We start from the raw sequence: 71686 nt of genomic DNA, 5'->3' as shown, positions 1-71686 counted from the left end.
AAGTGTAAAATACACACCAGATTTCCAAGATAAAAGTCGAAACAAAAACCAATAAATAATTTTTATCTTGATCATGTGTCGAAGTGATTCTTTTGGTTAAGTACAATACATGACTAAAGTAATTTCACCTGTTTTTGCTTTTTTTTTAAAAGCGGCCGTTGAAAGTTTTAAATGTCATGTGTGGCTGGCATTATGTTTTATTGGACCATGCTGCTCTCGCCCATTTCCTTCTGGGCTAAATAGTCTCCCTGCCTTCAACCATTCACACATGACGTCATTTCTAATCCCTTCCCGGAGGTGCCGCTGGAAGCGAACTTCAGGGCTTTTAGAAGCAAACAATGTCCGGCTGACTGTTCTTCTATTTGCTTGTTCACATCCTTTGGCCAGTTTGAGTTTGAGTGGTTTTATCCTTTTGTTCCATTGAGGGACCTCTTTGTAACTAGAGGTCATTTGTTGCAACTGACCTACTTGTTGCAGAGTTGCAAATATTTTTTCCTGGTCATTATCCGTCTTTCAACTTTTTCTATGGTATCCTTGACTATACAGATTCTGTTTTTCTGTAGCCAATCTGCAAATCTCCTTCAGGGGTTTCTGGGTTTTGTGTCACATGAAGGAGGAGCTCACCCACTGCCAAGTGTCTGAAAAAGTATTATCTTGCATTTTCTTCCACTACATTAATTTTTTTTTTTTTTGGCCACAGCATGGCATGTGGGATCCAGGGACCGAACCTGCATTCCCTACATCAGAAGCATGGGATCCCAACCATGGGACCACTAAAGAAGTCCCTATATTCACTTTTTAATCCTTTTTTCTTTCATCTAACTGGAATCTACTTCCATAAGTAGATATGATTTAATTTTCCCCTGAATGTGTAGCCAACTGTCCCATTTAGTGAATAATTCATTCTTTCCCCACTACTTTGAAATACCATTAAAAACAATCATCTTTAGACTCTGTTTTCCCTCTGTTGACTGGCAAGTCAGCCACCAGCATGTACAAATTTATATCTTACCAGCTCCAGAAGCTCAGTACACAGAGGTCTCCCCTCTTCCAGCTGTCCTGGCGAACCCCCAAGGCGGACTCTCAGTGGACTGCTTGAACCAGCATGGTGGCAGGGAGTATGCTAACTGGCCAAGGCTGACCCACCTGGCTCCTTCTGGAGCAGAAGGGTGTGGTCACTTGAGAAAGTGGGGAGAGTGGTTCCTCAAAGGGAAATTGGAATGCTGGTCAAAGAAATCGATGTCTCCCATAGTGTGTACCCTCCAAGCCTGTCCCTGGGTCCCCCAAAGCCACAGTCCCTTCAAAAGGCCAGCTAGGTTTATGTCCACCCCAGGAATTCAGATCTGCCCTTGCATGGGGATTCCCGCTGGCCTGGAAAATCAGCCCAGGGAGGTTGGTGAGGACGGTCCTGCCTTCCGCTGCCCCAGGACGCTGGGCCAGATTTCGTCCCCTGCCAAAGGAGGCAGAGCTTTGGGGCTAGAAGGGAGAGGAGGAAGGAAGGATGGCCGCAGGGCGTAGCTGCTGTTTACAAACAGAAACCGCTCCTTCCTGCCCGCCCTTGAGAGTGGGGCTGTCTGGGCTGGCTGGAGCAATAGAGCTTTTACAGGGAGGTCCCCCAGAATGGCTCTTCTGGCCTCCCTCCAAAGGCCATCAGGAGACAGCCTGGGAATCCAGAGATTAGGCTCTTCTGTGAAGAGGTTTTGCAACACAAGCCAGCATGTTGACCTCGGGGAGCTGACGCCCGTATTTCTGCATAAGATGCCCCAGCCCTCGCACCTCACGCCACAAGGCAGCACTACAAGCCCCTCCCTCTCACTCTAAGCCTGCGGGGGAGGGGGCGTGACTTGGGGTGGAGTCAACAAGTGAAGCAATGCAGGAGACCCCGGTTCCACTCCTGGGTCCGGAAGATCCGCTAGAGAAGGGACAGGCTACCCACTCCAGTATTCCCTGGTGGCTCAGCAGGTAAAGAATCCACCCGCAGTGCGGGAGACCTGGGTTCGATCCCTGAGTTGGGAAGATCCCCTGGAGAAGGGAAAGGCTACCCACTCCAGTATTCTGGCCTGGGGAATTCCCTGGACAGTATAGTCCATGGGGTTGCAAAGAGTCATGAGGCTGGAACCCCAGTTCCCTTTTGGTGGCTCCCCATCTCAATCAGCTCTTCTAGAGCCCCCAACACACACTGCCCCCATAATAATAATACACTAAAATAAGAGTAAATGCAAATACTAAAGCAAATAAGCACAAACGTCTCTTTAAAAAACTTGGCTCCATTGTTTGACACGGAATAGAACAACTAAAGGAAAGCAGGCTGCTTGCCACACAAAACAAGGAATGGCTGGGTTCAAAGCTCAGTTCTGCCACTCGCTGTGATCTGGGGAACCATACACATTTTGTGCCTTTGTCAACACCTCTGTAAAATGTGGCTGAGGACGGTCCCCACCACACCCCATAAAACTGTTATGAGGATTCAAGAGACAACGTCAATAAATGCCCAATAACGGTAGCAACCAGGTGATGGTAGCAAGTGGCTCTGGGAAATGAGTGGCAGCCACGTTGCAAGTGAGGGGAGGGAGAAATTGGGAAAACTCTCTGAAGTAGCATAGTGCTATTTGAAAGAAGACTTAGGTTAGTTGTCATGGATACTGAAAAACCTCGAGGGCGACCACTAAAAAATTTTTTAGTATATTTGATAGGCTAAGAGGAGAAAAAAATGAAATCATAAAATATTTTAAAACAGATGGCAGAAAAATAGGGGAAGAGTAAAAAAAGAATTAATTGCACTGAATACATTTACAAACATGGTAGATATCAATCCAATTCTGTCATTATATTAAATGTGAATGGTGTAAATATACCAATTAAAAAACAGAGACTGTCAGAATGGCTGTTAGAAAGACAAGACTCAACCACATGTATACAAGAAACTGACTTTAAATCTGAACAAATGGGAGTTCTAGCAGAAGGTAAAGGGCTGTGGAGTCGAACTGCCCAGGTTTGATTGATAACTGTTTCTTTAACCTCGCTGAGACTCAGTTTTCTCTTCTGTAAAATGGGATCATAATAGTTTTGATTGTGTAGAGGTATTTTGAGCATTCGATGAGCTAATTCATATAAAGCATTTAGAGCAGTGACTGATGGGGCTTCCCTGGAAGTCCAGTAGTTGAAACTCTGTGCTTCTACTTGGGGAGCATGGGTTTGATCCCTGGTCAGGGAACTAGAATCTCACACGTCACTTGGTGTGGTCAAATGTTAAAAAAAAAAAAAAAAAGGATAGTGACTGGCACACAGTACTGTTTAGAGCATGGTGGTTTTGCTGCTGCTGTTATTATTATTATCAAGTGTATCTTCAGGACAAGTTCCAGCCAGCTTTTTGCTTCCAAGCTTCCCCTAAATAGAAACTCTACAACCATCATTTTTTCCTTGAGTTTTAGGTCAAGATCACCTGCATAATTTCCAGGGTCTAGTGCAAAATGAAAGTGCAGGACCCCCTACTCAAAATATTTAAGATTCCCACATTGGTCCTGGCAGGGGATTAAATCGAGTGCAGGGTCCTTTTGTGTGATGGCCCAGGTCTCATGCCTATGAAGCTGGCTCTGCTGAAGATCCACAGACCGAGAGGGCAAGGTCAGAATCCAGGAGGCCAGCCATGCCTCCCCTCCCCCTCCCGGCCCCAACCTACTCCACCTGACAGGTCAGAAACTCAGGGACCTCCTGCCTGTGGGCACACCTCACTCCTCCAACCCGACCCGTGGAACCTTGGCCCAGATGTGTGCCTTGCCAAACAAATGCCTTGCTGCCTGCTTCCTTTTGAAATCCTGAACCCAGGATTCCAAGGGGGCCTCCTTTCTGTGAACCCACTGGAGCAGAACCGGGGGCCACATTTGGGAAGGAGAATATACTGGGGGTAGCTAACACTGATTCAGCTTTGCTCAGGGGTGGGCTGAGCATTCCTGGTTTCAGGGGGATGCCTGCTCCTAGGAGCCCTGGGCAGGAACAAGTCCCAGCCTGTCCACGTGCTCCCCACCTTCCAGTCACCCAGTTGGCCATGTACATGCACCCGCCCCCCAGGGGAGGAGGGAGGCTGGCAGAGACTTCAGGGCTTTTTGCCTCTCAGGGGCTCTGTTTACCTAGCCTGGCAAAGTCCAGGGGCTCCAGCTCTCTCTGGACCCTCTGTCCCCTGTCCTAAAGGTCACCACTCACAAGCCCTTGACCTCTGGGGCCCTTGGAGCTGCTCCCAGGGAGGCAGGGTGCAGGCAGGGCAGGGGAGCAGGGGGCCCAGCCGGCTGGCACAGGCAGTGACGTAAGTGACAGCTCCAGGGTGCCCAGCCGCCCGGGCGATTCCCGGCGAGCGTGGGCAGCCTGCGAACAAGCCTTCAGTGTCCGTGCAGCCCACCCAGCTCCGAAACACGTCCTTTCTGTTTTCTGGGGGGTGGGGCCTGATCGTAACCCCTGAGGGCCCAGTGACTGCAGGATACCCGTCATCTCCCACCCCTATTTTATATCCCCATCCATCCTCTCCTTCATCAAGAGGGAGGGACTCCCCGCAGACCTGGGTGCAAGCCAGCTGGTTGTTTTGTTTTTTTTTTTTAATCTCAAAGATCTTGTCCATCCCAGCCTGGGCAGGGCCCAGGAAAAGCCTCTGGCTCCATCCGTCCTCTCTTTCCATTCCCTACCCCCTCAGAAATGAACGTCGCAGGCGTTCTGCCAAGCTCAAAATCCTGAAATGCAAGCCACCGCCTCGTGGGTGCCCAAGAAGAGTCGGGGTGGGGCTGGCTCCCTTGGTGGCACCAAACCCCTCCTCCCCTTACACTTTCCACTCTGGCATCAGACATAGAGCCCCTCCCCCGAGACCCACACCCCAACTCTAGGGCATGCATGAGTGCTAGGTCACTTCAGTCGTGTCTGACTCTTTGCTACCCCATGGACTGTAGCCCACGAGGCTCCTCTGTCCATGAGATTTTTTAGGCAAGAGTACTGGAATGGGTTGCCATGCCTTCCTCCAAGGGCAGGGGCGGGAGGTCCTTCCTGATTCAGGGATCAAACCCATGTCTCCTGTGTCTCCTGCCTTGGCACGCAGGTTCTTTACCATTAGCGCCATCTGGAAAGCCCACTCTAGGGCAGTGGGGAAGTTTTCAGGACCCCAGATCCAGAGAGTGGTATGAGAGGCAGGTGTGCTCGCATGTAGAGATGGGGTGGGGTGGGGGGACAGATTGTTTGAAATCCAGGACCCCCAGGTGGAGTGGAGGTATGGAGGATGGATCTCTTTCAATTCAGACCTTAACACTTGGTGGGAGTTGAAGGGGAGGAAAGGGAGAGCAAGTGGGTGCAGGGCAGGAAATCAAGGTGCTATCTCTGCCCAAACAGCTACCAGATTGCATGAGCTAACTTGTGGAATCTCTGAACAGGGGTGCCAAAACTGCGTATCTTAATTGTGTTTATTATTATTGCTGCTGTTCCTGTTGTTACCCTGTCTTCTTTCTGGGGCCTCAGTTCCCCACAGGGGTGCACGGTGTCTCTGTCTCCACCTGGGAGACAGAGGGGAGGGGAAGTTGCCTTCCCAGATATAAGAGTGGGTTTAGCTGCCCCAGGACCATCCCCGGGACACTTCTGTCCTCTGCTCAGAGCTCACAGGCCAGGCAGGGTTGGGTTTGTCCCCAGCTTGGGTTTGTTCATATCCTGTTCACTCTCTCAGCTCAGGGACACATCAGTCCATCTTGGGATTCTCCTAGTGTTCTGCTCTTGTGTAGGAAGGGTAATAAATACACTTGGAATTGAATTAAAGTTAGTCACTGGAACTAATTCTATTCATTCTATCGTCATCCATGCATATTTCTTGAGGCCTGTCATGTGCCAGATGCTGTGCTGGAGGTAAGGGTGCAAAAATAAAGAGGATGGTGCCCACCTCTGGGGACTCAGAACTGAGTGGGAGTAGGCATACACCTATCAGCCCCCCACCTACAGTAATGGAAAGGATCCCCCAAAGGGCTCATTAAACAGTGCCCAGAACCCCTTGCTGGGCTTTCTGACTCTAAGGCTGAGAAGGGCCCAGGAATCTGAATTTTACAAAAGGACTTCTCTGGTGATCCAGTGGCTAAGACTTCACATTCCCAACGCAGGGGCCCAGGTTCAATCCCTGGTCAGGGAACTAGATCCTGCATGCCACAACTAAGAGTTCACATGCCACAACTAAGACCTGTGTAGCCAAATAAATAAATAAGAACTTCACAAGGGAGTTTGGAAAGGCTGGCCTAAGGAATAGGATGTATATCCAGAGCTGAGAAGGAAAGGAAGCTGCAAGGACCCATCAGGGAGAGCAAGCTAGCCCTTCCTGGGGGACTGACTGGGAGCTAAAGCACAAGGCCATTCACTGGGTGGAGAAGGGGCTCATGTTCCTGGAGCCAGAACAGCATGTGCAAAGGTCCTGTGGTGGGAAAGTGAAAGACCAGGGTGGATGGAGCACAGGAGGAAGGGGACCTGGAGAGGTGGATCAGCACTAAAGTTGGGGTGGGGGATACCCTAGGAGTCTGGGGAGCCCTGGAAAGGTTTTGTGCAAGAGGGGCTGACATGACTGATGCTTTGAAAATTTTTTTCATTTTTCAGATGAACTTATGGTTGCCAGAGGAAGGGATAGTTTGGGATGGACAGGTACACACTACTACTTTTAAAATGGATCACCATCAAGGACCTACATGTACCACAGGGAACTCTGCTCAATGTTCTGGGCCAGCCTGGATGGGAGGGGAGTCTGGGGGAGAATGGATACATGTATATGTATGGCTGAGCCCCTTCTCTGTCCACCTGAAACTATCACAACATTGTTAACCAGCTATACCCCTATACCCCAATACAAGGGCTTCCCAGGTGGCACTAATGGTAAAGAACCCGCCTGCCAATGCAGGAGACATAGAGACATGGGTTCGATCCCCTGGGTTGGGAAGATCCCTTGGAGGAAGGCATGGGAACCCACACCAGTATTCTTGGCTGGAAAATTCCATGGACAGAGAAGCCTGGAGGGTTACAGTCCAGAGGGTCACAAAGAGTCCGACACGACTGAAGGGACTTCGCACGCACCCCAATACAAAATAAAAAGTTCAAAAAAACCCCAAGCATTTTTATTCCCCAGTTGCACACACGGAGCCTTGCAGGTCCATCCAGCTACTGGCAGGATCAGGCTTCTCTCCCAGCTGCCACCTCCGTGGGGCCCTACAGAGGGAGGAGCATGGAGCACACGTAGTCTGGAGTCCCACCTCGCCAGATGGGAGGCTCCGGACTCGGTGTCGGCTCTCATGGGCTGTGCCCACCTCTGTGTCCCCCGGGGGTGGCCCAGCAGCTCCAGAGGGAGAGGGAAGCTATTTTCCAGTCCCGCTGCCAAGATCCACCTCTGGTTCCCCTGCCCCGCCCTCAGACGGCAGTGCCAGGACCTATTCTCCCCTCGCCGCCATTCCACCCACCTCCTCTGCCTCTGGAGTCACCTGCCAAGGTGCTAACAGAAGGGGGGACAACCAGTGCTGCAGAGCAGACGTCCATGCCCTCAGGAGACTCTCCTCCGAACCCCCAGACCTGAGCGAGCCCCTTCTCCCACCACCCACATGCCCTGAAGTCTGGCTGGCCGAGAGGAAAGGGGGCGTCCTCAGCCCCTCCTCAGACCCTCAGCGTTTGCTGGGTAGGATGTTGGAGGGGAGGTGGGCAGTGCCCACAGTGGTTGGGCGGCCAAGCACGATTGGCACAGAGTTGGCGGAATGCCCGGACATCCACTCAGGGGCGTGGGGGTCAGGGCACGGCTCAGGGGGCGGGGCCACACACCGGGCCTCATTTGCATACAACCCTGAGGGGCGGGGCCAGGCCGCTGGCGTAATTCTTGACGCCATCTCCCCCACCTCCGCTGCGCCCAGGCCCACTGCCCCCGTTACCCCCCGGGGGACGCTCTTACGCACCCACCCAGTGTCTTAATCTCCTCTTTTGCGTAGATTTAAAGCTCCTGGACCAGTTCCTGGAATCCAGGGAGGGTGGATGGGAGGGGAGAAAAGACATCCATTCTCCGAACTGATGAAAAAGGCTCCTGAGAAGATTTCTGGGAAAAGTTGAAGCCACTGGCGTTTATGAGGAACCAAGATGGGGAGGGGGGTTCCCAAGTGGCGCTAATGATAAAGAACTCTCCTGCCAATGCAGGAGACGTAAGAGAGGCGAGTTCCATCCCTGAGTTGGGAAGATCCCCTAGAGAAGGGAATGGCAACCCATTCCAGTATTCTTGTCTGGAGAATCCCATGGACAGAGGAGCCTGGCAGGCTATGGTCCATAGGATCGAAGAGTCAGATTCGACTGAAGCAACTGAGCATGCACTCCGGATTGGGGAGGTGTAGTGGGACTATACAGGCTTTTTCTGCACCGTTCCTTTCCACGGGTGATCCATGCCTCCTGGGGCCTCAAAAGTTCTCCTTTTGTTCTGGGTCAGCTTCAGGACCCCAGTCACCAAGCTCACAGCATGATTTGCTAAGTCAGTGTGTGGATCACTGAGTCCTGGGCTGGCCAGGCCTCTGAAGAATCCCTCCTGGCCTGAAATTCTCTGACTGGTGGGGGTCCTTAACAGATACTGAGAAAGCAGGAGTCCCCCTAACTAACCCAACCAGCAAGGCGCCCCTGCTATGCGCCAGTCTCTGTGGCCTGCATTTCATAGACATTACTCCAGACAACTGGCTAAGCCCCCACGAATAGAAACTATTATTGTTATTCCCATTTTACAGATGAGGAAACTGAGGCTTGGGGCAGTTACATGAGTTGTCCATAATCACCCAGAGAATGAACTGCAGTGCCTGAATATATTTAAAGCTCCTGGAGCAGTTCTTGGTCTGCTGTGGTTCCCTATCAGGATGGTCCTGCTTTGGAACAGGAGGCTGCACACCCATTGGAAAGGTCAGTTCTCTGACTCACATCCTCCCCTGATGGGTCTCACTCATCTGAGACTACCAACAGCTGGGGTTGAGCTGTGGGCACTGCAGAGACGCCCTCCAACACACACACACACACACACACACACACACACACACTCTCACACTCTGCCAGGCTCAAACCCACTGGGCTTGTGGCAGAGGAGGGGCTGCTCCAGGAGCCCCTTGGCCACCCTCACCAGGCTGTCCTGGGCTCTGCCCCCCGTGGGTGCCCACACCCTGGCCTGCCTGCGGAGGAGCGCCAGGAATCCCAAGCAGCATAGTTGGGTGGGGAGGAGGGAAGGACCAGCCATCCCTGGGACACAGAAAACTCCTCCCGGGAGCCCATTTGTAGTTACAAGGGACCCGAGAAGGTGTAGCCAGAGGCTCAAAGCCCAACCCAATATAGAGACCAAGAATTTTCTGTGTGTTTTCAAGGGAGGAATTGAAGGACTCCACATAGTTCCTTAGGAATTTTAATCATGTGCCTTGAACCTGCTTCCTTTCCTGCCCCACCCCCCCTCAGCCTATGTGAGGGGACACTTGTCAAGGGTGCCCCAGGAACCACAGAAGCAAACAGCTGGGACTGTGTGTGTTGGTGACGTACTGATATTTCTGGTCAAGGCAAAAAATGCAGCTGCCTCCCTCCCAGAGCCTAACAGCCTGACGCTGGCTGGGGAAGGGTGAAGGGAGGGGAGCCCCCTGGGGCCAGTGCCAGTTCATCCTAACTGTACTGCTATGGGCACCCCGTAACGTGTGGTGGGAAGCCTGGACTCAGCCTGATTGCCTGGGTGTGGATCCTGGCTCCACCATCTCTGTAAATTTGGATGACTTCCTAAACTGCCCTGTGCCTCAGTTTTGTTATCTGTAAAATGGGGACAGGCACAGCAGTGACTTAAAAGGATGAATGTGGGATTACCTAAGATAAGAGGGTAGCACTGGGCATCTCACAAGCGTTCAAGATGTTATCTTCAATTATTATTATTATTATTGCTATTTGTTAGCAGAGAACAGATAAATGCTGTCCCACCATGTCAGCTGCTTGGTGAGTAGGGCTCTGGGGTCCTCTGTCCATTAGACTACCCTGAAGTGATTGCCAGTGGCCTTGCCAGACCCCTCTTGGACTCCAGGTCCACTTTAAGTAGTAACTTTTCTTTTATTTGGGAGGCTGGGGTCAGCAGTTCAGACCCTAAAGTCACATACCTAGACTCATGTCCTGTCTCAGCCATTTATTCACTGTGTGAGATTCTTAACCTCTCTGGGCCTTGATTTCCACTTCCATAAAATGACAAGGTAAATAGAACCCATGTTCCAGGGCTTAGTTCCCTGACCAGGAACTGAACCCACACCCCCTACAATGGACGTGCAGAGTCTTAACCACTGGATCATCAGGGAAGTCCCTGTAGCTCACTTTTAAAAACCTCATATGACTCTTCAATGAAACAGAAGTGTTTTCCCCTGGGTTGTTTGACTGAAGACTGTGGCTTGAAGTTCTGCGAAGGCAGGTGGAGTCCCTGCTAGAGCCGCAATGCCCAGCACAGGTGTTGACACATGCCAGGTGTTCTGTGAATATGTCAAATGAAGACGTGAATGAATGAATGAAAGCTTACATGGAGTAACCCAGTGTTCAAGGGTAGCCCTTCTATGTGTCTTACTAATCCACAGTCACCTTCAGTCCCAGACCAGATGGCACAACTCTCAGCCCTTCAGTCATCGAGCAAAGACAGGCTCGGTGTACCCTCTTAGCTCTCCCTAACCTGAGGGGAAAAGTGGGTTCTGCAACAGGCCTGGGAGTTCTGAAGAGGACAGAGCACCGGCTCCAGCTCTAACTGGCTGTGTGACTATGAGCAAATCACTGTGCCTCTCTGGGCTTTCTCTTCTGAAAAATAAGGGCTTGAAAGTATCACCTCCTGAGGCCCTCGTGAGCCCTATCTATTCCTTTATCCATTCACTCAAGAAACATCTGGTGATTCTAAAGGTTAAAACCAAAACAGAGGGTCACCTCTGAATCATTCTTGTTAACCACAAAATGAAAAAACCCCAGGACCTTTGCATTCCTAGAGCATTGCTTTTGAGGTTTTACTGTACTTTTCCTGGCTTCGGTTTTGCTGAATTTGTGAAATGAAATTGGGAAAGAGAATACAACAGCATTCAAATTAGTGAGTATCCTGGCCCCCAACAGCTCCAGCCTTGATATCTCAGACCCTATGTCCCTTCTTTTATTTTTTTGTAATTTAAATTTTCTTTTTTTGTTTTTTACCCCTTCTTTTGAAGCACCCCTATTGGGAAGTAGATAGATAGCAAGGTCAGAGAGTGACTTTTGGTGTCAAACATGATAATAAATTCTGAAAAATTCACCCAGGAAGAAACCTGGGGGCATAGGAAATCAACCAGACAGAAGACAAGCAACCTGGTCCCCCCTGCATATCTGCCTTGTCTGTATCATGCGACCCCACTTGAAGTGTGACCCCCTTCTCCTCTCCAGCCCCTGGGCCTCAATTTTCTGGATCAGAGGATCTTTCAGGAGCCTCAGCAAAGCAAAACACCAAAATCAGCTGCCTAAAGGGTCAGCGAGCGAGCTCTGTGAGTGAAGCAGGACTGGTGTGCGACAAGAGGGAATGGTGGGGACTGTGGTAGAATGAAGGCTGCAAGCTCAGTATATCAGCTTCAGGGAGAGTGTGCAGACAGGGTAGCCAGATAATCCCCTGTTTAATACAAGCCAAATGTGTGTGTGCACATGTGTGTGTGTGTGTAGAATGCATTATTTAGTCATTGGCAATTAATTCAATACATTTTTGAAAGCTTCCTGATCATTGAGACTCGGGTCCATGCCCATCAGCCTTCCATCTTCAACCCTGTCTCTCTTCTGTGGCTTCTCACTTTGTCCCTGAAGCTTGCTGGATCTCTGCACCACAGGTCTGGTCTCAGAAATGCTAAAATGCTGGGTAAGGCCATGGAGACACGAAAGACTACAAGTGTGAGCCCATACACACGCACACACACACACACTGCTTAGGGAGTGGTCTGTTCCTTGGAACCAGCTGGACAGCATCCTCCTGAACCCACTGGAAAGCAAGTGAACTGAGAGATCCTCCAGCTTCTCCCAGTTTGCTCCCAGGCCTGGCAGGGAGCCAGCTCTTGGTCGTGTCTCTGGGATTTCCTGCCTGGGCTGCAGCAGGGAAGACACCCAGGGAGGCTGTGGTCACTGTGCCAGCCTCTGAGAGCCACAGTGGGAAACACCTCACGGATCCCTAAGCTGTAAAAGCAGATAGGAGACTTACCTTCCCACAGCAAAATGCAACTACATCCTTTTTCTTCTAAAATTCAGAAGTCATCCCTTCTGTCCAAAATGAATCTACATGCATTTTTATGTACTTGTTTGGTTATTTACAATTCACCCAATCAAGTACTGCACGTGCATGCATGCTCAGTTGTGGCCGACTCTGTGCGACCTAGGGAACTCTTGTGTCTCCTGCATTGGTAGGCAGATTCTTCACCACTGTGTAAAAGAATCCGCCTGCCCAGGTGGCGCAGTGGTAAAGAATCTGCCTGCCAATGCAGGAGATGCTGGGTTGGGAAGATCCCCTGGAATAGGAAATGGCTATCCACTCCAGTATTCTTGCCTGTGAAATTCCATGAACAGGGGAGCCTGGTGGGCTGCAGTCCATGTGGTCGCAGAGAGTCAGACATGACTGAGTGACTGAGCATGCAAATACAATAAACTATTCATGGAACACCCACTTTTACAGCAACTGGGGTGCCCAGCTGACTAAAAGCTCAGGGTGTCCCCAGTTCTCTCCACTTTGCTTTCTGACCCCGTTGCTCTGCCAAAACACCTTTTCTCACAGTTCATCCAAAGACCCCTGGGCACTAAACCCAATAATCTTTTTATTTTCTTATTAAAAAAAAATTCCTAATGATGAGCACATCCAGTATCATTAGGGAAATGCAAATCAAACAAATCTCACAGATACCATCTCACACCCACTAGGATGGCTAGTATCAAAAAAAAAAAAAAAAACAACCCAGAAAATAAGTTTTGACAAGGATAGTCCCACCAGCCCTTGTTAGTGGGACTAGTATGGTGGCTCTTCAAAAAATTAAAAATAGAATTGTGTTATCTAACAATTCCTATTCTGAGTATATACTCAAAATAATTGAAAGTAGGGTCTCAAAGAGATATTTGTATATCTGTGTTCATTGAAGCATTATTCATAATAGCTAAAACATGGAAGCAAACCAAGGGTCCATTGATAGGTGAATGGATAAGCAAAATTCAGTACAAGGGAATATTGTTTAGATTTAAAAATAGAAGAAGTTTTGCAATATACTACAGCCTGGGTGAACCTTGAGGATATTATGCTAAGTGAAATAAGCCAGTCACAAAAAGACAAATACTGTGTAGTTCCACTTATATATAAGAGGTACTTAGAGTAGTCAAAATCATAGAGACAGAAGTAGAATGGGTTGGCAAGGGGGAATAGGGGAAGTTACTGTTTAATGGATACAGACTTAGTTTTATAAGATGAAAAGAATTATGGAGATGGATGGTGGTGATAGCTCAGTTCAGTTCAGTTCAGTCGCTCAGTTGTGTCCGACTCTTTGCGACCCCATGGACTCTGCAGCACACCAGGCCTCCTTGTCCATCACCAACTCCCAGACTTTACTCAAACTCAAGTCCATTGAGTCAGTGATGCCATCCAGCCATCTCATCCTCTGTCATCCCCTTCTCCTCCCACCTTCAGTCTTTCCCAGTATCAGGGTCTTTCCCAGTGAGTCAGTTCTTCGCATGAGGTAGCCAAAGTATTGGAGTTTCAGCTTCAGCATCAGTCCTTCCAATGAGTATTCAGGACTGGTTTCCTTTAGAATGGCCTGGCTGGATCTCCTTGCAGTCCAAGGGACTCTCAAAGAGTCTTCTCCAACACCACAGTTCAAAAGCATCAATTCTTTGGTGCTCAGCTTTCTTTATAGTCCAACTCTCACATCCATACATGACTACTGGAAAAACCATAGCCTTGACTAGATGGACCTTTGTTGGCAAAGTAATGTCTCTGCTTTTTAATATGCTGCCTAGGTTGGTCATAACTTTTCTTCCAAGGAGCAAGAGTCTTTTAATTTCATGACTGCAGTCACCATCTGCAGTGATTTTGGAGCCCCAAAACATAAAATCTACCACTGTTTCCATTGTTTCCCCATCTATTTACCATGAAGTGATGGAACCAGATGTCATGATCTTAGTTTTCTGAATGTTGAGTTTTAAGCCAACTTTTTCATTCTTCTCTTTCATCAAGAGGCTCTTTAGTTCTTCTTCACTTTCTGCCATAAGGGTGGTGTCATCTGCATATCTGAGGTTACTGATATTTCTCCTAGCAATCTTGATTCCAGCTTTTGCTTCCTCCAGCCCAGCGTTTCTCATGATGTACTCTGCATATAAGTTAAATAAGCAGGGTGACAATATACAGCCTTGATGTACTCCTTTTCCTATTTGGAACCAGTCTGTAGTTCTATATCCAGTTCTAACTGTTGCTTCTTGACCTACATACAGATTTCTCAGGAGGCAGGTCAGGTGGTCTGGTATTCCCATCTCTTTAAGAATTTTCCACACAGTATTATGAATGTTATTTGTTACCAATGAATTGTACACCTATTTTTAGGTTATTTTTAGTTTAAGATAAATTTTACATCATGTGGATTTTATCATAAGAAAAATTGAAAAAAATCCTAATAGCGCACCGAGCACCCAGACTTTGGGTTTCTAAATACCATTCTCCAGTAAAAGGAAACAGGGTTCCTTGGAGAAATGGCTGATTCTGGGACTGGAGCAGAAAAATTCAAAATGAGCCTGGAGCATCTTATAGGGCCAGAAAGTAAGGAAGTGTTCAAAAAACAAAAGGACGGGGGCTGTCAAAGGGACATAGGAACCACAGGACAGTTCTTAGGATCCAACCCAAAGAACTCCCAGTGCCCAAAGCTGGAAGAATTTGAGCAACACAATAAATAATGTAGTATTGGATTATAGCCCAGAGTGTAAAATATATATCCATGAGTAATATTGACATAAATAAATGATAGACTAAATAATGGTGAAGATACTTTTCTTAGAGAAGAATTACAAATAATACATGTACATACATATACCTTCTCCCAGAGATGGAGCTTAATCCCACCCCACCTTGGGTGTAAGCTGGACTTAATGACACACTTTTAAAGAGTGGAGTATGGAAAGGATGAGCAGTAACGGGCATAGAGGAGAAGTTTGGCAGATGCCCCCTTAACTGCATGACCAGTTTAACCTCTACAGGGATGTCACGCAGACGTCATGAATGCCTTCACAGGAAGGAATGAGAAAGACACTGCATCCCTGGTCTTCCCTGCCACATCTGTAACCCCAGACTAATCACGAGAAAAGCATCAGACAAACCCACGTTCAGGGACATTTAACAAATACCTTCAAATACCAACAAATAGAAGGACTCTTCAAAACTGTCAAGATCATGAAAAACAAGGAAAGATGGAGAAATGGCCATCAACAGAAGAGAGCTGATAATGAAGTACAGTGTAATATACCCTGGATTGCATCTTAGAATAGATAAAGGTAAACAGGAAAAACAAATTCTGGAGTTTAGTTAATAGTAATGCACTAATGTTACTTCTCCTGTACATTGTACAGGAGACAGGGATCAAGACCATTCCCATAGAAAAGAAATGCAGGAAAGCAAAATGGCTGTCTGGAGAGGCCTTACAAATAGCTGTGAAAAGAAGAGAAGCGAAAAGCAAAGGAGAAAAGGAAAGATATAAACATCTGAATGCAGAGTTCCAAAGAATAGCAAGAAGAGATAAGAAAGCCTTCTTCAGCAATCAATGCAAACAAACAGAGGAAAACAATAGAATGGGAAAGACTAGGGATCTCTTCAAGAAAATCAGAGATACCAAAGGAATATTTCATGCAAAGATGGGCTCGATAAAGGACAGAAATGGTATGGACCTAACAGAAGCAGAAGATATTAAGAAGAGGTGGCAAGAATACACAGAAGAACTGTACAAAAAAGATCTTCACGACCCAGATAATTACAATGGTGTGATCACTCACCTAGAGCCAGACATCCTGGAATGTGAAGTCAAGTGGGCCTTAGAAAGCATCACTATGAATAAAGCTAGTGGAGGTGATGGAATTCCAGTTGAGCTATTCCAAATCCTGAAAGATGATGCTGTGAAAGTGCTGCACTCAATATGCCAGCACATTTGGAAAACTCAGCAGTGGCCACAAGACTGGAAAAGGTCAGTTTTCATTCCAATCCCAAAGAAAGGCAATGCCAAAGAATGCTCAAACTACTGCGCAATTGCACTCATCTCACATGCTAGTAAAGTAATGCTCAAAATTCTCCAAGCCAGGCTTCAGCAATACGTGAACCGTGAACTTCCTGATGTTCAAGCTGGTTTTATAAAAGGCAGAGGAACCAGAGATCAAATTGCCAACATCCGCTGGATCATTGAAAAAGCAAGAGAGTTCCAGAAAAACATCTATTTTCTGCTTTATTGACTATGCCAAAGCCTTTGACTACGTGGATCACAATAAACTGTGGAAAATTCTGAAGGAGATGGGAATACCAGACCACCTGATCTGCCTCTTGAGAAATTTGTATGCAGGTCAGGAAGCATCAGTTAGAACTGGACATGGAACAACAGACTGGTTCCAAATAAGAAAAGGAGTTCGTCAAGGCTGTATAGTCACCTTGTTTATTTAACTTATATGGAGAGTACATCATGAGAAATGCTGGACTGGAAGAAACACGAGCTGGAATCAAGATTTCCGGGAGAAATATCAATAACCTCAGATATGCAGATGACACCACCCTTATGGCAGAAAGTGAAGAGGAACTAAAAAGCCTCTTGATGAAAGTGAAAGTGGAGAGTGAAAAAGTTGGCTTAAAGCTCAACATTCAGAAAACGAAGATCATGGCATCCGGTCCCATCACTTCATGGGAAATAGATGGGGAAACAGTGGAAACAGTATCAGACTTTATTTTCTGGGCTCCAAAATCACTACAGATGGTGACTGCAGCCATGAAATTAAAAGACGCTTACTCCTTGGAAGGAAGGTTATGACCAACCTAGATAGCATATTCAAAAGCAGAGACATTACTTTGCCAACAAAGGTCCATCTAGTCAAGGCTATGGTTTTTCCAGTAGTCATGTATGGATGTGAGAGTTGGACTGTGAAGAAGGCTGAGCACCGAAGAATTGATGCTTTTGAACTGTGGTGTTGGAGAAGACTCTTGAGAGTCCCTTGGACTGCAAGGAGATCCAACCTGTCCATTCTGAAGGAGATCAGCCCTGGGATTTCTTTGGAGGGAATGATGCTAAAGCTGAAACTCCAGTACTTTGGCCACCTCATGCGAAGAGTTGACTCATTGGAAAAGACTCTGATGCTGGGAGGGATTGGGGGCAGGAGGAGAAGGGGATGACAGAGGATGAGATGGCTGGATGGCATCACTGACTCAATGGACGTGAGTCTGGGTGAACTCCGGGAGATCGTGATGTACAGGGAGGCCTGGCGTGCTGCGATTCATGGGGTCACAAAGAGTCGGACACAACTGAGTGACTGATCTGATCTGATCTGAATGTTACTTCTTAGTTTTAACAAATGAACCATAACAAACAGTTCCAACAGTTATTAGGGGGTGAAGGGTGAAGGGTACATGGAAATTCTCCACCTTGTCTTTGAGACTTTTCTAAGAACCTAAACATATTGCACAATTTAAAAGTCTATTTTAAAAAGCATTTCTTCCTGATTGAAGAGGAACACATGTTCACTGTAGATGATTAAAATATAAACAAATAAGAAACCAGCAGTTACTTACTGCTGATTTTGTTAACATTCAAGTGTATTTCAATGCCATCTTATTCTGCAATTTTTTTTTTTACTTGAACTATAGTTAGTTGGCTCAGTGGTAAAGAATCTGCCTGCCAAGCAGGAGACCCAGGTTTGATCCCCGGAGAAGGAAATGACAACCCATTCCAGTAATCTTGCCTGGGAAGTCCCATGGACAGGGGAGCCTGGTGGGCTACAGTCCACGGGGTCTCAAAGAGTCAGACACAACTTAGTAACTTTGTGACTCCATGGACTGTAGCCCATCTTCCTCTGTCCAGGGAATTCTCCAGGCAAGAATACTGGAGTGGGTTGCCATTCCCTTCTCCAGGGGATCTTCCTGACCCAGGGCTTGAACCCAGGTCTCCTGCACTGCACGCAGATTCTTTACCATCTGAGCCACCAGGGGAGCCCCAAACAACAACAATACTCTATTACAATAATGTAATGGATTATAGATAATTATACGGTGAAAGTGAAAGTGAAGTCACTCAATCGTGTCTGACTCTTTGCGACCCCATGGACTGTAGCCTACCAGGCTCCTCCCTCCATGGGATTTTCCAGGCAAGAGTACTGGAGTGGGCTGCCATTTCCTTCTCCAGGAGATCTTCCCAACCCAGGGATTGAACCCAGGTTTCCTGCATTGTAGGCAGATGCTTTACCATCTGAGCCACCAGGGAAGTCAATTATACGGTAACAATACTCTATTACAAAATAAAAGTAAATAAATAAGTAAACTTATCTATTAAGGGCAGGATTCAAACCCAGGACTTCTGGCTCCAGTTCCTAATTTTTTTTGCACGGCCCCACATGGCTGACAGTCACCTCCACCTTGGACCAACCTTGTTTTATAGAAACAAGCTCAGTCTGGGAACTTGTACAAGGCCCCTTGGCTCCTAAGTCACAGCTGGCCTCGGGACTCCTAGCTCTGATGTCCAGTCTTTGGACACCATGGTCTATGCTATGCTCCTTAACAGACAAACAGGTTTTTAAAAACGCAGCCTCTTCCGTTCCTGGGGAGGCTGACAACCTCACAACATTCGGTCCCCGAGGGGTCACAGCACGTCTCCACCCTGGGATCCATCAAGAGGCCGGTTCCGCAGCAAGGAATAAGCTCCCAGGTCTCTGGTTTGGGCACATTTATTTTGGCTCTTTACATATATATATACATATTATTTTTTTTTCATGATAGGAGGAAAGGGAGAAAAATGACACTTTCTTTTATTTTTGTTTTTCTGCCTTTGCAAATTGTGTTATGTAAGGAGCGTGCGTGGAGCGGGGTGGGGTGGGGGTGGGGGGAAGGGGACAGGCTCAAGGGCAGATGCCCATGCACGGGGTGCTGGGGAAGGTCTTCCTCATCGCCATGCACTTCTCCTTGTCGATGCACAGGGTGTTGGCCTTGATGGCCAGTTCGTGCTCCAGCCGGCACTTGGTCATGACCAACAGCTGCAGCGTGTCCCGGGTCTCCCGCAGCCTCAGCTTGAGGGTCTGCAGGGTGTCGTCGATGGTGAACACCTCGTTCACCAGCCTGGGGAGAGAGCAGAGGGGAAGGTGGGTTCAGCCAGCCGGAGGCCATAGGTGCCTCTCCCATGTGCCAGTCGCTGGGGGACTCAGAGAGCCAGGTGGGTGGGACTCAGCCAGCAGGAAAGACAGAGGCGCGCAGGCAGGCGGGTCAACACCCTGTAGAATTGCTGAGGACGGTGAGCACAAAGCGAGACACAGATGGGGTGTTCAGGAAAACAAGCCGGTGGTTCCTCACTTAAGCACAGACTTAAGACAGGACCTACAAGAACCAAAAGTGAAGTGAAGTACAAGCCGCTCAGTCATGTCTGACTCTTGGCAACCCCATGGACTATACAGTTCATGGAGTTCTCCAGGCCAGAATACTAGAGTGGGTAGCCTTTCCCTTCTCCAGGGGATCTTCCAACCCAGGTCTCCCACATTGCAGGCGGATTCTTTACCAGCTGAGCCACCAGGGAAACCCAAGAATACAGAAGTGGGTAGCCTATCCCTTCTCCAGGGGATCTCCCTGACCCAAGAATTGAACCAGGGTCTCCTGAATGGCAGGCTGATTCTTTACCAGCTAAGCTACCAGAGAAGTATAAACAGACACTCAAATCTTTGCACAAATACTCGTGTGGCACTAATGAAAAGTCAGTGAAAGTGTTAGCTCCTCAGTTGTGTCTGACTCTTGCAACTGCATGGACTATAGCCGGCCAGGCTCCTCTGTCCATGGAATTCTCCAGGCAAGAATACTGGTGTAGGTAGCTATTCCCTTCTTTAGAGTATCTTCCCTACCCAGGGATTGAATCCAGGTCTCCTGCATTGCAGGCAAATCCTTTACCGTCTGAGCCATCAGGGAAGCCCGCAGCACAAATAACAAGAGTCAAAATGTCAAAACAACCCAAATGTCCATCGAAAGATGAATGGATGCACAAAATAAGCTCTGTCCCCACATGAGGATATTATTCAGATGTAATGAAAAGGAATGCGAAGAACGGACTTTTTGGAAAAGACTCTGATGCTGGGAAGATTGAAGGCAGGAGAAGAAGGGGACAACAGAGGACAAGATGGTTGGAGGGCATCACTGACTTGATGGACATGAGTTTGAGCAAGCTCCAGGAGCTGGTGATGGACAGAGAAGCCTGGCGTGGTGCAGTTCATGGGGTCCCAAAGAGCTGGGCATGACTGAGTGACTGAACCGAACTGAACTGAACTGAATGAAAAGGAATGAAGTGCTGATATGTACTACAACATGGATGGACCTTGAAGACATGATGCTGAGTGAAAGATACCAGACACCATGTCTGGACCCCAGTACCTGTGAATGTGATGCTTTTTGGAAGAAGGATTTTTGTGGATGGAATTGAGTTAAGGATCTTGAGATGAAATTATCCTCCATTAAGTGTGCTGTGCTCAGTCAGTCCTGTCTGACTCTGTGTGACCCCATGGACTGTAGCCTGCCAGGCTCCTCTGTCCATGGGATTCTCCCAGAATACTGGAATGTGTTGCCCTGCCCTCCTCCAGGGGATCTTCCCGACCCAGGGATCAAACCCGGATCTCCCGCATTACAGGCAGATTATTTACTGTCTGAGCCACCAGGGATGGACCCTAAATCCAATGACTGATCTCCTTATAAGAGAAAGGAGGGGGAAATTTGAAACACAGACACACACAGGGAGGAAGGCCATGTGAGGATGGAGGCAGATGCAATGATGCAGCTACAAGCCAAGGGCTGCCAGCCACCACCAGGAGCCAGGAGAGGGGCCGGGTGAAGGCGCACTCTCAGAACCCCCACAGAGAATCAACCCTGTTGATACTCTGATTTCTGAGATTTGGCCTTTGCAAGTTTTAGAGGAGAAATCCTGTTGTTTTAAGCCACCCAGCTTGTGGTCATTTGTCACTGCAGCCTTGGGTCATGAACACACCTGGTGAGCTGTGATGGTAGGTTGGTTGTGGGGCTGGGACCCACCTGGAGGTGGGGAGAGAGACAGCGCTCAGAACTGGAGGACATGCTGCTGGGAGGACCCGGGTTGATATCAGGGTGAGCTTCCCCGTGACAAGCCTGAGCTAGAGAGAGGTGACAGCAGCAGCCTGGAGACCCTTCTTTCCTTAGGGCTCTCTCAGCCAGCGCTGTCCAGCAGAATTTTCAGCAGTGATGGAGATAGTCCGTTCCACGCCTCCAGCCACACACAGCTCCTGACCACTTGATATGCAGTTTGTGCAAGTAAGAACCTGAATTTTATTCCCAGGCAGTGACCAAGACTGTAGAAACCTCAGCGCACGGCACCACTCAGCATTTTCTCTCTGAATATTTTTCTTCCTCCTCTTTACTCCTCCAGCTCTGTTTGCCCCATTATCTCAGCTCAGAAGGAAGACAAGCCACTGAGGTGTGGGGGGAGCCTGTCACATGGCCACAGAGAATGAAGACAGTGTCCTGAGCTTGGAGGGAACAGAGCAGTCAAGCGAGCAACCGCAAGTCACACAGCAGGTCACAGGAAAAACACTCCCCAAGTCCAGTGGCCATTTCCTTCTTTGCCTGATCATCGTGCCATCCCAAATCCCCACCCCTAGACTCACACACCCTGGGCCTGCAGTGAGCTTTGTGCCCCTCTCCCGTCAACAGAAGCAGCTCCTCCTTAGCTAAGTGGGACGGGCAGGATTGGGCTGTTCCGAGGGCTCGCAGGTGAGAATTTCACAGAAAGGGCGCTGGAGGATGGGTGAGGTGTGGGCTGGGCGCCTCTTTCACAGGAGCCTGGAGGGGGTGGGGTGGCGGAGGTGGAGCGATCAAAGGGCAAGGACCACGCCTCCGGGCTGGGCGTCACCCTCTCATTGGCTTGGAGAGTTCCCGGAGCAGAACAGGCCTACAAAACCGTCCTCACTTAGATGAGAAGGCGGCAGCGCAGAGGGGTAACCTCCATTGGTGGGGAAACTGCGAAGGGCATCCTCAGAGCCCCAGGCCCCCAGTGCCCTGTGCAGTCGTAGACCCCAGTCTCCTGATGGGTGGAGAGTCCATTTTCCAGCTCCCGAGACCTGCCCCTCCCCTGCCGGCCCTCCACCCCCACCCCGCGACTCACTTGAACTGGGGGCTGTCCCTGCACAGCTCCACGTTGGGGCGCCGGGTCCGGCACTCCAGCCTCGTCTGCGCCACCTTCAGCGGGCACTCCTTGGCCATGATGGACCTTTCCAGCAGCATGATGGTGTTCTCCGTCTGGAAGATCTCCTGCAGCGTCTGCGGGGAACATTTGCGGTATCAGAAGGAACCTGAACTTGCACTTGTGTGCTTAGTCGCTCGGTCGTGCCTGACTCTTTGCCACCCCATAGATCGCAACCCGCCAGGCTCTTCTGTCCACGGGGATTCTCAAGGCAAGAATACTGAAGGGGGTTGCCATGCCCTCCTCCAGGGAAATCTTCCCAACCCAGGGATCGAACCCAGGTCTCTCGCATTGCAGGCAGATTCTTCACCCTCTGAGCCACCAGGGAAGAACTTGCACTTAACCAACCATAAGTACCCCCCAGAACAGAGTGTACTAAAGGTATGACACGCCACGGCGTATAAAACGTCCGTGCTCTTCCCTGTCATCTCCCGCAGCTCTAGATCTATGTATGAGCAGTTCTAGTTTTCATGGTGCCCTTCACCTGCGAGAAGGTTCTTTAGAGGTGGACTGCGCTGACACCCCTCCCAGACTTGTCAGGGCCCAATAGGGAGGTAACGGCAACCCACTCCAGTATTCTTGACCGGGAAATCCCCTGGACAGAGGAGCCTCGAGAGGAGCCTCGCAGGCTACTGTCCCTGGGGCCGCAAAGGAATTGGACACGACTCAGTGACTCAACAACAACAAATAGCGCGATGACGTGTGCTCTGTTCTGGACAAGCCTGGGATGGTACCCTGCCACAGTGTCCCTCAACATCCTTCCTTCGATTAATCTATGGGCCTGTCTGTCTCCCTCCCTAGCATGTGAGCTCCAAGAGGTCAGGTGCTTTGCTTTATCCATTGCTGCATCCCCTCCACCCATCGCCAGGCATAGAGCTTAGTGCAGAGTGAGGGCTGTCAGATAAAATACCGCACACCCAGTTACATGTGAATTTCAGATCCACAACAAAGCATTTTTAGTACAGTAAGTCCAATTTGTTCCTAAGTCCAACAAGGTTAGCCTAGATACCCAATTAACACAATTGGTGATATAGTACTGTACTATAATAGGTTTATAATACTTTTCACACAAATAATAGATTAAAAAAATAAAACATTTTTACTCTTACAGTACAGTACCTTGAAACTACAGTACTACAAGTACTACAGCTGCCATACAGGGGCTGGCATCAAGTGAACAGGCAAGAAGAATCACTGACTCGAGGAAGCAGAGGAGGTGGGAGATGGTAGAGCCGAAGGATCGTCAGTAATGGGAGACAGAGTGTGCATAGTGGCTTAGTCATGTCTGATTCTTTTCGACCCTTTGTACTGTAGCCCACCAAGCTTCTCTGTCCATGGGATTTTCCAGGCAAGAATACTGGAGTGGGCTGCCATTTCCTCCTCCAGGGGATCTTCCTGACCCAGGAGGGCAAGCTGCAATTTCACTCACTCCTGATGTTAATGCAATGCACGTTCACATCTTTGAAAGTTCACAACTTGAAAGTTCATATGTAGGGGATTTACTGATATGTCTCAACTATTGCATAACACATACTTACACTAGAAAGTTGTTTGCTGTTGATCTGAAATTCAAGTTGAACTGGACATCCTGCATTCTTATTTGTTAAATATGGCAACTCTACTCATAGTAGGAACTCAATAAACATCCATTGAATGAACGAATGAATCACGGTGGGACCTCGAAGTCTAGATTTTTAGTTAGTTCCCCAAGGGTCCTTATGCACACTGAAGTTTTGGACCAGTGTGCCCTGAAATTTATATGGTCCTGTCACAGATTTTAATATGCAGAGAACTGTTACATGTGAGTATACCAGTGCTCCCTAATGCGGTGGGGACTGTCTCACTTTTAGGGACTTTATAATTATATAGTTTTTCTCTTTGACATGAGCGCCGAACAACTGATGCTTTTAAACTGTGGTGTTGGAGAAGACTCCTGAGAGTCCTTTGGACTGCAAGGAGATTAAACCAGTCCATCCTAAAGGAAATCAGTCCTGAATACTCATTGGAAGGACTGATGCTGAAGCTGAAACTCCAATACTTTGGCCACCTGATGCAAAGAACTGACTCACTGGAAAAGACCCTGATGCTGGAAAAGATTGAAGGCAGGAGGAGAAGGGGACGACAGGATGAGATGGTTGGATGGCATCACCGACTCTTTGGACATGAATTTGAGCAAGCTCCTGGAGTTGGTGATGGACAGGGAAGCCTGGCGTGCTGCAGTCCATGGGGTCGAAAAGAGTCGTACATGACTGAGCGACTAAACTGAACTGAACTGAACTCATGAAATACTCACAAATCATAACATGACTTTTTTACCTGGGTTGGGCCCATATTTTATGGGCAACAAGAAATTGCTTAAAAGAGTTTTTTTTTCCCCAAAGAAGTAAAGTCCTGGCTTCCCTATTACCTTAACACGTTATTGACTGGAGACATATTAATATATCTTTTATCACCCAAACATTATTGACTGGAGATGTATCAATACGTTTTTAGACAGTGATACAGTTAACATCACTGCGTGAAGTTGTTAGAACTTAAAGTTGATCAAAGATTCATTATCCAACTTCTGTCATTATCATTCACATTTTGCTCCCTCAGGGGTTTTTGATCCAACCTTATTGAGAAACCTATATGCAGGTCAGGAAGCAACAGTTAGAACTGGACATGGAATAACAGACTGGTTCCAAATAGGAAAAGGAGTACGTCAAGGCTGTATATTTTCACCCTGATTATTTAACTTCTATGCAGAGTACATCATGAGAAACACTGGGCTGGAAGAAGCACAAGCTGGAATCAAGATTGCCAGGAGAAATATCAATAACCTCAGACATGCAGATGACACCACCCTTATGGCAGAAAGTGAAGAGGAACTAAAAAACTTCTTGATGAAAGTGAAAGAGGAGAGTGAAAAAGTTGGCTTAAAGCTCAACATTCAGAAAACAAAGATCATGGCATCTGGTCCCATCACTTCATGGGAAATAGATGGGGAAACAGTGGAAACAGTGTCAGACTTTATTTTGGGGGGCTCCAAAATCACTGCAGATGCTGACTGCAGCCATGAAATTAAAAGATGCTTACTCCTTGGAAGAAAAGTTATGACCAACCTAGATAGCATATTCAAAAGCAGAGACATTACTTTGCCAACAAAGGTCCATCTAGTCAAGGCTATGGTTTTTCCAGTAGTCATGTATGGATGTGAGAGTTGGACTGTGAAGAAGGCTGAGCGCCGAAGAATTGATGCTTTTGAACTGTGGTGTTGGAGAAGACTCTTGAGAGTCCCTTGGACTGCAAGGAGATCCAACCAGTCCATTCTGAAGGAGATCAGCCCTGGGATTTCTTTGGAAGGAATGATGCTAAAGCTGAAACTCCAGTACTTTGGCTACCTCATGCGAAGAGTTGACTCATTGGAAAAGACTCTGATGCTGGGAGGGATTGGGGGCAGGAGGAGAAGGGGACGACAGAGGATGAGATGGCTGGATGGCATCACTGACTCGATGGAAGTGAGTCTGAGTGAACTCCGAGAGTTGGTGATGGACAGGGAGGCCTGGCGTGCTGCGATTCATGGGGTCGCAAAGAGTCAGACATGACTGGGCGACTGAACTGAACTATGTATATTATAAATGCAAGTTTATTACCAAAAATTTTCAAAAGTGATGCATTACAAAATTTTGAGTAAAGAAGTATTTTTCATTGAATTTTATGCAGATACTTTTTCTGATTGTCTGAGCAACACATATACCAGTATCTTAGAAGATGACAGTTCTTCAGATTATAATTCTGATTCAGATGATGTGAATATTAGACCAAAAAAAAAGACAAAAAATCTTAGTGATGGATTCTGAAATGGAAAGTGAAAATGAAACTCATGGTGCTGGAGAAGACTTTACAGGTGTGGCTTCTCAGGTGGCACAGTGATAAAGAATCCACCTGCCAACGCGGGAGACACAAAAGACACAGATTCAGTCCTTGGGTCAATAAGATCCCCTGGAGGAGGTCATGGCAGCCCACTCCAGTATTCTTGCCTGGGAAATCCCATGGACTGAGGAGCCTGGTGGGCTACATTCCATAGGGTCGTAAAGAGTCGGACACGACTGAGCGACTTAGCGCGCACACACACAGGGGAAACTACTGAATATAATAACCCACAGAGTGTTAGTGAAATAACAGGAATTAATTTTGGCCAGCCAAAATAAAAATCGCTGGCCACAGGCACTACTTTCTGGAAAAACCACTCAGCATGCCCTGGTCAATAATGAATTTGCATGCGGCTTAGTCACTCAGTCGCATCCAACTCTTTGCGACCCTATGAGCAGTAGCCTGCCAGGCTCCTCTGTCCATGGATTCTCCAGGCAAGAATACTGGGATGGGTTGCCATGCCCTCCCCCTCCAGGGGATTTTCCCCACCCAGGGATCAAACCCGAGTTTCCTGTGTCTCCTGCTATGGCAGGTGGGTTCTTTACCATTGAGTCACCTGGGAAACCCTACCTTATGGGGGGAAAAAAAAAAGCCCACAAAGAGAACACATCTCTGTTTCAAGAGAACAAAAGGATGCCCTTTTCCTACTTGGGATGAGACAGAGGCAGAGTTATCTGAGGGTGGGGTAGGAGGGGTGCTACACTGCCTCTTTCAAATCCCACCAAGGAGGGAGACTGGCCCCTCACTGGTCCTCAGTGGGCCACCCAGACCAGAGCAATGCCAACCAGAGGCTGGTTAAACGCTATCCCATAAGAATGTTCCGTGCCCAGCATGGGAAGGTTCACTCCACTGAGTGGGGTGAACAGCTCCTTAGAAGCCCAGGGGATTTTTCTCAGAAACTTACCCTTTGGATATGCAGGTATGCAAAGCTCAGAGAGCACGCCCAACACACTGTAGATGAAAACAGGTCCTTCCAACCCAGGTGGCTCAGTGGTAAAGAATCCACCTGCCAAGCAGGAGGAGTTTTGGCAGGCAGGTTCTTTACTACTGAGCCACCTGGGAAGCCCCATTATGCTTCATTACAGGATACTGAACACAGTTCCCTGTGCTGTATAGGAGATCCTTGTTGTTTATTTTATATATAGAAGTGTGTGGACCCTCAACTCACACCACCAAAGTGAAAGTGTTAATAGCTCAGTGGTGTCCGTCTCTTTGCGACCCCATGGACTATAGCCCACCAGGCTCCTCTGTCCATGGAATTCTCCAGGCAAGAGTACTGGAGTGGGTAGCCATTCCCTCCCCCAGGGGATCTTCTTGACCCAGAGATCAAACCTGGTCTGCATTGCAGGCAGATTTTTTTTTACTGTCTGAGCCACCAGGGAAGCATGTATCTGCTCATCCCAAACTCCTCATTTATCCCTCCCACCCCCTTCCCCCTTTGGTAACCATAAGTTTGTTTTCCACGTTTTTGAGTCAGTTTTGTAAATATGTTGATTTGTATCATAGTTTAGATTCCATGTATAAGTGCCATTATAGGGTATTTGTCTTTCTCTTTCTCATTTACTTTATTTAGTGTGATAATCTTCTCTAGATCCACCCATGTTGCTGCAAATGGCATTATTTCATTGTTTTTTGTGGCTGAGTAGCATTCCATTCACCCCACTCCAGCACTCTTGCCTGGAAAATCCCATGGACGGAGGAGCCTGGTAGGCTGCAGTCCATGGGGTCGCTAAGAGTCGGACACGACTGAGTGGCTGACTTCCCTTTCACTTTTCACTTTCCTGCATTGGAGAAGGAAATGGCAACCCACTCCAGTGTTCTTGCCTGGAGGATCTCAGGGACGGGGGAGCCTGGTGGGCTGCCGTCTATGGGGTCGCACAGAGTCGGACATGACTGCAGCGACTTAGCAGCACCAGCATTCCATTATATACCACATGTTCTCCCTATTCATCTATCCATGGACCTTTAGGTCATTTCCATGTCTTGGCTTTTGTGAATAGTGCCACTATGAACATTGGACTGCATGTATCTTTTTGAAATAGAGTTTTCTTCAGGAATGGGATTGTTGGATCATATGGTAACTCTATTTTTAGTTTTTTGAAAAACCTCCATACTGTTTTTCCACAGTGGCTGCACGAATTTACATTCCCACCAACAGTGTAGAAGGGTTCCCTTTTATCTACACCCTCTCCAGCATTTATTTTCTGTAGATTTTCTTTGATGATGAAAAGGCCTATCTCTTGACTCTAGTGAAAGGGCGGACATTCATTCACATGCTCATTCATTTCGTCATTCACTCACTAATTTATGGATTCACTGATTCACTCTTTGACTTAACTGTGGATGAGGCACCTATTGGGTGCTAAGCACTGTTGTAGGTAGTGGACACAGCAGTGCACAAAACAGGTAGAAAACACCATCTTCAAGGAGTTACATTCTAGTACAGCGGTCCCCAGCCTTTTTGGCACCAGAGAAAAGTTTCATGGAAGACAGGCTTTCCATGGACCAATGAGGCAGAGTATGGTTTCAGGAGGATTCAAGAGCATTACATCTATTGTGCACTTTATTTCTATTATTATTACATCAGTTCCACCTCAGATCATCCAGTATTAGATCCCCCAGAGGTTGGGGACCCCTGTTCTAGTGGATTATTTGCCCACTTCTTTAGGCAAGATTTATTAAGCACCTGGGCTTCCCAGATGGTGCTAGTGGTAAGGGACCTGCCTGCCAATGCAGGAGATGTGGGTTCAATCCTTGGGTCAGGAAGATCCCCTGGAGGAGGGCATGGCAACCCACTCCAGTATTCTTGCCTGGAGAATCCCATGGACAGAGGAGTCTGGTGGGCTGCAGTGCATGGAGTTGCAAAGAGTCGGACACAACTGAAGTGACTAAGCACGCACACACATTTAGCACCCAGAAGCCCTTACTACAACTGCAACCGTCTTTGTGCTGTGCTAAGTTGATTCAGCCGTGTTTGACTCTTTGCAACCCTATGGACTGTAGCCCGCCAGGCTCCTCTGTCCATGGGATTCTCCAGGCAAGAATACTGGCGTGAGGTGTCGTGCCCTCCTCCAGGGGGTCTTCCTGATCCAAGGATTGAACCCATGTCTCTTCGTTTCCTGCAGGCAGCTGGGTTCTTTACCACTAGTAGCATCACCTGGGAAGTGAGCATCTTTACCATCACAGAAGTTCAAGTTCCTCTCTCCCTGTTAACAACACAAACTTGGATGCCTTTAGTGTGCAGGATATTGGTGGGAGATGCCATCACCAGGCGGCATCCAGTACATTTCAGCTTTCTGGGAACTCTCATGTGAGCCCAGCAGTGAGGCAGGAAGACAGCAGCTCCCAGGGAAAACTAAAGCGTACTAATTGTTTTTCAAACCTGAGGACCACTTCCAGGGGCATGAGGCCGGTCTGTCCTGGCACAGCCTCCCAACACTTGCTCATCTCCCTTGATTGGCAAAGAGCAGCTGGGGGATCCAGAGACTTCTGCAGGCAACAGGCTCCAGTTACATGTTAACAAGCCTGCTCTGCTTTCGTTATATGTATCTTTCTCAGTGTCAGAATCTTTGTGACCCTATGGGCTGTAGCCCTCTAGGCTCTGTCTATGGCATTCTCCAGGCAAGAATACTGGAGTGGGTTGCCATGCCCTCTTCCAGGGGATCTTCCCGACCCAGGGATCAAAACCCACATCTCTTATGTCTCCTGCATTGGCAGGTGGGTTCTTCACCACTTGTGCCACCTGGGAAACTGAGCTACTCTCTACTCCTGGCAAATGCTGTTGGTTTTCCATCCATAGAATAATATAATTACATTTTACGACTTGAATGAAACATGTAAAGTGAGTAACAGCCCAGGTGGTGGGGCGGGGGTAGGGGGGCAGGCAGGTAAAATCAGGAAGGGTGACGGTGAAGGAGGGTGCTGAGGGGCACTGTGAAGCCCCTTGCCCCCCGTCTCCTCCTCGGGGCTGGCTTTTGGCGGCGTGGTGGGGCAGCTGGAACCGACTCTTGCTTTTTCCCCATGCCACCACCCCTTCCCACCCCACCCCACCCCCTAGCATTTCTTGAACAGGCCTGCCTGTGGATTTTCCAGAACAGAAGGGGTTTTCGAGAATTGGCTATTCTAGAACCCACTGATGACTCACACCCAAGGCAAATCTGCCCAGGCGGGTCTAAACTCTTCCAAGAGAATGTTCCCCCAAACCTCCTGTCCAGCCTCCATCTCTCACAGCCAGGGTCCTCTTCAATGGAAGGGAGAAAAAAGATACACACACACTCCTTCTTGGGGGCAGCCCCTGATGCCTACCACAGTCCTGCCAACCTGTGCACCTCCAAAAGCCCTGGGGGCAGTGACTCAGCTTCCAGAAGTTTGAGGAATGTGACCCCCAAGGGACAGGAGGCAGAGACCACGTGGGCTGACCAGAAGCAGGGGCTGGAGACAGAACAGCCTTGGCCTTCAGGCTTAGCAGGAAGCTAAGGTGCCAAGACTGAGCTCTGGTCCCAAGACCCCAAATTCCATGATGTCCCCCAAGGAGAAGAGCTTGGAGTCCGAGAGGGTGATCCACATATCCCAGCATGTCCACTCCTGGTCTATACTATATACACTGAAGGAGCCCAAGACCATTCTGGAACATACGTGTCAAGGAGGTTCAGTGAGCTGGCAACACGCAGCTGCCTGTGACCACAGAGACGGACACGTAAAAATCGGTAAATGAGCAGGTGGAGGATTCTGGCAGCCCATAGATGGATTAACCTCACATCCATAGGAACGATGCAAAGTGAGGAAACTGGGAAACAGAATGAGCTATTTGATACAATCTCTTTTGAGAAAAGTAAAGATCCATGCACAAGCAATGGCAATCCACGTTTTTTATAAGAACACATTTAAACGGGTGGCAGAGGAGGAGTGGTTAGGTTGCATCACCGACTCAATGGACATGAATTTGAGCAAACTTGGGAGATAGTGAAGGACAGAGGAGCCTGGTGTGCTGCAGTCCATGGGGCTGCAAAGAGTCAAACACCACTGAGAGACTGAACAACATTTAAATCAATAGGTCAACATTCTTTAAAGAGGTCATATTCATTCATTCATTCAAATAGTCCCTGAGGGCAAGGTCATCTATGGGAGAATAGGAGTTACCTTGAAGTTTAGGGATAAAAGGGTATAAACAAGGAAATGAGGGGCTTTGTACAAACACATGTGCCAGGAGCCAAGACGTATGATAAACTTACCTCTCTTCCCCAGGATCAAAAGAGGAGAAAAAAATCCCCATAATCCTATCAGAGCTAAGGTTTCCTTTTAAAATAACTTTTCTAAGGGAGAAATTCTATTAAAGACAAAATGCTATCTAATTGTAATGCGTGTTAATTCTTGCATTTGTTTGCCCATTCGCATTATCTGGACAGTTTTTTAAACTGCAGTTGTCTGCCCCCCTCCACCAGAGGTTCAGATTTCATTGGCCCGGGATGCAGTGGGTGTCAAAAGGTTTTAGGAACTCCCTACAGGTGCAGCCAGAGTCGGGAAACACTGATGCAGGTGATAGAGATGTGCAAATGCTCAAGAGTCCCAAGGGGAAGGAGATGGATTGAGGACTCTGGTTAGGGACTTGGAGGTGCAACTCAAGACTGTCCATCTTGGCAGGAAAACCCCAAGTGGAGTCACGGGAGTAATTTCATTCCTTGAAGATATTTTTGGAGATGTGCATGTGGGTGACCTGGGCACCATGGGCTTGGGTTTCCAGCAAGGAGCCTGGGGGAAAAGAGGCTGCCTCATCACAGGGTTTTCAAGTTTCTGGGGGAAATTTGATGTCAGCAATTGGAAATCCTGGTGCTCAGCCCAGAGCTGTGCCCTTGTCCCGCACTGTGGTCACCTAGGCGATCCAGACCCCAGCCTAGGCAGGCAGGAAGCTCAGAGCACAGGCAGCCTTGCCGGGCAAGTCTGTACATGCTCTGCAGCTCAGAATCGCTCAGACCCAAGGCGCCTGTAATACGCATGTGGGCACACATGCGCGCGCGCGCGCACACACACACACACACACACACACACACACACGGAATGAGTGTCTCGAACACCTTCACCACCCTCTGCAGGGGGAAGAAGATAGAGGTGTTTGAGGCATTCAATTACCCACTCACCCACCACCTGCCCATGGAGCTGGTGCATGTCACAATCCACATCTAACCCAGCATGCTCCCACCACAGGGCGTTTGCATTTGCATTGTTCCCACTGCCAGGGACGCTCCTTCCCCAGATCTCCACATGGCTCATTCCCTCATGCCCTTCTGATTATGGCTAAAATGCTCAGAAGACCTCTCTCTGATCATTTCCTTTAAACTTACAACCCCCAAACCGGCCAGCACTCCCAGTTGTTCATATTCTGCTTTCTTTTCTCTATAGTCCTTATACCTTCTGACATACTGTGCTTTATTCATTAAAGAGCCTCTTGATGAGGGTAAAAGAGGAGAGTGAAAGAGCTGGCTTAAAAGTCAACATTCGAAAAACAAAGATCATGGCATCCTGTCCCATCACTTCATGGCAAATAGATGGGGAAACAATGGAAACAGTCCTTATTTTCTTGGGCTCCAAAATCACTGTGGATGGTGACTGCAGCCATGAAATTAAAAGATCCTTGCTCCTCGGAAGAAAAGCTATGACAAACCTAGACAGCATATTAAAAAGCAGAGATAACACTTTGCAGACAAAGGTCCATATAGTCAAAGCTGTGGTTTTCCCAGTAGTCATGTACATATTTAGACCACGAGTCATGTGAGAGTTGGACCATAAAGAAGGCTAAGAGCCAAAGAATTGATGCTTTTGAACTATGGTGTTGGAGAAGACTCTTGAGAATCCCTTGGACAGCAAGGAGATCAAACCAGTCAATCCTAAAGGAAATCAACCCTGAATGTTTATTGGAAGGACTGATAATGAAGCTGAAGCTCCAGTTCTTTGGCCACTTGATCCAAAGAGCCTACTCACTGGAAAAGACCCTAATGCTGGGAAAGATTGAAGGTGGGACGAAAAGGGGGCAACAGAGGATGAGATGGTTGAATGGCATCACCAATTCATGGACATGAGTCTGAGCAAACTCTGGGAGATAGTGAAGGACAGGGAAGCCTGGCATGCTTCAGTCCATGGGGTTGCAAAGAGTCGGACACAACTGAGCAACTGAACAACAACTGATTAATGTTGTCCATCATCCTCTACCAGGGAGTAAGCTCCATGTGGGGAGGGATTTTTGTTTTGCTCTCTGCTGAATCCCCACTGCCTAAACCAATCAGTGCCCGGGACATAGTAATAGTATCACCTAACACTTAAAATAGTGCTGACAGGGTGCCAGGCATTTTGCTAAAAGCTGTATATATTGCCCAATTGTTCAGTCGTTCAGTGGCATCCAACTATTTGCGACCCTGTGGACTGCAGCCCGCCAGGCTCCTCTGCCCATGGAATTTTCCAGATAAGAATACTGAAGTGGGTTGCATTTCCTATTCCAGGGGATCTCAGGGATAGAACCCGAGTATCCTGACTCAGGGATAGAACCCAAGTCTCCTGCATTGGTAGGCAGATTCTTTACCACTGTGCCACCTGGGAAGCCTACCGACTAATTAGTAGATGCTTAATGAACACTTCCTCCCTGGATGGACCAATGCACACCATGAGGTGTTTGCTTAAGTAGAAAGCAGAGACACTGGCACCAGACAACCTGAATCTCTCCAAATCCCAGCCCCAGCACATCCAAGCTGGGTGACCTTAGGCAAGTGTCCTAGGCTCTCTGAGCCTTTCTAGTAAAATGGGGATCACAGCCACTCCATAGAGTGGAGGTGAGGCCATTGTGCCAGGCCTGGGGGAAGGAGCTCTTGGCAACCTTAGCAAGTATATAAAGCCCTTCACTGCTGGCACACGAAGCTAGTGACACTCCTTTGTGGTAACTTGAAAAGCACTGGCACCAAGTCCTGCTCTTCCCAAAGCAAGCCCGTGCCTGTGTGTGCGTGTTCCTCCCACAAACACTCCCTGGAAAAAGCCATCGTGCCCCTCCTTCCATCTTTCCTTGGCTAGCTAGAGCGCTCTCGCCCTCCTTCCCTGTCTGCTTTTCTCCCCAGTCCCTGAGCTGGGGAAGCCTCCTGGGGCAGGGCGAAGGGCTGCCTGCTGTAGGATTGGCCCGGGGGCTCACCCCATGGGAGGAGTCTCTGCAGCCTTGGCCCAAAGCTGGAACTCAGTTGGGAAGGAGGGTCCCCAGGCCCTAGACTGAGAAAGGGGTAGTTCTAAGCCTCCCGTGTGCCAGGCACAGGGGGCAAGGAAGGCAGGTCCCTTCAGCTCACTGAGTCCCTCTGCAGTCACACAGCTCTAGGTTCAAATACCAGCTCCGGCTCTTCCCCACTGTGTGCCCTTCAACGGGTCGCTTACCCTATCTGTGCTGTATATATTCGTGTATTCGATATCCACTGAGCCTCTTCACTCAGTAGCCCTATCTATGGGGCCAGACATTGTACGGGGCACTTGTTCTTTTTGTTGTTGTTGTTTGGTTGCTAAGTCGTGTCTGACCCTTTGCGACCCCATGGACTATACCCACAGGGCTCCTCTGTCCATGGGATTTCCCAGGCAAGAATACTGTGAACGGGAAGCGAAAGTGAAAGTTGCTCAGTCATGTCCGACTCTTTGCGACCCCATGGACTGTATAGTCCATGGAATTCTCCAGGCCAGAAAGCTGGAGTGGGTAGTCAGTCCCCTTTTCCAGGAGATCTTCCCAACCCAGGGATTGAACCCAGGTCTCCCACATTGCAGGTGGATTCTTTACCAACTGAGCCACCAGGGAAGCCCAGAATACTGTAATAGGTTGTCATTTCCTTCTCCAGGGGATCTTCCCAACCCAGGGACAGAACCCCCATCTTCTGCTTGGCAGGCAGATTCTTTACCATGGAGTCACCTGGGAAACCCATGCTTTTATTATCATGCTATAAAGTTCGCATAATAATAATAACAAATCACCCACCAGGTTACCGTGCAGATTAAATGAGATACTGTATATAAAATGCTTAGTCCAGTGCAGGCACGTGCCATGAGGCTGTCCCTCCTGCCCACCCTACACCCAGCTCCCATCCTGCAGTGTTCAGTCCCTTAGGAGGTTTTTCCTTTGGGATGATTGTTGTTGTTTAATGTCAGACAATAGGAACCTCAGAGTTTGTCTCTGCAGGCGACTTCAGTCCCCTCAGACGTCCAGTCCAGGGCTCAACTTCCTTCAACCCACTTATTAGGGTGTAAGAGGTCAGGGCAGGGGTTGCCTGTGCAGTAGAGGAGAAGTGTCCTCTTTCTCAGCTTCTAGAATGCGGCTCAGGGAGGGTCGGCTCAAGGTAGAAGGTGGGTCAGTCCCCCAACCCCCAACCCCCCAGCCCTGCCTGAGGAACCAAAGAGCGTTTTGTTCACCACACCCCTCTACCTTCCCAACTCCCCACTCTCCTCCCCACCCCTTCCCCCCCCCCACCCCGCCCCCCGCCCCTGCTCCAGGCAGATTCCCAGCCACGGGGCCTCCTTGCAGGGTGTCTTGGAGGTAAGAGTCCTGGGCAAGAAGTCAGGAGACTGGGGTCCCATCCAAGCCCTAACACAAACCAGCTGTGGAACTCATACCTCACTCAGAGCCCTGGGCTGTGGGGGCCCCAATTTCCTTATCCAGCAAATGGGGACTCAAGACCTGTCTCCCTTACTGGTTAGGGCACTGTAAGTGCTCCTGGACCAAGTTCAAGCTCTAATCCATCACCCATCACCTCCGTGTGCCCGGAGCCACGTTCTCTGAGATCCAGTCTGAGAGCTGTTGTTATTAGCTGCAGGTGTGGCTGTGTGTGTGCACATGTGTGTATGTGCAGGTATGCGTCTGTGATTTTAAGTCTTCGAGTCAACCCCCCTCAGATGGCTGGGAGTCCCAGTACATAGCCTTCTGGAGCATCTTGAAGATGCTGTAGACAGTGGATACATTTTTCTCTAAAGCTCTGGGTGGTAGATATTTTTGGTTTTAGAAGACGTATAGTTTCTGTCACATATAGTTGCTGAGTTTCTGAGCTCAACTCAGCCAAGGCAGTGCACAATTAACCCGGACAATATGGAAATGTATGGGGGAATCTGTGTTCCAATAAAACTTTATTTACAAAAACAGTGGGGGGAGGGGCAGATTTGGCCCCAGGGCTGATAGTTTGATAGGCTTCCCAGGTGGCTCAGTGGGTAAGGAATCCACCTGCCAATACAGGAGATGCAGGATGGATCCTTGGGTCGGGAAGATCCCCTGGAGAAGGGAATGGCAACCCACTCCGGTATTCTTGCCTGGAGAATCCCATGAACAAGGAGCCTGGCGGGCTACAGACCAATGGGGGTCACAAAGAGTCAGACATGACGGAGCGTGCACGCAGGCTGTAGCTCATCACAGAGGAAGTCCTGACCCCTCTAAGCCTCCCATCACGCACAAGGCTGCTGCTTCTTCGAGGTTTCCCACGTTCAGAGAGTAATTTCTCCAACAGCTTTGCTACTCAAGGGGTGGTCTGCAGACCAGCATCGCTGAACTCTGAGTGCTTGTCATACATGCAGAGTCTCAGGCCCCACCCCAGACCTCCCAAGGTGCTGCGCATTTTAACAAAACGCTGAGGTGACCACACTCACGGTTAAAGTTTTAAAGCAAATGGACATGGTCGGGTTTGTTGTTTGAGGCAGATCTCTCCAGCTGCCATTAGGAGGGTGGGCAGAGGGCACAAAGCTGGGAAGAAGATGGCCAATGAGGAACTGAGAGGCAGGAGGGCCCACACTGAGTCCAAATGGAGAGACGCCGAGGGAACAAGGTCACAAGAGGATACAAAGGGCAAAATGTGGCGCGCCGTAATGGTTGGAGTGTGCCAAGGGAGGAAGCGCCAGCCCCTAAAATCAGAAGGCTGCTGTTCAAAGGCCAGCACCACACCACTGAGCACATGGGCTTGGCAAATGGCCAAACCTCTCTGGGCCTGTTTCCCCAGCTGTATAATGGAGATAATAACAATGTCTACCTCAGAGGGTGACTGCGAGGATTAATTTAGGTACCCCATGCTAAGCACAAAGGCTGCCACCTAACAAGCACTCTGTAGACCTCAGCACTTTATATCTATCCACCCATCCGTTCATATATCCACCTATGTACCCATCCATCCATCCATCCATCCACCCATCCATCCATATATCCAACTTTGTACCTATCCATCCATCCATCTATCCATCCATCCATATATCCACCTATGTACCCATCCATCCATCCACATATCCACCTACGTACCCATCCATCCATCCATATATCCACCTATGTACCCATCCATCCATCCACCCATCCATCCATATATCCACCTTTGTACCTATCCACCCATCAATCCACCTTTGTACCTATCCATCCATCAATCCATCCATATATCCACCTACATACCCATCCATCCATCCATATATCCACCTACATACCCATCCATCCATATAACCACCTACGTACCCATCCATCCATCCACCCATCCATCAATATATCCAGCTTTGTACCTATCCATCCATCCATATATCCACCTATGTACTCATCCACCATGACCCACCCATCTTGTATTGCCCCACGGGCATGGCTTAGTTTCATTGAGTTAGACAAGGCTGTGGTCCTAGTGTCATGGTGGAGAGATCTGACAGAATGTGGTCCACTGGAGAAGGGACTGGCAAACCACTTCAGTATTCTTGCCTTGAGAACCCCATGAACAGTATGAAAAGGCAAAATGATAAGATACTGAAAGAGGAACTCCCCAGGTCAGTAGGTACCCAATATGCTACTGGAGATCAGTGGAGAAATAACTCCAGAAAGAATGAAGGGATGGAGCCAAAGCAAAAAGAATACCCAGCTGTGGATGTGACTGGTGATAGAAGCAAGGTCCGATGCTGTAAAGAGCAATATTGCATAGGAACCTGGAATGTCAGGTCCATGAATCAAGGCAAATTGGAAGTGGTCAAACAAGAGATGGCAAGAGTGAATGTAGACATTCTAGGAATCAGCGAACTGAAATGGACTGGAATGGGTGAATTTAACTCAGATGACCATTATATCTACTACTGTGGGCAGGAATCCCTCAGAAGAAATGGAGTGGCCATCATGGTCAACAAAAGAGTCTGAAATGCAGTACTTGGATACAATCTCAAAAACGACAGAATGATCTCTGTTCATTTCCAAGGCAAACCATTCAATATCACAGTAATCCAAGTCTATGCCCCAACCAGTAATGCTGAAGAAGCTGAAGTTGAACGGTTCTATGAAGACCTACAAGACCTTTTAGAACTAACACCCAAAAAAGATGTCCTTTTCTTTATAGGGGACTGGAATGCAAGAGCAGGAAGTCAAGAAACACCTGGAGTAACAGGTAAATTTGGCCTTGGAATACAGAATGAAGCAGGGCAAAGACTAATAGAGTTTTGCCAAGAAAATGCACTGGTCATAACAAACACCCTCTTCCAACAACACAAGAGAAGACTCTACACATGGACATCACCAGATGGTCAACACCAAAATCAGATTGATTATATTCTTTGCAGCCAAAGATGGAGAAGCTCTATACAGTCAGCAAAAACAAGACCAGGAGCTGACTGTGGCTCAGATCATGAACTCCTTATTGCCAAATTCAGACTGAAATTGAAGAAAGTAGGGAAAACCACTAGACCATTCAGGTATGACCTAAATCAAATCCCTTATGATTAAACAGTGGAAGTGAGAAATAGATTTAAGGGCCTAGATCTGATAGATAGAGTGCCTGATGAACTATGGAATGAGGTTCGTGACATTGTACAGGAGACAGGGATCAAGACTATCCCCATGGAAAAGAAATGCAAAAAAGCAAAATGGCTGTCTGGGGAGGCCTTACAAATACCTGTGAAAAGAAGAGAAGTGAAAGCAAAGGAGAAAAGGAAAGATATAAGCATCTGAATGCAGAGTTCCAAAGAATAGCAAGAAGAGATAAGAAAGCCTTCTTCAGCGATCAATGCAAAGAAATAGAGGAAAACAACAGAATGGGAAAGACGAGAGATCTCTTCAAGAGAATTAGAGATACCAAGAGAACATTTCATGCAAATATGGGCTCGATAAAGGACAGAAATGGTATGGACCTAACAGAAGCAGAAGATATTAAGAAGAGATGGCAAGAATACACAGAAGAACTGTACAAAAAAGATCTTCACGACCCAGATAATCACGATGGTGTGATCACTGACCTAGAGCCAGACATCCTAGAATGTGAAGTCAAGTGGGCCTTAGAAAGCATCACTACGAACAAAGCTAGTGGAGGTGATGGAATTCCAGTGGAGCTATTTCAAATCCTGAAAGATGATGCTGTGAAAGTGCTACACTCAATATGCCAGCACATTTGGAAAACTCAGCAGTGGCCACAGGACTGGAAAAGGGCAGTTTTCATTCCAGTCCTAAAGAAAGGCAATGCTGAAGAATGCTCAAACTACCACACAATTGCACTCATCTCACATGCTAGTAAAGTAATGCTCAAAATTCTCCAAGCCAGGCTTCAGCAATACATGAATCGTGAACTTCCAGATGTTCAAGCTGGTTTTAGAAAAGGCAGAGGAACCAGACATCAAATTGCCAACATCCGCTGGATCATGTAAAAACAAGAGAGTTCCAGAAAAATGTCTATTTCTGCTTTATTGACTATGCCAAAGCCTTTGACTGTGTGGATCACAATAAACTGTGGAAAATTCTGAAAGAGATGGGAATACCAGACCACCTGATCTGCCTCTTGAGAAATCTGTATGCAGGTCATGAAGCAACAGTTAGAACGGGACAAGGAACAACAGACTCGTTCCAAATAGGAAAAGGAGTACATCAAGGCTGTATATTGTCACCCTGTTTATTTAACTTATATGCAGAGTACATTATGAGAAACGGTGGACTGGAGGAAGCACAAGCTGGAATCAAGATTGCCGGGAGAAATATCAATAACCTCAGATATGCAGATGACACCACCCTTATGGCAGAAAGTGAAGAGGAACTAAAAGCCTCTTGATGAAAGTGAAAGTGGAGAGTGAAAAAGTTGGCTTAAAGCTCAACCTTCAGAAAACGAAGATCATGGCATCCAGTCCCATCACTTCATGGGAAATAGATGGGGAAACAGTAGAAACAGTGTCAGACTTTATTTTGGGGGGCTCCAAAATCATTGCAGATGGTGACTGCAGCCATGAAATTAAAAGACGCTTACTCCTTGGAAGGAAAGTTATGACCAACCTAGATAGCATATTCAAAAGCAGAGACATTACTTTGCCAACAAAGGTTCGTCTAGTCAAGGCTATGGTTTTTCCTGTGGACATGTATGGATGTGAGAGTTGGACTGTGAAGAAGGCTGAGCGCCGAAGAATTGATGCTTTCGAACTGTGGTGCTGGAGAAGACTCTTGAGAGTCCCTTGGACTGCAAGGAGATCCAACCAGTCCATTCTGAAGGAGATCAGCCCTGGGATTTCTTTGGAAGGAATGATGCTAAAGCTAAAACTCCAGTACTTTGGCCACCTCATGCGAAGAGTTGACTCATTGGAATAGATTCTGATGCTGGGAGGGATTGGGGGCAGGAGGAGAAGGGAACGACAGAGGATGAGATGGCTGGATGGCATCACTGACTCGATGGATGTGAGTCTGGGTGAACTCCAGGAGTTGGTGATGGACAGGGAGGCCTGGCGTGCTGCGATTCATGGGGTCGCAAAGAGTCAGACACGACTGAGCCACTGAACTGATGTACCCATCCATCCACTCATATATCCACCTACGTACCCATCCATCCATCCATCCATATATACACGTACGTATCCATCCATCCATCCATCCATGTATCCATCCATGTCTACCTATCTTCTACCTTTTATCCTTTCTTTTAAAAAATATTTATTTGGCCATGCCAGGTCTTATTTGTGGCACACAGCATGTGGGATCTGGTTCCCTCACTAAGGATCAAACCAGGCCCCCTGCATTGGGAGCGCAGAGTCTTAGCCACTGACCACCAGGGAATTCCCTCCTTTCTTCTTTTTAAAAAGTCAAACCTTAATGCCAGGAGACCGAGTCTTCTCAGTCTTGGCGCTATTGATATTTGGGGCAGGGTTATTCTGTTATTCTGTGGTGCTTCCCTGTGCGCTGCAGGGTGTTTAGCTGCATCCCTGGTCTCTACCCACTGGGTGCCAATAGCAGCCCCTCCCATGTCGTAACGACCAAAAGTGTCTCCAAACATTGTCAGATGTTCCCTGGTGTAAAATTGTCCCGTTGGAGGGCACTGATCTAGACATAATTGTTGTTGTTGTTGTTAGGCTGTGTTGGTGGGAGCAGGGAAGATGCTCACACTGACTTAAAGAATACACTCTGGAGCAGAACACCTAGATTCAAATCCTGACTCTGCCATTTACTAGCTGCACTGGGTAAGGGCTTTAGGAAAATATTTGTCCTCGGTTTCCTCATCTGTAAAATGAGGCTAAAAGTAATCCCTTCTTCACAGGGTTGTTGGCAACCCATGCCAGTATTCTTGTCTGGGAAATTTCATGGACAGGAGACCCTGGTGGGCTCTAGTCCATGGGGTTGCAAAGAGCCAAACATGACTGAGCGTGCACACACACAAACACACACACCACACACACACACACACACACACACACACACACACGGGGTTGTAGGAGGGAAAATGAGTTAACATTAGAAAAGCACTTAGAACTCTAGCTGCACGGAGTGAGGTTAATATGCCTCTTGTGATGGAGAGTTTTTTCTTTCACCTTCTACTTGCAACAGGATGACAAACTAGATGGTGATCATCCACATTCAGACCTTGTGAGGGACCAGCTGACGCCAAGCCCCAGTCCCAGGCTTGGGGAAACGATTAAGTCCTGGCTGGAAATGGTTTTTGGCCCCAAATGGCAAGGTACGTCCTTGCTAGGCGTGCCTAGGAGGAAACCAACCTCAGCTCAATGGAAAAGTGCTCTGATGTTCCCGGCTGGAACAGAAATCCACCCAAGGGCTTTGAAAGGGGGGACGCTTTTGGCAGTGGTGTTGGTCATTTCAAAACATCTGCCTGCATCTTGTGACAGCAGACAAAGCCTCCAGGGCCGGGAAATTATTTTTGATGTGAAGGGAAAAAAGGGATTTAGCAGTTCCAGCCAGCTTTGGGCTTCTGCATGCTTTGTGCAACCTTGCAAATTTATTGTTTTCCAAATTGCGTGCAGCCAAGGGGTTTCCAAGGAGATGCCTGACTCAGTGCAGTTTCCCCAGCTTCGGAAGGCAGAAAGCAGCTTGAAATCCTTTTTCTGGTCAAATGGTGGAAGATTTTCAACAGCAACTGAGCCCAGGGGCAAGAGCTAGTGGAGGAGGGCTCCAGAGGGACTTGGCCAGAAATGCAAGTCATGAAAGAGCCAGAGCGGCGAGGCTCAAACTCAGCCCACTTGATGTCTGGGGCCACGGCTTCGTTGTCGGGAGGGTGGACTGCTTTGTGCATCGACATGTTTAGCAGCATCCCTGGATTCCACCCACTATTTGTGTCTGTCAGGAGCACGCTGCCCCCTTCCCCCTCCACATGGCAAGTTGTAACAACCAAAATGTCTGCAGACGTTGGCAAATGCCGCTGGGGAGTAAATTCCGCCAGGGTGAGAATTACTACTCCGAGGAGAGACGTTGAGTCAACCCTAGTCACAGTTGTTTCTGTCCAGAGGCTGCCTTCAGACAATGCCAGGCCAGTACACATCCCAGCTGCTCAGAGGTCATCTGGGTTCAGGTGTCCTGAAAGTCCTGGAGGGGCGGAGGCTCCCTGCTACAGAGGACACTTGTACGACTCTGTGAAAATTCACAGGCATCCAGTATCTCAGGCCCTCAAGCATCTTCTTAATGCTTATCACAATTTTCATTAATGAGGTTTTTACTTATTTAAAAAAGTATTTATCTATTTATTTGGCTTCACTGTGTCTTAGTTGCAGTACTCAAATTCTTAGTTTTGGCATGTGGGATCTAGTTCCCGGAGTGAACCCAGGCCCCCTGCATTGGGAACCCAGAGTCTTAGCCACTGGACCACCATGAAAGTTCCTACTTTAAAAAAAAAAAAAATGGTCTGTCCCACTGGAACATAGGGCTTCGCTGGGGGGACAGTGGTAAAGAATCCACTTGCCAATGCAGGAAATGCAGGAGACACGGGTTCAGTCCCTAGGTCTGGAAGATTTCCCTGGAGAAGGAAATGACAACTTATGCCAGTATTCTTGCCTGGGAAATTCCATGGATGGAGGAGCCCAGCGGGCTACAATTTCTGGGGTAGCAAAAGAGTCGGACACGACTTAGTGGCTAAACAACAAATTAGAACATAAGCCCATAGGCAGGGCCCCTTGGATCCCATGCTCCTAACTCAGAGTCTAGCACACCGGGTATGCTTTTAGTAAATACTGGGTAAGCCAAAGAGTTTGTCCGGGATTTTCTGCAAGATGCTAACGAACTTTTTGGCTAAACCAATACCTCTCAGGGAGAGAGGATTGGATTAGCAAACACTTATTACACATTTGCACCTGGCAGGCATACTTGGGAGCACTGGTGAAAACTTGGATGTCTGGACCCGAGTTTCTGAGTCAGGATGTCCAGGATGGGACCCAAGGATGTGCACTTCCTTCTAACAAGTTCCCAGATGATACTGATGCAGTTGGTTCAGGACCGCACCTTGAGAACCACTGGTCTGAATGCTGATCCTTTCATTCTCAACCTTGGCTGGGGAGTTTAAAAGGTTGGATGCTCAGGCTACATCCCAACCAGTCAAGTCACAATCCCTAGAGATGCGGGTGATTCCAACGTGTGAGTGTTGAAAATTGCTCAGCTGTATCTTTTCCTGGGCAAACTCGGGGAAACAGTGAGGGACAGGGAAGCCTGGTATGCTGCAGTCCATGGGGTCGCAAAGAGCTGGACACGACTTAGCAACTAAACAACAACAATCTTTTCTTTTCATTCTCGCAGGATTATTCCTCTCTCAGAGATTAGGAAACTGAGACTCAGAGGAGTTAGTTAGTTTACCAGATGCAACTCTGGTCTTTGGATCCCAGAGGCCATATCCTTTCAGTTTGCTTGTCCCTCCCTGTCAGCACAGGTTATAAATCAGACCACAGGGTGGTTTGTTTGTTTTACCATTTTTACAGTTAATAGTCACTGAGCACTTATGAAGTGACCAGTGTGGATGCTCTTATTCCCAGAGCAAACATTTGCCAACCATTATTCCTCCCATTTGACTGAGACACGGAGAGGTAGGGCAACCTGACCTTGGCCACGTAGTTAGGAAGTGCTGGAGCCAGAAGTGAACCCAACCATCTTCACGGCACTGTGGAGGCTCACGTGTGGGAGAAGCACGTGGAGATGGAAGGGGAGACTGGACCAGGAGGCAAGCCCATGTGAAAGCCAGGAGTGGAAGTGAGGCTGGGCAGTGGGTCTCAAGAAGGCAAGGAGCTGAGGACCCAACGAGGGAGATGTCACAACTTGGAAGAAACTCGGAGACTGTTGGCACACACCCATACCCAGAAGGCGCCCAGGCAGCCCTCTGCCTCCTCCGGGCTGCATCTTACTGTTTTCTTGTCTCAGCAGTAACCAATCCCAGGGATTGCCCCGCCCATGGCTTCCAGTCAAAGCATATGATTGGCTAATACCAACTGCAAAGTGCAGTCCTAGCTTCCCTGAGCATCAGTGAGCTCAAAACACCCTCATTAGTAGCGTCCCCAGCTCCAGCCCTGGCCGAGCTGACCTTGCTCATTTTCTCCCTACTTTCCTGTCTGGTCCCTCCAGCTTTCTGCATTTGTTGGCTACCTTCCCAGTTCTGGACCTTGGCTCTGTTTTCCTGATTCCAGCAGCATCTCTCTCACTTGGCACAGTGTCACCATGAACAGATAACTGGTGGACATGGCACCCCCTCCATCATCTCACCGTTTGGCACAGCCCTCAGAGCCACCTATATCTGAGCTCTCATGGACCCCCTCATGCTGGGTGTCCCCAGGCACACACACCCCCCCCCACCCCACAAAAAAACAGTGATGAGACCTGAGCCCACGTGACACCAGGGACCCATTGATTCCTGCTGGTACTAAAGCAAGCATCAGGCAGAGACCTACTGCACACGGGGCTTTTCCTGACGGTTACCCTGCCATATCTACATACCCACAAAGGCTCAATGGCTCAGTAGTGTCCGACTCTGTGCCACCTCATGGACTGTAGCCCGCCAGGCTCCTCTGTCCAGGGGATTCTCCAGGCAAGAATAATGGAGTGGGTTGCTATTCCCTCCTCCAGGGGATCTTCCCGACCCAGGGATCCAATCTGCATCTCTTGTGTCTCTTGCATTGGCAAGTGGATTCTTTACCACTGCACCACCTGGAAAACCCCTAGTTATTTAATCTATTTCTTCAAGTCAATGCCCTTTTCAGCCTTGAACAAATGTATTTGAAATAGCATCTTTATAGTATTGCCATATGTAGAAAGGGATTCCTTGGTAACTCAGCTGGTAAAGAATTCACCTACAATGCAAGAGACCCTGGTTCATTTCCTGGGTCAGGAAGATTCGCTGCAGAAGGGATAGGCTACCCACTCCAGTATTCTTGGGCTTCCTTGGTAGCTCAGCTGATAAAGAATCCGCCTGCAGTGAGGGAGACCTGGGTTCGATCCCTGGGTTGGGAAGATTCCACAGAGAAGGGAATGGTTACCCAGTCCACTATGGTGGCCTGGAGAATTCCATAGACTCTATAGTCCATGGGGTCACAAAGAGTCAGACACAACTGAGCAATTTTCACATATGTAGAAAACAAGTATCTCCTGCCATAGATAGAGGGTCCCATCATGGTAGAGAAGATGGGAAAAGACCTTAATTTCAAAGGGTCAGCGCAGCCTGAGACTTGAAGTCTGCCTGGAAAGGGAGATTCCCAAACAAAAGAGAGATGGCAAAGACAGACTAGTGTCACATCGGGCCTCATTGCTCGACACTATTGGAAGGACTGACAGAGGGAACCTGAAACAAGAACGTTCTCAGTAGACATGATGGTCTTTAAGGCCTGGCCTGTCCACTCCTCACCAGCCTATCCGCCAAGGCACAGGGGCAGGCAGCCCGGCTCCCCAGCACTTGTGCTTGGCCGGTTTTGGAAACGAGCTGTCAGGAGCTTGGCTGCCGGCTCTGGTGCTGGAAGGGATCCGACTGCTTGCAAAGCACAAAAGCGTTTCCCACTACCATGGGGTCCAAGCCTCGTTGGACAAACAGAGGGGCTGGCAGAAGGCACTGGGGCCCTCAGACAGTGACTGCAGGCCCTCACCCCCGTAGACAGCGCACACCCTACTGCCCCCCCACCCTCCCAGGGGAGGAGAGGTTCTGCTGGTGTTAATGACCAATTGGAAGTCAAAACCCCAAAGAAACTTCAGCGTGAAAGCAGAAACCTTTCAAGGTGAAAACTCAGAGCCCCTGTGTTCTCTACAGTCCTTTCCAGGCCTGGCTGCTTTCTTGTATTTCCTCCGATGTACAGAGCAGATGTGGAAAAAGATCGAAAAAAATGGAAAGAGTTGCAGATTTTATTTTCTTGGGCTCTAAAATCACTTCAGACGGTGACTGCAGCCATGAAATTAAAAGACGCTTGCTACTTGGAAGAAAAGTTACGACAAACCTAGACAGCATATTAAAAAGCAGAGACATCACTTTGCCAACAAAGGTCTGTATAGTCAAAGCTATGGTTTTTCCAGTAGTCATGTATGGATGTGAGAGTTGGACCATAAGAAAGGCTGAGCACTAAAGAATTAATGCTTTGGAAGTGTGGTGTTGGAGAAGATTCTTGAGAGTCCCTTGGACAGCAAGGAGATCAAACCAATCAACCCTAAAGGAAATCAACCCTGAATATTCATTTGAAAGACTGACACTGAAGCTGCAGCTCCAGTACTTTGGCCACCTGATGCAAAGAGCCTACTCAGTGGAAAAGACTCTGATGCTGGGGAAGACTGAGGGCAAGAGGAGAAGAGAGCTGTTGATGAATATCAGGGTTGTTGTGGTGTATCGATACGATATATACCAGGGGTAGTACCTATCAGTACAATACGGTATCCATTCAAGACATGTAAGACTCAGGAATAAGAAGGAACAAACTAGGGATCTCAACTATGCTGAATGGAAAAAAGCCTAATGAAAAAGAGTGGCTAGAGTATGGTGCCCTTTATGTAATTATTCTGGAAAATGCAAACTAATCTGTAGTGACAGAAAGCAGATCAGTGGTTGTGTTGGGAATGGTGGGGGGGGTGCGGTTCAGGAGGGAGAGATGACAAGGGACACAAGGAAATCTTTTTGTATGTTCACTACCTTGCTTGAGGTGGCAGCTTCATGACATATGTGTGTCAACGCTTCTTACAGTCTACACTTGAAATATAAACAGTTAATTACATGTCAAGTAAAAATAGAGCTGTTAAAAGAAAAACGTGAGGGTCCAAATAATATGTGGGCCAAGTTTATTTAACCCCTGGACTACAAGTATTTATCCTCTGATTTAAAATCCCCTCCAGGCACTTCCCTGGTAGTCCAGTGGTTTAGATTTCACTTTCTTTTGCAGGGGATGAGGGTTCGATCCTTGGTCAGGGAGCTAAGATTCCATATGCCTCGTGACCAAAAAATCAAAACGTAAAACAGAAGCAATATTGTAACACATTCAGTGAAGACGTTAAAAGTGGTCTACATTTTTTAAAAAAAATCTTAAAAAAAAAAAAGAAAAACCACTTCATCCTCATGTACTTAGACTTCATCAGGCACCGTGCATTTTGGGAGGCACTGAGGTTGCAAAGGCGGTGAGAAATTCCCATAACAGCAGTAGCGCAGAGGGGCCTGGCCAGGTGAAGATGGTGGCAGAGGCAGCCTGTCACCTGTATTCTCCAGTCAAACTCGCAAGGTTTCCTGAAGAATCTAAAGCAATTGAACTTGTCCTCTCTGTAAATCTAGTCGGCCTATTGAAGAACCGAATGCCCTCTCAACAAGCTGCCAGCCCATCAGTTGGCAACATCAAAAGCAAGCAGAGCACTTAGGAGGCCTCAGCAATGGTCCAGGCAAGAAATGATGGAGGTTCAGGTCAGAGCGGAAGCAGAGGAGGAGGGGGGAATGATGAGCTTTTGAAATTTGAACCAACAGGATTTACTGATGGAGGATGGGGGCGTGGGAGAGAAAGAGCGGCATCCAGGTGGACTCTGAGATTCAGGATTGAACCCTGGCTGAAAGCATCTAGAAGTGAGAGCTACCAACTGAGATGGGGGAAGGGGCTCCAGGTGAGGGAGAGCAAACAGGAAAGTTCCCCCCTTGAAAGCTGGCTCATTCTGTTTGCTACAGGAAAGCCTTCAGCCGGAGGGGCGGGGGAGGGGGGGGGGTTGCAGTGAGGGTGGGGGGAAGGGAGGAAGAGGGGGGAGGCTGTTGAGCAGAAGCAGAGAAATCCGATTCCTCTCTATGACAGCCAGTCAACGCTAAGCTTCTGCCTCATCCTGACTCCCTAGTTCCTAACATCATTCGCTCCCACCTCATTAGTAATCAAGATGGAAAATGAGATTTTGATTCAAGGGCGTGCATCTCAGAGGGGCGGCAGAAGCCCCAGAGGGACAGATACAGCTGGGAAACCTGGTAAACCTGGGAAGATCTGTGTGGCAGGCTGAGCCGGCCTAAGCCGGCCGGATCCCTCCAGGGAAGAACGGCTGGGCTTGGCTCAGAAGCTTGGAAGTAAAATGCAATTAGAGAAAATCTGATTAGAATGGGATGACTGTGCCTTGCCTCTTGGAAAGATTTGGTTCCCCCAATATTTTTGAGTCTGAAAGAGAGAGGGAGGAGGGAGTGAGAGAAGAGAAGCAGACAGCTTAAAATTGTCAAGATCAACTTGCTCTACAACCTGCACTCTTGCCTGCTTTTTACCAGCAGCGCTGGGGACCCCGGAGGTTGTTCACAATGCAGATTCTCAGGCTCGACTGCAGACCTTCTCGGTCAGGATCTGCATTTCGGTGCAATCCCCAGGTAACATGGGTGATTTCAGCACAGAAAATAATAGTTGAGACTCAAGTCTATTTTGCTGTTCTCCACGAGTCAAGGGCTTCCCAGGTAGCACTAGTGGTAAAGAACCCGCCTGCCAATACAGGAGACATAAGAGACACGGGTTCGATCCCTGGGTCGAAAAGATCCCCTGGAGGAGGGCAAGGCAGCCCACTCCAGTATTCTTGCCTGGAAAACCCAATGGACAGGGAGTCTGGTGGGCTACAATCTATGAGGTTGCAAAGAGTTGGACACAACTGAAGCGACTTATGCACACAAGAGTCAGGCTTTCACCCACCATCTTTACCACTATAGGTATATCCCCTCACACCATTTGTAACATGGTTAATAATCTTTTAAAATCAATTGTCTTTTTAAAAATCAAAAAAAAATGTATTTGTTTAAAAATAAAACAGTATATCACTATTATCAGTGGAAAACTGGCATCATTTGCCATAAGGGAAATAACCATTAAAATGTACGAACAAGAGGAGAGTAAAAGCGTGTGATTTAAACTCTGGGTACAGCTGCCAGCCCAAAGGTCTCAGCCTGAAGTCCACACCCTCTGCTTCAAAGGGAGATCAGTTGGAGTTAAAGAGCTGAGGAAGGCATTCTAGCATCCGATGGAGAATTTCCTCTTGAAAGCATCACAAGGGTTGAAGGGGACTTCACTGATGGTCCAATGGTTAGGAATCTGCCTTCTAATGGAGGGGACATGGGTTCCATCCCTGGTCTGGGAACTAAGATCCCACGTGCTGAGGCAGAGCAACAAAGCCCGTGCCCCAACTAGAGAAGCCTGTGCAGCCCAGTGAAGAGCCCACATGCTGCAGTGAAAATCCAGCACAGCCAAAATGTTATGAAGAAGGAAATACCTTCTCACCATGTGATTGCATGCTATTAATGCTGCGTCCTTGCTTACACACCCAGTCATTTCTCCTGCCGGGACCTCACGCCCACGACTGCAGAACAAGCGCTGTGGGACCGCAGCGCCTCTCCCCCACTGCCTCCCCTCCCCCCTCCTTCCCCCGAGGTCCTTGTATCTTTTCCCCCCCACGTTGAGTCTCCCTCTAAAGGGCACCTTGGACTGGGTAAACCGGAGAACAAGCCCCTCCTCTGGCCACGCCCCTTCCCTGGCCACGCCCCCCAGGAGCCTGTCTTTCAGGAGCTATCAGTTCTCAAAGGCAGCAACTCATTCTGTGACCATCAACTGATTCAGCTCAAAGAGGCCACCCACCGTTCTTTAAGCAGTGGTCAGTATGACTGGGTGACATCCCAAGGCCCCAAAGTGTGAGGACCCAGGATAAGTTACAAGGCTTGGGGTGTGGCCTAGGGGATAGACCCCCATGATCATGGTAGACAGCTAAGGCTGTCTACACAGCCCTGAACCACTGGGACATTCAAAATCTGCTTAGGGAACAGTGTAGACCTGGTCTTTCAAAGTGAATTCCTATGACCACCTGGTCAATAATTGTTATGCAGCACAGAAAAAGATAGTTGTGTGCTTAGTCGCTCAGTCATGTCTGAGACTCTTTGCAGCCCCATGGACTGTAGCCCACCAGGCTCCTCCATCCATGGGATTTTCCAGGCAAGAATGAGTACTGGCTTGTTTGCAAAGGAACTGGTAATTAAATAATGATGATTAATAAAAATCCACTTGGTGGCAAAAACTGATCAGCAGTGATGAGGCTGTTAGTAATCCTTGAAAACTTCCCTGGAGATACATGGAAAGAGGAAATGTTTGCTCCCTACCCTCACCCAAAAGATCCCTTTTTCTTTATCAATAATAGTATTGATTTTATTAATTAAATAGATTAATAAACACCTCTATTGAGTGTTTACTGTGTACCAAGTGTGTTCTAAGGGATCCATAAAGATCAACTCACTAATCCTCACACTGTCGGCATCAGACAGGAATCCTGACCCCCAGTTTCACAGGTGAGAAACCAGCCACTGTGACCCAACTTAATCCCAAGTCACCTCCAGGCCTCAGACTCATGTGGTAAAACCTGCTGATGAACTGTATTTGATCTGCTACAGGAAACACCAAATTAAAGAAATCGCTTGCACAAACGGCCCAAAAGTAGAAGCCATTCAAGCATCCATCAAGGGATGAATCGTATATACATCCATGCAATATCATTCAGCTTTATGAAGGATATTCTGATGTAATCTACAGCACGGATGAACCTTAAAGACATTGTGCTAAGTGAAATAAGCCAGATACAAAAGGATAAATACCGTATGATTCTACTTAGCTAAAGTACCTAGTCAATTCATAGAGACAGAAAGTGGTATTGGTGGTCGCCAGGGGAAAGGGAGGGGGATGGGGAGTCATCGTTTAATGGACACAGAGTTTAAACACAGGGTTCTTTATACTTTGGGAAGATGATAAATGTTCTAGAGATGGATAGTGGTGATGTTTGCATTATGTGAAGATACGTAACATGACGGAAAGCATTAGTCATTCAGTCATGTCTGACTCTGCAACCCTATGGCGCCCACCAGGCTTCTCTGTCCATGGGGATTCTCCAGGCAAGAATACTGGAGTGGGTTGTCATGCCCTGCTCCAGGGAATCTTCCTGACCCAGGGATTGAACCCAGGTCTCCTGCATGGCAGGCAGATTCTTTACCATCTGAGCCACCAGGAAAGCCCGACTTGACGGAACTATACACTTAATAATGGTTGCTATGAACCGAATGTCTGTGTCCCCCCAGATTCAGATGTTGACACCTAACCCCCATGTGACAGTATTGGGAAGTGGAGTAGTTTGTGGGAAGTGATTAGGTCAGCAGTAGCCTCATGAATACCCACTCCAGTACTCTTGCCTGGAAAATCCCATGGACGGAGGAGCCTGGTAGGCTGCAGTCCATGGGGTTGCTAAGAGTTGGACACAACTGAAGTAACTTAGCAGCAGCAGCAGCCTGATGAATGGGAGTAGGGCCCTTCTGAAAGAGGTCAGGGAGCTCCACACCTTTCTGCCATGTGAGGACACAGGCAGAGGACAGTATCCAAGAACCAAGAAGCGAGTTCCTACCAGACACCACGCCTTCCGGGGCCTCGATCCTGGACTTCTCAGTCCTCAGAAGGCTGAGAAATAAATTTCTGTTGTTTATAAGTCACCCAGGCTATGGTATTTTTGTTATAGCAGCGCAAAGCAACTAAGACAATGGCAAATGCTATGTTATGTATATTTTATCACAATAATAGACTGATTTTTCAAGGAAGGAAGGAAGAAGGAAGAAAGGAAAGGGAAGGAATAAAGGAAGGAAGGAGAAAAGAAAGAATCCACATAACCTCCTGTGTCTTCCCCTCCCTCCAAACTCATCCCACCTGCATCATCTTGAGAATAGTGGCCCCCACCCCAGTCCGTCAGCTGCCTAACTCCCTATCCGTCTGGCTCTTGATGGAACTGTGATAACTGCCTGTCTGATCTACCTGAAGTAAGGACCCCAGGAGATCTCTGGCAAATCTCCTTTCTTCTTCTCTCACTAACACTTATTACAACCTTGCAATTATTTAGAGGAACTTCTGTTTTATGGGCTTCCCTGGTGGCTCAAACTGTAAAGAATCTGCCTCCAATGCCAGAGACCTGGGTTCGATCCCTGGGTCAGGAAGATTCCCTGAAGAAGTGAATGGCTATCCACTCCAGTATTCTTGTCTGGAGAATCCCATGGATAGAGGAGCCTGGCAGGCTGCAGTCCATGAGGTCACAAAGAGTCGGACACGACTGAGCGACTAACACTGGGCTTTCCTGGTAGCTTAGTTGGTAAAGACTCTGCCTACAAGGCAGGAGAACATGGTTCGATTCCTGGGTCAGGAAGATCCCCTGGAGAAGGGATAGACTATCCAGTCCAGAATGCTTGGGCTTTCCCTGGTGGCTCAGACAGTAAAGAATCCACTTGCAATTCAGGAGACCTGGGTTTGATCCCCTGGAGGAGGACATGACAACCCACTCCAGTATTCTTGCCTGGAGAATTCCATGGATGGAGGAGCCTGGCAGGCTACAGTCCGTGGGGTCACAAAGAAGTCAGACATGACTTAGTGACTAAGCACAGCACTCCATACCCCACGCCAAAGGGTGGCCTATGTGGGTGGGCTTAAAGTGCCCCCTTAATATCCATTAAACCCTGCCTGCAGCCCACTAAACCTCACCAAGCATATATACAATAAAAAAGGGTACTGTTTGCAAGTTCAGGTTCAATGCTAGTCCCCTGCCTCCCCACCCCCACTTCCAACCAGAGTGTCATCCCTAAGCCCTTACTGTGTATAAATTTGGCAGCCACCACTGCTTCCCATCGCAGCTACCATAAGCCCCCTGAAGATGGGTACCAGGAGACTGTTTGTGTGGCTCCTCTTCTCATTCCAGTCCCTAGCCCAGCATCTGGTACCCAGTAGGTGCTCTAAATTGAGCGGAGAGGATAGATTCCATGCAGCGGATCTTCCCCCAGGGCTGGGAAACAGCAGGATGGTTCCCACGGGGCACGTCGGTGAGGGAATAGCAGAAGATTCTGGCAGGATTAGGCTATCCTTGTGGCTCCTCCAATTCAAAAAGCACCCCACCCCTCCACGGGGGTGCCCTTGAAGCCTTTGAAGGTCAAGAGGTTACATTTCTTAAGATGTTGATGTGACATTTCTTAAGATCTTAAGATAGGCTCAGACCTGTCTCCTGGGGGTCTGGCATTGACAACCATTCTCACTGGTCACGCTCAGCCACGTGGCCCTCAGGTAGACTGAAGGACCCTGGGGGCCATCAGCAGCCTCTCTGGGTGCTGCTATGCCAGCCAGGCCAAGCTCCATCATCTAGTGAGCAAGGAAGATTTACCCACAGGATGCTGGAGTCTCCCCAGGAAGCTCACAGCCTCCACCCCCTTTTGGGTGAACAGGCTGATAAACCGTGGACCATTGCAGCAGCAACCAGAAGCCGCGGAGATCCAGGAGCGGGAGAGGGGAGGCACGTGGTGAGGTCCCGGCAGCGTGGACGACGGTCCTCCCGGGCATCTCGCTTACCTTAGCCAACTGCGTCTGCAGCTTGTTTTTCACGTCCGTCTCCTCCGCGATGCGAGCGTTGAAGGCCAGGTTGGTGTTGGTGAACTGCCTCCACAGCTGGTCTGCCAACACAGTGAAGAGGTTCTGCGCCTCCTCCCGCAGCCGGATGGAATTGGCCCGCATGTTCTGCGAGTGCCGGATGTTGTCGTTACTGAACTTGGCCCACGTCTCAGGTACGGAGATCCTAGGAGAGGCAGGAGAGAGAATTCACCGGGCGAGGAGGATGGGGGGTCTGCGGCAGTCTTGGAGATCTCTGCATCTGGGGTTTCTCAGCCTTGGCGCTTCTGACGTTTGGGTCAGGATAATTCTCTATTGGGGCTTCCCTGGTGGCGCTAGTGGTAAAGAATCCACCTGCCAGTGCAGGTAGACGTAAGAGACTCGGGTTCAGTCCCTGAGTCGGGAAGATCCCCTGGAGGAGGGCATGGCAATCCAATCCAGTATCTTTGCCTGAAGAATCCCATGGACCCAGGAGCCTGGCGGGCTACGGTTCATAGGGTCATACAGAGTTGGACATAGCGACTTAGTACACACGCAGGCAATTCTTTGTTGGGGTGGGGATGATGGGCTGTCTTCTGTAGGATGTTTAATAGCATCCCTGGCCTCTAACCACTAGATAGATGCTGGGAGTAATGCTTCTATCCCTGTTACAGTCAAAAATGTCTCTGCTGCTGCTGCTGCTGCTAAGTCGCATCAGTCGTGTCCGACTCTGTGCAACCCATAGTCGGCAGCCCACCAGGCTCCCCCATCCCTGGGATTCTCCAGGCAAGAACACTGGAGTGGGTTGCCATTTCCTTCTCCAATGCATGAAAGTGAAAAGTGAAAGTGAAGTCGCTCAGTCGTGTCCGACTCTTAGCGACCCCATGGACTGCAGCCTACCAGGCTCCTCCACCCATGGGATTTTCCAGGCAAGAGTACTGGAGTGGGGTGCCAAAATGTCTCTAGACACTACCAAATGTTCCTTGGAGGAGGAGGAACAATGACCCCTAGCTGAGCCACTGAGCTGATCCAAACCCTTCATTTACAGATAAGGCAACTGCAGCCTGGCTGGCTTCCTCAAAGGGCACTTGGTGAATTGCAAGAGGGGAGAGATCCCCTGGACGGTTCTTTTGTTTAACCTTCCCTCCTTCTCCACCAAAAGCATAGATTCAAGAAGGGGACATCAGGCATGTTGCTGGCTGCAGGGCCCCTTCCATTCAGGGATGAGCCTGTGGCCACGCTACTTGCACTGACTTATTCACTCAGCAGATGTTCTCTGAACACCTACCACACGCCAAGACTTTTTCCAGTCACCTGGGATAGAGCGGGTGACATCCTCGTCCTCATGGTGATGAATTTCCAGGGGAGGGAGATAGACAATAAATTAATAAGATGTTTACACCTGGTGTTACGTGCTGGGAAGGAATTTAGAAGCAGAATGAGGAAGAGAGACAAGTAGAGTGGGTCCTTATGTGTCAGTCTAGGTCATAAAAGGAAACAGATGGAATTTATACTCAGAGAACACTGAGGGGCTCATAGATTAGCGAGTGCACAAAGTTGTCACCACCCCAGCTGTGAAAGGAAAAGAGAGGAAGCCATGGAGAATAAATCCTCAACATCCTTCTCCTTCATCTCCTTCTGGTGACCCCCTTATTGGCTGAACCCTGCTGGGAACCAGATGGCAAACACCCAGGAAAGGCAGTTTGTAGAGGGCACACTCCTCTATCGGACTCACACCAGGGCAGCTAGAGAATGGATCTGGAAGGATGAAGAAAGCTCAGGCTACATTAGAAAAGGCAGGCTGGGAAGGCTTCTTGGAGGCAGTGGCACATAAGGGATTCAGTTTAGGGAAGAGAAAGTTCTTCCCGGTTGAGTATGTAAATCCGTGCAATAAGAGTTTTCTCCTCCGGGAAGCCTTTGAGAAAGAGAGACACATACACATGTTCCTTTGAGCTGACTTCAGTCCCTGGGTAAACCAGATTAGATACATTTTTGAGGTCTTTTCTAGCCGGGAAGTCTCCAGTTCTTAAAATAAGGCAGATTTTTATTCTCAGACAGCAGGAAAAAAGAGATTCAATCATCTGAAATAGAAGGCTCTTTCAGGACATTTTAAAGCACTTAGACTGCATGGTCACTAGAAATATTTTAAAAAGCATACAACATGTGCTTGTTTTGTCTGGCTTTTGCAGGAGTTAAAATCAAACTTCTGGAGAGGTCTCGGCTTCTAGAGATGTGAGAGGCCACTGAGTCTGATCCAGAGCTTTCATCCAACAGAGACTTAAGGCTCAGAGAGGTGAAGTGTCTTCCCCAAGGTCACACAGCTACTCACCATCAATCAAGGAAGGAGGAGGCACCAAAGAGAGCAGAGAACCACCCGCAGATGGACTCTGAGGGTACCTGCTGCTGCTCAGTGGGATGCTATCAAAGTCAAGGGCAGCAGCGGCAAAACCCCCCTCCCCAGGAGCAGACAGCTGAGCTCCGCAGGGAAAATAGCCCATTTACTCACACTCTCCCTGGGGTGGGGGGGTTTGCCACGGCAGCCTGTCTCCTCACGGGTAGCATGCCTCAGGAGTGGGGGAACGTGCCTTCTGGAGCCTGCGTCCTCTAAAAACAGGAGGACACAGCAGGCTTTGCTGGGAAGGCAGGAACGCGCAGTGGTAAAACAGGGTCCCAGTGTCCCACGTGACTCAGACTGAGGCTCTGCCACTTGCTGTGTGAGCTTGGACCAGTCACTATACCTCTCTGAGTCTCAGGCTCCTCATTGTGAAATGGGGATAAAAATTGTACCTTCCCTGGAGGCTGCTGACTGACTAAATGTGAGACCCCCTATCATGGCACCTGACAATAGAAAGCACTTGATAAATGTTTATTTTTCATGAGATGCTCTGGAGAGGCTCAGCACAGTGCCCAGCCTATAGCAAACAGCGGGTAAAAGGCAACGGCTAGCATCTTCATCCACATCATCCAAGGTGATGAGAAATTCCATGAACAGCGTTACGGCAATGCAAACTCCAAACGTGCTGTGACCTACCGAGACATGGCCTCACCTTAGGAAACCCCAGTGGGACTTTCCCTGGTGGTCCAGTGGTTAAGACTCTGTGCTACCAATGCAGGGGGGCCTGGGTTTGATCCCTGGTTGTGGAACTAGGATCCCACGTGCAGCCAGGTGTGGCAAAAAAAAAAAAAAAAAAAAAAACAACCCACATACAAAGCCTCGAGTTAGCACATCTAGGGAGCAGTTAGTCACCCCAAATGGCATCTCTGGCTTTCCAGCTGGAGTCACTGGAATAGCAGACTCCTTGAAATAGCAGACCGCTCGTGGGCATGAAAATCAGTCTCCACCAACCAGCCTGGCTGCCCAGCTTCCAGGAAGGCATTTACTTGGGAAGGGAACCTTCCAGATTCCCTGTCCAAATGGGCAGCTGTGGCTGAAGGGACTGGGCCCCCCTCAAAGCCTTGTTCACCTTGCCACCGCCATGGGGAAGTCAAATTTGCCCAGACAAGGAGAAGGGCCCCTGGAAGTTGTCATTGCAGGAAACCCCAAAGGGTTCTTTCAATAGCCGCATGTTTAATACAATCCAGAAAGCGACCCCAGCATGAGCCAAGGGTCCCTTCCTTCTCTCCTCTCCCTCCCTCCTCCCTTTCATTCATTTTCTTAGTCAACAGACACTTATTGCACACTGACTATGTGAAAAGCACAATTCTATGTGCTAGAGGGTTTTTTTCTTGAAGGAAATCCAAGAGAGACCCCATCCTCTGCGTGCACCCAGAGCATCTCTCTCTCCGTCCGTCGTTATCCCAGGCCTCAAACTACCAATGGGGAAAGCTCGCTTTCATTTTCAAGCAATTCCGTGATGCTGGGACCTATTTTATGGTTGTTGTGACAAGAAAATCAGGTCACACAGCAAGCGCTCAATAAATGTTAGCCATCATCATTCTTGACGCAAGGATCTGTGCTCGGCGCCTCAGACGCCCACCTTTCCACTCTCACAGAAACTCTGGGAGGTGGATGTTATTTTTATTCCAGTGGTAGAGGCGGGGAAATGGAGCCCAGAGAGATTAAGTCCTTTGTCCTGAGGGTTAATTGAAGCCTGGATCTGAAACCAGGCAACCTGGCTCCAGAATCCACTCTTTTTTTTTTAAGCTTTTTATATTATTTTTGGCTACACAGTGAGGCATGTGAGATCTTAGTTCCCCATCCAGGGACTGAACCCTCACCCCCTGCATCGAAAGCATGGAATTTTAGGCCCTGGAAGTCCCAGAACTCACACTTAACCAGAGTGGGCAGGCATCAATTGGCTCTCCCAACCAAGCTTTTGTTCCTCCTCCTCCTGGTTAAAGCCATCTTGTCTTGTAATTTGTTCAGTGCACCTGCCAATCCAGGTACCCCAAGAGCAGCGGCTGTGGGACCCTCACAAGCCAATCAGCTGTGCTCCCTTCCTGGAACTTGGATCTTGGTGAAGTGGGCAAGACAGTGGTGCTCCAACACCAAAGCCGATTAGCTCATTCAGGCTTCCAGAACTTCCCCCTCCAGCCTTCCCCTGGAGCCTCAGGCTCCCTGACAGCCTTCCAGTAAATTCCATCATAGCTTAGCCAGAATCGGATTCTGTGGCATGCAACTGAATTCAACCCACAACCCATTCAGCCCACGGCTCCACACTTGACTGGGGCCTGATGCCCCTTTTCCGTTCCTTGGCAGGAGTGGACCCAAAGCTCCCTCGTGGCTCCCCTCGGGCACAGCCAGGTGGGGACTGAGAGCCCGGTACTTACGTGCCATCAATTTTCTCCACCCCGTGGAAGAAGCTGATGCAGTCTGATGTGTTCCGTAGGTTAAGGCACTTCTCATCAATGAACTCGGCCGAGTTTTTGTCCTCGAGGTCCCTCTCCAGGGCATGCTGAGCATCTCGGTTATCACTAGGAGGCAAGGACATGTCCCTAGATTGTGCTCCCACCCAGAGTCCCTCACCCAGGGTCACAGGGGAGGTCAGTGCAGAGCCAGCTGGAAACCGAGTCTCTGGACCCCAGGAGGATGTCCTGTCCACCCCCAGTAACTTCCAGCCCTCTTCCCACCTTAAGGCCCCACCACACACCCAGGGCCTCCTCCCACTCTCCCTCCCATCCCCCCAGTCCAAACAGACCTGTTGTCACTTAGAACAGGAGAGAGTAAACATTTATTGTAAAGGGTCAAATACTATATATTTTAGGTTTGGCAGGTCATGTGGTCTCTGTTGCAACTAACTGCTCAACTATGTAGGAAAACAGTCATAGATAATCTGTAAATGAATGGTCATTGCTGGGTTCCAATAAAACTTTATTGGCAAAAACAGATGGTGAGCCAGTTCTGGCCCTCCGACTGTAGTTTGCTGACCTAAGGCTTCAAAAACAGGTCAGGAGCAAAGAAATTAAATCCTCACGCTGGGTCCCCACCCATCAGGATGCACAGAGAGTCATGTTGGGGCAGGTAGAGCCCTACTAGGGCGCTTGGGGCCATTGGAATTGGCAAAGCCATGGAGAAATGGGGCCCCATCCTACCCTATGAACCAGAATGTGAAGACAGACCAGAATGGGATACTTCTTTGGTGGTCCAGTGGTTAAAACCCATACTTGCACTGCAGAAGGCATGGGTTCCGATCCCCAGTCTGGGAAATAAGATCCCACATGCACCTTTGTGACCCCATGGACTATATAGCCCACCAGGCTCCTCTGTCCATGGAATTCGCCAGGCAAAAATACTGGAGTTGATAGCCATTCCCTTCTCCAGGGGATCTTCCCGACCCAGGGATCAAACCCAGGTCTCCTGCATTATGGGCAGATTCTTTACCATCTGCATCACGAGAGAAGCCCCTTTCACTTTCATGCCACATGGCAAGGCCAAAAGATTTAAAAAAAAAAAAAAAAAAGACCAGAATGTAGGAGAGACGCATACCAGAGCATCAGAGGAGGACCTGGTGCCTCAGACTCACGGGTTAGTCGGTTCAGCTCCTGGCCCCAGCTAATGAGGCCCAGGGAAGGAGAGGGCAGCCCGTCACCCCCAGTAGGAGATTCTGGCCAGTGCCAAAGCTTGTCCTACCATTGGCCCACCGGGAAAAGCCTGAACTTGGCTCCTGCCCAGTCAGGAAAGCCTTTTCTGCTTTGCTGGGGCATCTGGCGAGGTGAGGACTCAACCCTGCCCAGATGCAGGCCTCAGGCCTCGTTTAGAAAACCTTGAGTCCACAGCCCAGCACCTGCTCAGGGCCAGGGTGGCCCCAGGTGGGTCAGCGATAGAGCCTTCCCACGGGGTCAGGGCATACTGAGTTCTGATCCTCTGATGAGGCTGCGGCCAGTTCTTGGTTAGCCGGGCTGCCCTGGCCGCCCAAGCCACCGCCCTCTGAGATGACAGGCATCCTCTGACACGCGGGCTGCTGCCCAAGGTCAAAGGGCCTCTCTCCAGGGTGAGTGGACCTCTGATCCTGGCAAAGAGCAGAGTCCCATCCACCTGCTCTCATCTCCCCCAGACTTGCGCTGCCTCAACGGCTTCCCTCCCAGCCTCTCCTGTTCTCTTTTGCTCTTTCTCCGTGTCTGTCTTTTCCAGCTCTCTCAGTCTTGATTTTTCTGTTTGTCCGGCATGTCTATGTCCCTCTCTGGCCCTCTGTCTCTCTGCTCCTCATCTCTCTCTGTTTACAGCTTCATGTCTTTCTCTTTCTGTCTCTCTCTCCCTCTGACACCAGCTCTCTCTGTCTCTCTCATGCTGTGTCTCCCAGTCAAGGAGACCACGCTGGTCATTCTAGTTTTCCTGCACAAGCAGCCCTCCACTCACTCCAGTTTCAAGATTTCTCTTCCAGGGTCCAGTTCCCCAATTTCAAGTCTTGGATTTTGTTCACTTTTTCGGCTCAAACTGTCCCATTTCCCAAACTAGAGGCCTCCTGTCCCTCCGACACAGAATTTTGTCACAGCCCCAAGACAACCACAAATGCAAAAGCATGCTCCTTTGCTGGGAGAAAAAAAAAAAATAGGCAATCATAAACATAAGGGCAGGGCTTCCCAGGTGACTCTGTGGTAAAGTATCTGCCTGCCAATGCAAGAGATGTATGAGACTCGGGTTCAATCCCTGGGTCAGGAAGATCCCCTAGAGAAGGAAATGGCAACCCACTCCAGAATTCTTACCTGGGAAATTCCATGGACAGAGGAGCCTGGTGGGCTACAGTCCAGTGGGATCTCATACGAGTCGGATACAACGTAGCAACTCAACAACATCAACAAACATAAAGGTAAGAAAAATCCAATAAAGACATTTGCTGCCCAAAGAATTCTCTTTGTTAAAACTTTCCTGTTCTAAATACAACTACTGAAGCCTTTTTAAAAGGTTAGTTAATTTATAGACAAATATTAGGCAAATTTAGTCCAAGCAATAGATGAACTGACAGAAATCAGGACAAAGGCACAAATATGGTATTCAACTCTCCTTTTATCCATTCAGCTGGCGCCTCAGTCACTGCTCTATTTGCATCTCATTTTGACGTTTCTCCACCTCTGAGGTCTCCCTGAGTCTTCCCAACTCCTCTGTCCCTGACTGCACCCTTAGATCTGCAGGTAGCTTTTCGACATTGCCCTGGATGACATTTTATCCTGGACAATTCTCTCCAACTCTGTCACCCTTTTTACAGCCTCAGTGGGGTCAGGGAGCTGCTGTGTTTATCAGGTGGGGGTGACTGCTGTTTCTGGGGATACAGTGGACCAGGGCACCAAGCTCCCAGACCCTTTAGCATCCCATACAGGCTGCCCACTTGCCCTACACAGCAGGAAGCGGCAGTCCTGGCAAGGTTGCCAGCCCATCTAAATGAAGAATGGAGAAACCAGTAGAACCGCCTGCCCTGCAAGTGCCCAGCTCAAGACTCCCCTTCAATTATAGGGGGCCTGGGGGGTTCGGGGTGGGGTGGTTCCTGGCTTGTCATGACACCAGGTGCATAATCTTCCAACAAAAAAAAGCTGATTCCTTTGAAGACTCAAAGGAATGATGGCTCAAGGTGTCCATCAGCTTCCTTCTGGAGATTCCCAGGTCCCCTCACCTTGATGGCCAATGCCACTCACTCTTGGATGTATCCCAAAGTTCACGACTCACATGGGGAAGCCACAGGCTAAGAGGACCCTCAGGGAGCCTAATTTCTTTTGCCAAAGGACTCACACTGCCAACAAGAACCACCAGTGATGTGCTGACTCATGAAAATCAATCAGTAGCATCCTATTGGTAGACCGAGATCACCCATGGGGGTAGTATTTACATCCCTGAAATTGACAAACGTGACAAATCAGGATTTCTCTCTTTTCCTGGAGAGAGCTGATTGTTAAACTCTTACCAACACACCACTGATCAAAAGAACCACATGGAGATGGGGGACCCTTCCCTCTTGCCCCCTAGAAACCTGGGATACCCCAAACAAACTCCAAGAGGAGGAGGAGAAAACAGCTCTTACCGCATCTGGATATCAATCCTTTGAGCTAGTTTTCTCATCTGTTCTTGGCAACATTTTATCATATCTACTTCCTGCAATGAAAGATGTCAGAAAGAGCTCAGAAACTCAGCTCCCTGTCTCCCAGGCCAGCACCCTACCCACCACCTCTCACTGCCCACTCTCCATCCCATGAGGTGAAATGTCAGGGTGGAGTCCATTTCCAGCCTCAACCCACATGATCCCCTGGCCAGGCAACTGACAGTCGATTGTGGAAGCTGTACATTCTATGTGCCTCCTGTCCTTTCCTTTATATACCTCCAGAATAAAAGAAAATGCAGCACCTACTATGTGCCATGGGTCCATGCATAGAACATCTTATCATTGAATTAAATAATGCGTATGAAACGATATATGACAGTGTGTGACATGTAATAGGTGTTCAATAAACACTGGCTATTGGCTCAGATGGTAAAGCGTCTGTCTGCAATGCTGGAGACCCAGGTTCGATCCCTGGGTCAGGAAGATCCCCTGGAGAAGGAAATGGCAACCCACTCCAGTACTCTTGCCTGGAAAAATCCCATGGACAGAGGAGCCTGGTAGGCTACAGTCCATGGGGTCGCAAAGAGTCGGACACGACTGAGCAACTTTACTTTACTTTACTTTACTTTACTTTACTATCATGATAGGTGGAGCTAGTGGCAAAGAACACACCTGCCAAGGCAGGAGATGCAAGAGACTCAGGTTTGATCCCTGGGTCAGGAAGATCCCCTGGAAGAGGGCATGGAAACCCTCTCCAATATTCTTGCCTGGAGAATCCCATGGACAGAGGAGCCTGGCGGGCTACCGGGTCCCAAAGAATGGGACACGACTGAAGTGACACCACAGCGCACACTATCATAATGCCCATTGTGGAGATGAAAAGACTGAGGGTCAAATGACCTCATCTCTCACTATTTCTAAATTGCAACCTAACCCCTGCCCCACTTTCTGAGTCCTAACTTTGCATGGCGTGTGGGGAGCTGGGGGGGGGGTGGGGGGGAACACATGTGGCTTCTACTCTTGACTGGCAGCTCAGAAACCTCTCTGACCAGTTGATCTTCCACTTCCCTTAGGGAGTTGGCCAGACCCAGGGGGCACTTTACCCGGATAAGATTTTTCTCCACGTTGTCATGGACCAAGTCAATCCCGATCCTTTTCTCTCGCTGGTACAGACACTCCAGGGCCACCTGCAGGGAGTGATGAGAAATCATGTGATCTCCCTGCGGCTGTTTGTAGACCCTGAGTGGAAGTGACTCGCTTATACCTTTGCCATGATCTGTTTCATTCCTGGGAAACCTGGATGTTCCATGGGGCCCCATTAGTGTGTGTTTGGCTGGGCTTCTGCCTCACCTTCTCCATCAGTGGGGGCTTTGAGATGCTGAGGGAGACGGGGAATGTGGAATACAAAAGGAGGGGGGCTGTGGGATGCTGAGATGGTACACAGGTGCAAAATTAGTGCACACCTCAAGTAGGTTGTGCTGGTTAAGTCAGCTCAACAAGTATAAAGCACTTAAAATACTGTCTGTAAGTATCACCGATGAGTACATATATGTGAAAACCCCTCTTTGGAGATCTCTAAATGGGGGGAGAGCTTTGGAAAGTGTCTGAGGCCAAGTGAGACCCAGGCAACCCTGCCACATGGCCCTTACAAGCCATGAAAGATGTGACATGAGCAGAATGGAATAGAAGTCAGGGGAGCAGATGCTCAGAGCAGCTCCTGCAGCAACAGACAGAAAAAATGGTCACTGGCCACGGGCTTGTGATGTCACAAAGAGCATGGGAGGAGAAGGGGTCAGGGAGCATAGCAGGACATCTGGCATCGAGATGCAAAAACATCTGGGAACTCAGGAAGGAGGGGGAGGAGCCCTTGATTCCAGGAGAATTGACTGCCCCCTCCTCTCTGTGTCACCATCCATCAAGGTACTGGGGACACTGCAGTGAACTAAACAGACAGCCCTTGCTCATATGGAGTTCAAACAGAAGAGCAAGAACACAAACACACTTGAACACAGAAAGGAACTCAGTCATTTCTGACTCTGATGTGGGCTGGGATGAAAATAAGGGACTGTGAGTGGGTGGGGAAGGAACGACCAGGTGGTTAGGGAGGACTTCCCTAAGGAGGTGGCAGATCATGACTGAATTATGAGAAGCAGAAGAAATGAATTGTGATACTGTGCCAGGAAGCAGGAACAGCTGGTGCAAAGGCCCTGGGGTAGGAGGCACAGCAGACAGGAAGCACTGGGGCTGTGACAAGAAACTCGGATGTTAACCCCTCCGATGCATGAGGAAACCATTGAGGGGGTTTTAGTGGGCAGGTGCAGAGATCTAGTTTAATGTTTAAAATCATCCCTCTGGCTACTGCCTGGAAAATGGGTTGAAGGGAGCAGAAGTCAGGAGGCCAGGAAGGAGGCTGTCATCACGGTTCACTGAGAAGCACCCGGAATGAGGTGGTCAGCTTGGACTTGGAAACAAGTGCATAGAAGTAATATGTCTCTGGTCCCTGTGCCTCCATCTGGCTGTCACAGGGGGCCGTACATGATGAGGCAGAGCTGGGCTTTCCAGACAGGCTCAACGAGTGAGGAGGGTTGGAGGCAGTGGGGGGAGCACTGGATTTCGGGTGCTGCCCTGGATCTCTGAGCGGCAGTCCTTGCCCACTGTCCTTCCAGGTGGGCAACCTGGGGGTGTAGAGAAACAGCTGGGACCCCCACCACCCCATAGTGGTCAGAACCTGTTCCATGTCTCCAAGGGATCTGGAGGCAGAGCCCCTCAGGTGTCCCCATGCCTGACAAAGAGCAGATGCAGATGCAGGAGGTCGGCAGGCAGGATGTCTGCGTCCCCACGTGCTCCAGGAAGCAGCAGGACATTGTCTCGTGTGGCCAAGATAATCTTCCACAGCCCAAGGCGGATAATGCCAGTCCCTCCCCCCAAAATGTCCGGGTCAGGACCCAGGGACAAATTCTTAGTTACTCAGACTCCTCTGCAGCCAGGGAGCCTATAAGAGTTCTAGCAAATGGGCTAAACTCCAGGAGATGGTGAAGGACAGGGAAGCCTGACGTGCTGCAGTCCATGGGGTTGCAAAGAGTGGGACATAACACTTTCATTTCACTTTTCATAGACATACTGGTCCCTCGCAGCTGAACAGCAGTCCTTGCTGGAAAAGTGGACAGAAATCCCTACCCTCGAGGAGCCTATATTCTAGTGCGCGGAGCGAAACAGTAAATAAGTAAAAAAATGTAAATTGTCTAGTATGTTAACAGGGTCTTAAGGGCTCGGAGAAAAATAAAGCAGTTAATTGAAACACGTCTTCTAAAAATCGTCACATACGTATACATACATGTGTGCTTGTGATGTCTTTATGAAGCACCTGTGATTCTGCTGTAACCTCGGGAGAAAGGAAATTCAGTCTGAGGAACCCTGATTACACTGGGATTATTGTCAACTGACTAAGTTATATATAACTTATATGTATATAATATGCATGTATGTATACATAATATATGTATGCATACATAATATATATACACAACAATATATATTATGTATATATGCATATGTATAAATGGGCTTCCCTCATAGCTTAGTGGTTAAGAATCCACCTGCAATGCAGGAGACCCCAGTTCAATTCCTGGGTCAGGAAGATCCCAGGGAGAAGGGATTGGCTTCCCACTCCAGTACTCATAGGCTTCCTTGGTGGCTCAGACAGTAAAGAATCTGCCTGCAATGTGGGAGACCTGGGTTCGATCCCTGGGTTGGGAAGATCCCTTGGAGGAGGGCATGGTAACCCACTCCAGTATTCTTGCCTGGAGAATCCCATGGACAGAGGAGCCTGGCAGGCTACCGTCCATGGGGTCGCAAAGAGTTGGACATGACTGAGCAACTAAGCGCACACACACACATATACATATGTTAATATATATACATATATATATATATATTTAACTTAAAGCTGACTATAGATGATGATAGGAATCAGAGGAGTAAAATCAGTGAACGAAAATGGACTAGATGGGTGAATTTAACTCAGATGACCATTATATCTACTACTGTGGGCAAGAATCCCTTAGAAGAAATGGAGGAGCCATCATAGTCAACAAGAGTCTGAAATGCAGTACTTGGATGCAGTCTCAAAAATGACAGAATGATCTCTCTTCATTTCCAAGGCAAACCATTCAATATCAGAGTAATCCAAGTCTATGCCCCAACCAGTAATGCTGAAGAAGCTGAACAGACCTATGAAAACCTACAAGACCTTCTAGAACTAACACCCCAAAACGATGTCCTTTTCATTATAGGGGACTGGAATGCAAAACTAGGAAGTCAAAAAATACCTGGAATAGCAAGCAAATTTGGCCTTGGAGTACAGAATGAAGTGGGGCAAAGGCTAATAGAGTTTGCCAAGAGAATGTACTGGTCATAGCAAACACCCTCTTCTAACAACACAAGAGAAGACTCTACACATGGACATCACCAGATGGTCAATACCAAAATCAGATTGATTATATTCTTTGCAGCCAAAGATGGAGAAGCTCTATGCAGTCAGCAAAAATAAGACCGGGAGCTGACTGTGGCTCAGATCATGAACTCCTTATTGCCAAATTCAGATTGAAATCGAAGAAAGTAGGGGAAACCACTAGACCATTCAGGTATGACCTAAATCAAATCCCTTATGATTATACAGTGGAAGTGAGAAATAGATTCAAGAGATTAGATCTAATAGACAGAGTGCCTGAAGAACTATGAATGGAGGTTTGTGACGTTGTACAAGAGGCAGGGATCAAGACCATCCCCAAGAAAAAGAAAAGAAAAAAGGCAAAATGGTTGTCTGAGAAGGACTTACAAATAGCTGTGGAAAGAAGAGAAGCAAAAGGCAAAGGAGAAAAGGAAAGATATAACCATTTGAATGCAGAGTTCCAAAGAATAGCAAGGAGAGATAAGCCTTCCTCAGCGATCAATGCAAAGAAATAGAGGAAAACAATAGAATGGGAAAGACTAGAGATCTCTTCGAGAAAATTAGATATACCAAAGGGAACATGTCATGCAAAGATGGACACAATAAAAGACAGAAATGGTATGGACCTAACAGAAGCAGAAGATATTAAGAAAAGGTGGCAAGAATACACAGAACTGTACAAAAAAGATCTTCATGACCCAGATAATCACGATGGTGTGATCACTCACCTAGAGCCAGACATTCTGGAATGCGAAGTCAAGTAGGCCTTAGGAAACATCACTATGAACAAAGCTAGTGGAGGTGATGGAATTCCAGTTGAGCTATTTCAAATCCTATTTCAAAAGATGATGCTGTGAAAGTGCTGCACTTAATGTGCCAGCAAATTTGGAAAACTCAGCAGTGGCCACAGGACTGGAAAAGGGCAGTTTTCATTTCGATCCCTAAAAAAGGCAATGCCAAAGAATGCTCAAACTACCACACAATTGCACTCATCTCACATGCTAGTTAAAGTAATGCTCAAAATTCTCCAAGCTAGGCTTCGAACTTCCAGATGTTCAAGCTGGACTTAGAAAAGACAGAGGAACCAGAGATCAAATTGCCAACATCCATTGGATCATCGAAAAAGCAAGAGAGTTCCAGAAAAACATCTATTTCTGCAATATTGACTATCCTAAAGCCTTTGACTGTGTGGATCACAACAAACTGTGGAAAAATCTTAAAGAGATGGGAATACCAGACCACCTGACCTGCCTCCTGAGAAACCTGTATGCAGGTCAGGAAGCAACAGAACTGGACATGGAACAACAGACTGGTTCCAAATCAGGAAAGGAGTACATCAAAGCTGTATATTGTCACCCTGTTTATTTAACTTATATGCAGAGTTAACTTATCATGAGAAACTTATCATGAGTTAACTTATCATGAGAAACGCTGAGCTGGATGAAGCACAAGCTGGAATCAAGATTGCCGGGAGAAATATCAATAACCTAGGATATGCATATGACAACACACTTAGGACAGAAAGCAAAGAACTAAAAAGTCTCTTGATGAAAATGAAAGAGGAGAGTTAAAAAGTTGGCTTAAAGCTCAACATTCAGAAAACTAAGATCACAGCATCTGGTCCCATCACTTCATGGCAAATAGATGGGGAAACAGTGGAAACAGTGTCAGACTTTATTTTGGGGGGCTCCAAAATCACTGCAGATGGTGATTGCAGCCATGAAATTAAAAGATGCTTGCTCCTTGGAAGAAAAGCTATGACCAACCTAGACAGCATATTCAAAAGCAGAAACATTCCTTTGCCAACAAAGGTCCATCTAGTCAATAAGCTATGGTTTTTCCAGTAGTCATGTATGGATGTGAGAGTTGGACTATAAAGAAAGCTGAGCACCGAAGAATTGATGTTTTTGAACTGTGGTGCTGGAGAAGATTCTTGAGCGACCCTTGGACAGCGAGGAGATCCAGCCAGTCCATCCTAAGGGAAATCAGTCCTGAATGTTCATTGAAAGGACTGATGTTGAAGCTGAAACTCCCATACTTTGGCCACCTGATGTGAAGAACTGACTCATTGGAAAAGACCCTGATGCTGGGAAAGATTGAAGGCAGAAGGAGAAGGGGACAACAGAGGATGAAATGGTTGGATGGCATCACCGACTTGATGGACATGAGTTTGAGTAAATACCGGGAGTTGGTGATAGACAGGGAGGCCTGGGGTACCGCAGTCCATGGGGTCACAAAGAGTTGGACATGACTGAGCGACTAAACTGAACTCATAGATGATGATGCAGCTCAAACTGAGCTGCAAGATGCCTGTCACCTTGACCTTCACTCAAGGTGGGTGTGTGGGACTGTACTGCAGAGCTGATATCCCAGTCACCCCCAGGACCCCCTCCCTGCCCCATGCTCACCTGCAATGGACACCTCAGCTCCTCAGCCGCACACTCCAGCCGCCTCTTAATGGCATCCAAGCTGCGGTTCTCGTTCAGAAGTCTCTCCAGCTCGTAGTTCAGCTCCGACTTCCAGAAGCCGATGTCCGATAGCCTCTGGCCCAGGTTCCGGCAGGTCCCCTCCTGCATCTGGCGCGTCAGCTGATCCTTGTCCTGCATGAGCCGCATGCAGTCGCCTGTCATCCGGCCGGCCCAGAGCCGCGAGGCCTCAGCCCCACATAACTGCAGCCGGTTGGACTGGTCCCAGTCCTGGGGGCTGTACCGACAGAAGAGGGCAGAGCGGGCAGCTGGCAGGATGGTGGGTGGCCGCAGGGCGCTGCGGCAGGTGGCCCCCTCGTCCAGGCAGGTCTGGGCATTGGCCACCTTGTAGAAGAGGCTGGGTCTCCAAGCGTTGAGGTAGCGGTGCCCTGGCAAGTAGTAGGGCTGGTAGCACTCCTGGACGGTCGGGCTGGATGCCACCGAGGGCAGCGCACTCCCGCCACAGAGTTTCTTGGGACCACAGTAAGTGGCGGTCTGAGTCGTTCCAAGAAACTCCATCTTCCCCCATCAGCCCCGCTAGGGCAAAAGTCTACCCTGGGGAGGCCAGGGCACCGCAGGAAGGGGAAGGGGCTTCTCTTGGGGATGGGCAGGGCCTCTATGACTCGGCTCTGTTGTCATAAAGCCTGGGAGTGGTGCCCTCCTGGGCAGCCCCCCGGCCGCCCCCACCCCGCACCAGCTCACTTACCCTTTGCTGGGGCCATAGCATCCCAATCCAAACACAGACAAACCAACCAACAACATGAATGAGTTTTTCTGTTTTACAAGAGTTGGAGGTGCAAGAAATGGCATTTGTATATTTTCAATAAATAATCAAATCTGCCTTTCCACACTTAACTCTGCCTATGGGAGAATGTGGTCCACTCCAGTACATCCAATCAACTCAGGGTCAAGGTGGTCAAGGCTAGTTGTTTCCCTTCTCTCTCTGTCCCCAGGATGGCACCAGAGTGGTCCATGCACATCATGGGATACCACTCAGGGCTAAAAAAACAGCATGAGCTCTTGGCACACACAAGAGCAGGAATGAATCTCAGATGGATTAAGCTCAGTGGAAGCAGCTAGACTCACATCCTGTATGATTCCATCTACATGACATTCTGGTAAAGGTAGATCTATATGGACAGAAGACAGATCGATGGTGCTGGCGGTAAGAGGGAGATTGACCGGAAGGGGAAGGAGAAAATTTGGGAACGATGACAGCACCATCCTGTATCTTGATGGTGATGGTGTTTATGCAACCATCTGTCAAAACCCCTAGAACCAGCCACTAAAAAGGGTGAAGCTCCAATACTTTGGGCACCTGATGGGAAAAACTGACTCACTGGAAAAAGACCCTGATGCTGGGAAAGATTGAAGGCAGGAGGAGAAGGGGACAACAGAGGATGAGACGGTTGGATGGCATCACCGATTCAATGGACATGAGTTTGAGCAGACTCTGGGAGATAGTGCAGGACAGCCTGGGGTCACTGCAGTCCATGGGGTCACAAAGAGTCAGACACAACTGAGCAACAAAAAAAGGGATGGTTTTTACTGTATGTAAATTATACTTCAACAAACCTGAACCTAAGAAGGAAGGTGGGGGAGGGGTTGTGAGCTCATTGGCAGGGCTCTGCCATGTCTGTTTGGCTTCTCCGTTAACTCCCAGCACCTGACACAGGACTAAATGGATGAATGGGAGTCTAGGTTGAGGGTTTTGTTATTCCATAAAAAGCATTCAACCTTCCGTTCTATACCAATACTTTTATTCCATCAAGAAACTTCCTCCCCTCCTTGGTTGGTGGGAGTGGCAATGAAGTCTCAAGATATTCGACAAGATCCCTTCTCCCTTGTGAGGGCTTCCCAGGTGGTGCCAGTGGTAAAGGACCCCCCTGCCAATTC

General features: G+C 48.5%; 1 protein-coding gene and 1 long non-coding RNA gene across 2 annotated transcripts in view; one reads left to right on the top strand and one right to left on the bottom strand.

The window, feature by feature from the left end:
* Positions 1–1009, top strand: part of LOC123331592 — a 15077-nt gene extending 14068 nt beyond the window's left edge. Inside the window, exon 3 of the long non-coding RNA XR_006548314.1 lies at positions 701–1009. This is a non-coding gene — a long non-coding RNA (uncharacterized LOC123331592). The remainder of the gene's footprint in view (positions 1–700) is intronic.
* A 17984-nt stretch (positions 1010–18993) lies between these two features.
* TEKT5 (tektin 5) lies at positions 18994–70383 on the bottom strand. The gene is made up of 7 exons (XM_006068151.4): positions 69734–70383; positions 63979–64062; positions 62858–62928; positions 59178–59321; positions 54393–54615; positions 22371–22525; positions 18994–19321 (listed from the first exon to the last, which is right to left on the bottom strand). The coding sequence occupies exons 1-7, from the start codon at positions 70307–70309 to the stop codon at positions 19105–19107; spliced, it is 1470 nt and encodes a 489-aa protein (XP_006068213.4). The 5' UTR covers positions 70310–70383; the 3' UTR covers positions 18994–19104.
* Positions 70384–71686: the final 1303 nt, after the last annotated feature.

The sequence above is a fragment of the Bubalus bubalis genome, chromosome 24 (assembly GCF_019923935.1).
Source record: "Bubalus bubalis isolate 160015118507 breed Murrah chromosome 24, NDDB_SH_1, whole genome shotgun sequence".
Taxonomy (NCBI): Eukaryota; Metazoa; Chordata; class Mammalia; order Artiodactyla; family Bovidae; genus Bubalus; species Bubalus bubalis.
Note: the sequence above shows the minus strand (reverse complement) of the source record. Positions and strands in the feature narration are given on the sequence as shown.

Excerpts from the sequence above, each read along its gene's own strand:
- TEKT5 (XM_006068151.4), bottom strand. The coding sequence starts at position 70,309 with ATGGAGTTTCTTGGAACGACTCAGACCGCCACTTACTGTGGTCCCAAG. Across the intron at positions 59,322-62,857 it reads AGGATTGATATCCAGATGCG|TGATAACCGAGATGCTCAGC; the intron begins GTAAGAGCTGTT and ends CTTGCCTCCTAG. Across the intron at positions 19,322-22,370 it reads AGGGACAGCCCCCAGTTCAA|GCTGGTGAACGAGGTGTTCA; the intron begins GTGAGTCGCGGG and ends CTCTCTCCCCAG.